At 43.3% G+C, this 72,089-nt stretch overlaps 1 long non-coding RNA gene across 2 annotated transcripts; it reads left to right on the top strand.

Moving 5' to 3' along the window:
• Positions 1-54,726: 54,726 nt before the first annotated feature.
• LOC104001418 (uncharacterized) lies at positions 54,727-62,643 on the top strand. 2 transcript variants are annotated; one of them, XR_001708455.3, is made up of 3 exons: positions 54,727-54,819; positions 58,807-59,031; positions 60,593-62,643. It is a non-coding gene; the product is annotated as an uncharacterized LOC104001418 (long non-coding RNA). The 2 variants fall into 2 exon arrangements; XR_673220.4 differs by lacking the exon at positions 54,727-54,819 and adding an exon at positions 55,769-55,852.
• Positions 62,644-72,089: the final 9,446 nt, after the last annotated feature.

Raw genomic sequence — 72,089 nt, 5'->3', positions numbered from 1 at the left:
TGCAGTCAGTTCAGGCACAGTTCTATAATGCTGCTTTTGAGCAGTATACCAGGTCTACATACCACAACACCCTCAGAGAGTTTTCAGTAAGTCCCTCTGTTTCTTCCCATGGCCATACAATTTTGTTCTGTGGAGCACAGACTGCAACATATCTTTTAGGAGCAGCTAAACACAAGTAATAACATCAAGGCTCATAATATTTAATTTCTCATTATATTTTTCATTCTTAGGCTATACTCCAATAGTCATGGAATATCAACACTGGAGAAGAACCTGGAGACCAGGTTAAGCTCAGTCCATTGTCTTTCAGATCAAAAAGACAGCACGAACAATACCCAGCCCACAACACTACCCAGTAAGCAGACAACCGTTGTCCCTGCAAGGATAGGGTTGGGAAGGTGAAGATGCATCACTGAAGCCTTTGAAACCTGACAGTAAGAACCAAAAGATAATCCCGTGTGCAGGAAAGCTTCATGGTGATGCCTCACTAGGAATTGGCTTGGCCACAGGTGTTTTGTGTTTAAAATTCACACTGGAGAAGGTGCTATGTCTATATTATCCAGTGTCATTGTGTAGGGTTTTATGATTACTGTCACAAAGTAATTACTAAGATGTATTTTAGTAACTGATTGAACTCAACACAAAGCAACAACACAAAGGCCTCCTGTCTTTTAGGTGCTTGCCCACTGAAACTTCCAGAACACTGAGACCAATTGATTTAAAGCCACCGATAATCTTTAACTTCCTGTGCTATCCATGATGTCCATGCCATCATTCCTAAATAGACAAAGTCTAATAATATGTGGATTTTATTTATTTATTTTTATTTTTATTTTTGAGTCAGAGACTCATTCCATCACCCAGGCTGGAGTGCAGTGATGCTATCTTGGCTCACTGCAACCTCCACCTCCCAGGTTTGAGGGATTCTTGTGCCTCAGCCTCCCAAGTAGTGGGAATTACAGGCACGCACCACCATGCCTGCCTAATTTTTGTGTGTGTTTTTAGTAAAGACAGGGTTCCACCATGTTGGCCAGGCTGGTCTCGAACTCCTAGCCTCAAGTGATCCACCTATCTTGGCCTCCCAAAATGCTGGGATTACAGGCATGAGCCACCACGCCCGGTCTGTAAATTTTATATTGCCTTTTACACATTACAATAGGATTTTGCATAAATCTTTTTTCTTTGCTTGGTACCATAACCCTGAAAGTTAGGTAGAACATCACCAATGAAAAACAGACACTCGAGGAGTTTACTAGACCAAGGTTACACAGCTATGAATTAGCAGAATTGGGACTTCAATGCAGGTCTTGTATGTCTATGTCTGCAACCTTTCCATACTGTCAAAAGGCCAGGTACTTTCTAATGTGAGCTTGAACACAAATGCCTATCCCCTGGGCTTTGCCTAATAGTCACAAACTTCTTCACAGGGTCTCAAGGCTCCTGGCCTCAGAACTCTGACACAATTTTCTCAGGTATCAATGTCTTTGAACCTTATTCATTCAGTGGTTCCTTGTTAAGTATCTGTCTGTACGTGGCACTGGGAACATGCTCACAGAAGACACAGTATAGTTTGCAGGACAGACAGCTAAGAAATAACTAACCTTCACAGAGGTAGCACGATCTGATGGGGCACCTCTCACAAGGGGATGAGTTCAGAAAAGGTCCCCAGGCTGAGACTCAACTGAAGGGTATGGGGAGAAAAGTGCTGGGCCAGAGGAATAGCTTGCATATGAAGGCCCCGTACTGAGAGCACACATCATATTCAAGGAGAAAAAAGAAATCTGCTGTGATGCTTGGACCATAAAGTGCTGGGCAGAGGAGGTTCAGAGATGAAGCTGGAAAGTTATATAGGGGCCAGGACACAGATGGCCTTGTAAGTCATGATAAGAGTTTGGGGCATTGCCCTGAAAACAGCAAGAAGGTATCAGTGGGTCTTTTTTTTTTCTTTTCTTTTGTTTGTTTCTTTTTTTTTTTTTTTTTCACATCAATGGGTTTTAAATCAAGCTGTGACTTTAGACCTATTCTTTACAGAGGTAACTCTGATTATAATGGAGATGGGAATTTAAAGCCAGGAAAAAGTGGATACAGAGAGATCACTTCGAAGGCTGTAGTTTTCATTCATTACAGAGCTGTGTCTCTTAAATTAGAAGATTCCCTGAGTGAGTTTATGTTGTTATCTTTTCATTTATATCTTCCTCATATGCTCATACAGCTTTGCCATTAGACCTGGGACAGAAAAACTCTTGTGCTAGGCCCTGTGCTTTAGAGAGCTCCAAGCATCATAAACACAGGATAAATCAATGTATTACAGAAGATTTGGGTATCTCTGTCACTTGTTTTTAGCACTAGCTGGACATAAATGGTAACCCTATCATTGTCTATGGGGAGCAACATTGTTTAGGCTTCAGGAAAACACTTTTCTTCTCCATCTCTGGCTAAAAGGCGAGTGTGTCCAATTGGGGTAAAATTCTGTGGGTCATACCGGTGTTAGACAGCAACACTACTTTAGAGGTGGGGAGAAGTAAACCAGTGGAAACTCTTGGGTAAAAGAAATGACAAATCAATGATAATATCCTTTTTGTCAGTGTGAATGTAATAAATTCTCTTTCTTTGTAGAGATAGTGTCTCTCTATGTTGCACAGGCTAGACGCTAACTCCTGGGCCCAAGTGATTCTCCTGCCTCAGCCTGCCAAGTGGGCCGTGCTGGCCTGAATGTAATAGACTCTTGCATAAGGAGATGTTGTTTCTCAATAATGTCAAAAATTTGTACTATTGTTTATCTTCATGTTCCAATTCTTTGTTCCACCAATGGTCGTAAAAGAGCATGACATTCCCAACAGCTGTACTTGGCAACTGAGGATTTATTTTTTGCAATTGTAAACACTTTATATTACCCTTAAATTTGTGTATCTGTAGGCCTAGACATAGCACATGTGAAGTATAACATTACTGTAAAGATCTATATAGTGATGATGGCATTATAATATAAGCCACAATGATAATATTAAAATATTTTGTATTATGTTTTATAATAATAGTTTATCACATGCCGTTTCATTATAATATTTGAAGAGGATGTATACATTTCCAAATGTAAGTATTATCTGAAGAACATTTTATTAACATGATAATTGATAGTGCATCTATAAAACACAGTTCCTTTAAATTTAAGTTAATAAGTGTCATGAAACTAAAATGACTCAAGAAATGTTGTGTAATTTGCACTATGAGTAAAACACAAATTAAGTACAAATCTTGATTGTAAGAACATAATTAGCAATTTTGCTGAAAGAAAGGCAATAAAAAATTTAAAAACAACTGTTATGTAATAAAAATATAGTTTTTATGAATTATGTATGTTTTGTTAAATATTAATAATAATGCATATTATTATGTGTGAATCATTGTTATAGAATAAAATATAGTTTTTTAGAATTATGTATGTTTTGTTAAATATTAATAATAATGCATATTATTATGTGTGAATCACTGTTATGGAATAAAAATATAGTTTTTTATGAATTATGTATGTTTTGTTAAATATTAATAATGCATATTATTATGTGTGAATCATTGTTTTTATTTTATGACTCATCTAAATATTGCCGGTTCATTGCCAGAACATTCCAGAATGTACAATAATAATTAAATTAAATTGAGTCATCTTTGGTATTTCGGTCACACCAAAACAGTAGGTACTCATATTTTTTCTTTTTGGCCTTAGGAAGGGAGGATTGAACCTTTTTAATCTAACTATGTGTTATCTTGATTTTAACTTTTAAACAGTTAGCCTGTGGGCCTCCATAGGCACTCCTGCCTCCGGCCCTGTAAATGTCAAGGTGTGCCTTCCTCAACATGCATGTTCTTTAGAGTTAGTCTTTGGCAACCCTCTTTCTAAAAACTCCCTCTTCAAATGACTTTCTTCTTGTTTTTGCCTCCAGCTCTCACTCTTGTGTAATGATTTGCACATTGCTATTACCCAGTTTCCCATCCTGCATCCACCAATTATTTTGGGCATTATATCAGTCTCCCAGTTGAAGATCATCTGTCTCGGGACAGCACAGCCCTTGGATTATGTATTCTTTTCTCTAGCCCTCCACAGTACTTAGCACTCTACTTTTCACTTATGATTAATTTGGAGATGAAGGACAGATGGAGAGTCCATGAAAGATTTCAGACAAAATTGCATGGAAATTTGGATGACAAAAGACGAATATAGAAATTAGGGAAGGATGGTTGTTGCTGCCAGTACATATCCTGCAACTGTTAGGATCCAAGAGCCTCAGAGTCAGAAGAGACATTGAACATTATTCAGTCCAACTCTCATTTACAGATGAGAAAGTGGTGGCCCAGGGAGGGGAAGTGACTTCACAAAGCCACATAGCTACTAAGTGGCAGTCTAGGACTCCAACCCCGATTTCCTGAAGCCCAGATGCCCCCTTCAGAACTGAGGTGAGGGGTGGAGTATTGGCTACTGGTGGCTCACAGCCCAGTCCTTCGCTGGACCTTGCTCTTGACTGAAAGGAGCAATCCCTGGAGCCGCCCTGCCCAGGGTTACCCGGACCCTGGGGGACAGCCTGCCCAGGGTTACCCAGACCCTGGGGGACAGCCTGCATCCAATGCTTGGTTAGCGGAAGGGCACAAAGGCTTGCTCTTTGCCCATGTTCACACATCCCTGAAAACTCGTCCCAACTGCAGAGTGCCTTGCTGGACTGGCTGGAGCCTCTGATGCTACTATTTCACTGTTCAACTTCTCTTTGTTCAATTCTGCTCCCCTCACTCTTATTGAACACAAATGTCCATCTGAGAGCCTGTTTCATGGAGAACTTGGCCAGAGAGATAATCTAACCAGGCTCTCTCTTTTGGAAAAAGAGGCTGACAGACAGATGGAGTCTCTGATCCATAAGCACTCTGGTTCTGATTGAAAAAAAAAAAAGGGATGCCTTTGCTTCTAGCCACCTCCCCTTCCTCCTTTCCCCTAGTACTCCTCCCACTGCTCAGCCCATTTGAGGAGTCACCTACATGTCCCGACAATTGCTGGGGATTTTCTGACTCCAGTCAGCTGAGGCTTACTTTTCAGTCTCCCTCTGGAGCCTTCCTCAAAAAATGTTTTCTATTTGTAAAATCCCTCTTGGCAAGAATGGGTCAGAGCAGGTTTATCTAATACTGCTTCCCATCATGCATAATGCCTTCGAATCCAACCTGCCTTCCTGGGCTGGGTTGCCTCCTTCTAGCTGTCTTCCATATCTTGTAAGCTAGCTGAGTCCATATAGTTTGAAAACAAGAACAGAAAGAAGAGGATGCTATTCTTCACCTTAACCCAGGGCACTCCTACCAAACCTCTCCTAGCAGCCTGCTCCCCAGGCACCTGTACCACAGTCTTCCTGGGGCAGGAAAAAATACAAACACACATTGGGCTTATGATGGCTGGGCCAGATTCCGGGAGCCATAAAACCAAAGGTGGGCTCTTTATGTAGTGCCAACCAAATAGCTTCATCCCCCTCCTTGGAATTGTAGTAAATGGCCACCTTTCTCTAGGAAGCCTTCCTTCATCAACTCTACCCATTGTGCAAGCTATCGACACAGTTCTTGGCTCGGTACCATCACTCTATTCTCTCCTCTTCTTAAACCCCTCTCCCCACCTAAGCATATAGTATGGTGATTAATCATGGCCAATCGGCCATTATGTGTACATTTGGATAGACCTAGAAGTACTCTAAACTAATTTACAAACTGACAGGATGGGCTTTTTAAAGCTGTGTGTTCGCACCCTCACTGCACCTCTGGCTACTCCATTCATTGGAAAGCCCTCCTCAGTTCTTACCCTCGCTCTTCCTTTCATATGCCCCCTATGCTATCTGGAAAGCTGTCTGTCTTCCCAACTAGTCTGGATGCTCCTTGGAGGGCAGGAACCACGCTGATCATCTTCGTATCTAATCTCTGCTTCTCCCCATCCCACTGCTTCTGATTTGCACCTGTCAAGTGCTCATTAAATACACCTTAAGTAAAACTACTTAATGCATGATTAAGAGGCACAAATTAGAGCTTGTAATTCCCAAGAAATATCTCTCACTCATCAGCGCCACGAAGCATTCCATGTCTCCCATTAAGTGGCACTGCTCTGTGCATAATGGGTGTGGAAGGAATGTGGCTTCCATGGGTGGCAGAAGGAATGTGGCTACCAGTCTGCAGTGCCAGCTACCTCATGTGTGATCAGGGGGACCTTAGGCACTTCTCTTTCATGGACTTCAGTTTCCTCATCCGTAAAGACTTGGTGCTGTCAGATGCCACCTCAAATACTCCTTCTTATGACTCTTTATGATCTTCTAGGTTCCCAGATGAATTAATTAAAATCATTGGCACCAACCCCACCCAGCCTAGTGGTGCCTGTGTAAATCTCTTTTCTGAGCCTGAACCCAAATATAAGGCGATCTCTCACACAAGAGCAACTTGACCTTAGTGCAAAATGCTAATCCTTTCAGATGCTGAAGACAACTCATGATAGGAAATAAGCTTTGGATTGCAGCTTTCTGCTCAAGCTTTCTGTATGGATATTTGCATATCCAACCCAGCCCTCATCTTCCTTGGATTTTACTAGGAGGTGGGAGTGACGTGGGGAGGAACAGGTAAGGCTGCACATATTTATAAATGTCTTTGTTGGGATTCTAGCTTGCACAAGTGTGTGCCACTTTCTGCCACCCTAATTTGTGAAGTTCTTGTTCAAAGTGATTACTGTTTATTACTTTGGAATCCCACCTTGTACCCTGACTCCAAATCAACATTACAGTTTTGTCAAAAAGCTTTGCATTGGAAGAAATAAAGTGTCTTACCTGAGATCACAGAGAGAGAGAAAGAGGAAGTGGCCTGTAAGGACACAGGAGTGCAATTATAAACAACAATATATCTGAAAAATAGAGAAGATTGATTTAGTTCCACTTATTATAAGGGTATGGAGGAGAGTGCAGCAAAGCACAGCTTTTTCAGATCCAAACACTAATTTGCATTGGACCTGCACATATTTGACATGGTGGTCTTTAGTAAGATGAATTGAAAATGAAGTTAAATCATTAGTTAGAACCATCTTTTGTATTTTTCTGTCAATTACAGATGTTCTTTGTATTAGTTTGTTCACGTTGCCACAACAATATGCCACAGACTGGGTGGCATCAACAACAGAAATGTATTTTCTCATGGTTCTAGAGGCTAGAAGCCTAACATTAAGTGGTGGCAGGGTTATGTGGGGGTTGGTCCCTCTCGGCTTACAGAAGCCACATTCTCTATGTCCTCACGTGGCCTTTTCTCAGTGCGTGTGCACTCCTGGTGTCTCCTCATCCTATAAAGATACCTGTTCTGTTAGATTAGGGCTCCACCCTACGACCTAATTTAACCTGAATTACCTCCATAAAGGCTCTATCTTCAAATGCATGCACATTAGCAACTAGGACTTCAACCTCTGAATTGTGGGGACATTATTTAGTCTATCATAGTCTTCAAACCCAGTTTTTGTAATGAAAAACATGGAAATAAGAGGGCTAGTTTTAAAACCAAGCTGGAGTCAACTCACCATTACTTATTCTAGAAACAGGATGCTGAAAGGATTCAAGTTAGTCATGAACCAGGAGGCCACCTGTGTTCAGCCTTAGAAAGTATTTTTATTTTTCTCTCATTTTGCATTAGGTTGAATTTGAAAATTAACTTTCTGGTCTGGTTTCCCAAGCCCATCTTAATTTTCCCTCTTTTCTAAATAGTCTTGTTCCCCACTGCCCCACATATCCGCCCTCTTTTAACCTGGCTGATTTACTTTCTGCCCCACAATCTAAACCATGCATGGTAATTAAAAACCACATTTTTCTTATATTGATTCAATCAAAACCTAGACCAAAATAATACTCCTACTCACCAAAAACACTAACTACCAAAACACTTTTTGTAAAGTATACTAATCTTTACTGACTTCTTTTCAAATAGTCTAAAGTAAAATCCTATTCACTCCCAAAACAAAAATTTAAACAATGTATTTTTCACACCAGTCTTTTAAGACTTTAGGGGACAGGAGCCAAGATGGCTGAATAGGAACAGCTCCGGTCTACAGCTCCCAGCGTGAGCGACGCAGAAGACGGGTGATTTCTGCATTTCCATCTGAGATACCGGGTTCATCTCACTAGGGAGTGCCAGACACTGGGCGCAGGTCAGTGGGTGCGCGCACCGTGCGCGAGCCGAAGCAGGGCGAGGCATTGCCTCACTCGGGAAGCGCAAGGGGTCAGGGAGTTCCCTTTCCGAGTCAAAGAAAGGGGTGACGGATGCACCTGGAAAATCGGGTCACTCCCACCCGAATACTGCGCTTTTCCGACAGGCTTAAAAAACGGCGCAACAGGAGACTATATCCCACACCTGGCTCGGAGGGTCCTACGCCCACGGAGTCTCGCTGGTTGCTAACACAGCAGTCTGAGATCAAACTGCAAGGCGGCAGCGAGGCTGGGGGAGGGGCGCCCGCCATTGCCCGGGCTTGCTGAGGTAAACAAAGCAGCCGGGAAGCGCGAACTGGGCGGAGCCCACCACAGCTCCAGGAGGCCTGCCTGCCTCTGTAGGCTCCACCTCTGGGGGCAGGGCACAGACAAACAAAAAGACAGCAGTAACCTCTGCAGACTTAAATGTCCCTGTCTGACAGCTTTGAAGAGAGCAGTGGTTCTCCCAGCACGCAGCTGGAGATCTGAGAACGGGCAGACTGCCTCCTCAAGTGGGTCCCTGACCCCTGACCCCCGAGCAGCCTAACTGGGAGGCACCCCCCAGCAGGGGTACACTGACACCTCACACGGCAGGGTATTCCAACAGACCTGCAGCTGAGGGTCCTGTCTGTTAGAAGGAAAACTAACAAACAGAAAGGACATCCACACCAAAAACCCATCTGTACATCACCATCATCAAAGACCAAAAGTAGATAAAACCACAAAGATGGGGAAAAAACAGAACAGAAAAACTGGAAACTCTAAAAAGCAGAGCACCTCTCCTCCTCCAAAGGAACGCAGTTCCTCACCAGCAACGGAACAAAGCTAGATGGAGAATGACTTTGACGAGCTGAGAGAAGAAGGCTTCAGACGATCAAATTACTCTGAGCTACGGGAGGACATTCAAACCAAAGGCAAAGAAGTTGAAAACTTTGAAAAAAATTTAGAAGAATGTATAACTAGAATAACCACTACAGAGAAGTGCTTAAAGGAGCTGATGGAGCTGAAAACCAAGGCTCGAGAACTACGTGAAGAATGCAGAAGCCTCTGGAGCCGATGCGATCAACTGGAAGAAAGGGTATCAGCGATGGAAGATGAAATGAAGCGAGAAGGGAAGTTTAGAGAAAAAAGAATAAAAAGAAATGAGCAAAGCCTCCAAGAAATGTGGGACTATGTGAAAAGACCAAATCTACGTCTGATTGTTGTACCTGAAAGTGATGGGGAGAATGGAACCAAGTTGGAAAACACTCTGCAGGATATTATCCAGGAGAACTTCCCCAATCTAGCAAGGCAGGCCAACATTTAGATTCAGGAAATACAGAGAATGCCACAAAGATACTCCTCGAGGAGAGCAACTCCAAGACACATAATTGTCAGATTCACCAAAGTTGAAATGAAGGAAAAAATGTTAAGGGCAGCCAGAGAGAAAGGTCGGGTTACCCACAAAGGGAAGCCCATCAGACTAACAGCGGATCTCTCGGCAGAAACCCTACAAGCTAGAAGAGAGTGGGGGCCAATATTCAACATTCTTAAAGACAAGAATTTTCAACCCAGAATTTCATATCCAGCCAAACTAAGCTTCATAAGCGAAGGAGAAATAAAATACTTTACAGACAAGCAAATGCTGAGAGATTTTGTCACCACCAGGCCTGCCCTAAAAGAGCTCCTGAAGGAAGCACTAAACATGGAAAGGAACAACCGGTACCAGCCGCTGCAAAATCAGCCAAAATGTAAAGACCATCAAGACTAGGAAGAAACTGCATCAACTAATGAGCAAAATAACCAGCTAACATCATAATGACAGGATCAAATTCACACATAACAATATTAACTTTAAATGTAAATGGACTAAATGCTCCAATTAAAAGACACAGACTGGCAAATTGGATAAAGAGTCAAGACCCATCAGTGTGCTGTATTCAGGAAACCCATCTCACGTGCAGAGACACACATAGGCTCAAAATAAAAGGATGGAGGAAGATCTACCAAGCAAATGGAAAACAAAAAAAGGCAGGGGTTGCAATCCCAGTCTCTGATAAAACAGACTTTAAACCAACAAAGATCAAAAGAGACAAAGAAGGCCACTACATAATGGTAAAGGGATCAATTCAACAAGAAGAGCTAACTATCCTAAATATATATGCACCCAATACAGGAGCACCAAGATTCATAAAGCAAGTCCTGAGTGACCTACAAAGAGACTTAGACTCCCACACATTAATAATGGGAGACTTTAACACCCCACTGTCAACATTAGACAGATCAACAAGACAGAAAGTCAACAAGGATACCCAGGAATTGAACTCAGCTCTGCACCAAGTGGACCTAATAGACATCTACAGAACTCTCTACCCCAAATCAACAGAATATACATTTTTTTCAGCACCACACCACACCTATTCCAAAATTGACCACATACTTGGAAGTAAAGCTCTCCTCAACAAATGTAAAAGAACAGAAATTATAACAAACTATCTCTCAGACCACAGTGCTATCAAACTAGAACTCAGGATTAAGAATCTCACTCAAAACCGCTCAACTACATGGAAACTGAACAACCTGCTCCTGAATGACTACTGGGTACATAACGAAATGAAGGCAGAAATAAAGATGTTCTTTGAAACCAATGAGAACAAAGACACAACATACCAGAATCTCTGGGATGCATTCAAAGCAGTGTGTAGAGGGAAATTTATAGCACTAAATGCCCACAAGAGAAAGCAGGAAAGATCCAAAATTGACACCCTAACGTCACAATTAAAAGAACTAGAAAAGCAAGAGCAAACACATTCAAAAGCTAGCAGAAGGCAAGAAATAACTAAAATCAGAGCAGAACTGAAGGAAATAGAGACACAAAAAACCCTTCAAAAAATTAATGAATCCAGGAGCTGGTTTTTTGAAAGGATCAACAAAATTGATAGACTGCTAGCAAGACTAATAAAGAAAAAAAGAGAGAAGAATCAAATAGACACAATAAAAAATGATAAAGGGGATATCATCACCGATCCCACAGAAATACAAACTACCATCAGAGAATACTACAAACACCTCTACGCAAATAAACTAGAAAATCTAGAAGAAATGGATAAATTCCTTGACACATACACTCTCCCAAGACTAAACCAGGAAGAAGTTGAATCTCTGAATAGACCAATAACAGGAGCTGAAATTGTGGCAATAATCAATAGCTTACCCACCAAAAAGAGTCCAGGACCAGATGGATTCACAGCCGAATTCTACCAGAGGTACAAGGAGGAACTGGTACCATTCCTTCTGAAACTATTCCAATCAATAGAAAAAGAGGGAATCCTCCCTAACTCTTTTTATGAGGCCAGCATCATTCTGATACCAAAGCCAGGCAGAGACACAACAAAAAAAGAGAATTTTAGACCAATATCCTTGATGAACATTGATGCAAAAATCCTCAATAAAATACTGGCAAAACGAATCCAGCAGCACATCAAAAAGTTTATCCACCATGATCAAGTGGGCTTCATCCCTGGGATGCAAGGCTGGTTCAATATACGCAAATCAATAAATGTAATCCAGCATATAAACAGAGCCAAAGACAAAAACCACATGATTATCTCAATAGATGCAGAAAAAGCCTTTGACAAAATTCAACAACCCTTCATGCTAAAAACTCTCAATAAATTAGGTATTGATGGGACGTATTTCAAAATCATAAGAGCTATCTATGACAAACCCACAGCCAATATCATACTGAATGGGCAAAAACTGGAAGCATTCCCTTTGAAAACTGTCACAAGACAGGGATGCCCTCTCTCACCACTCCTATTCAACATGGTGTTGGAAGTTCTGGCCAGGGCAATTAGGCAGGAGAAGGAAATAAAAGGTATTCAATTAGGAAAAGAGGAAGTCAAATTGTCCCATGTCATTTGCAGAGGACATGATTGTATATCTAGAAAACCCCATCATCTCAGCCCAAAATCTCCTTAAGCTGATAAGCAACTTCAGCAAAGTCTCAGGATACAAAATCGATGTACAAAAATCACAAGCATTCTTATACACCAACAACAGACAAACAGAGAGCCAAATCATGAGTGAACTCCCATTCACAATTGCTACAAAGAGAATAAAATACCTAGGAATCCAACTTACAAGGGATGTGAAGGACCTCTTCAAGGAGAACTACAAACCACTGCTCAAGGAAATAAAAGAGGATACAAACAAATGGAAGAACATTCCATGCTCATGGGTAGGAAGAATCAATATCGTGAAAATGGCCATACTGCCCAAGGTAATTTACAGATTCAATGCCATCCCCATCAAGCTACCAATGCCTTTCTTCACAGAATTGGAAAAAACTACTTTAAAGTTCATATGGAACCAAAAAAGAGCCCGCATCGCCAAGTCAATCCTAAGCCAAAAGACCAAAGCTGGAGGCATCACACTACCTGACTTCAAACTATACTACAAGGCTACAGTAACCAAAACAGCATGGTACTGGTACCAAAACAGAGATATAGATCAATGGAACAGAACAGAGCCCTCAGAAACAACGCAGCATATCTACAACTATCTGATCTTTGACAAACCTGAGAAAAACAAGCAATGGGGAAAGGATTCCCTAATTAATAAACGGTGCTGGGAAAACTGGCTAGCCATATGTAGAAAGCTGAAACTGGATCCCTTCCTTACACCTTATACAAAAATCAATTCAAGATGGATTAAAGATTTAAACGTTAGACCTAAAACCATAAAAACCCTAGAAAAAAACCTAGGCATTACCATTCAGGACATAGGCATGGGCAAGGACTTCATGTCTAAAACACCAAAAGCAATGGCAACAAAAGACAAAATTGACAAATGGGATCTAATTAAACTAAAGAGCTTCTGCACAGCAAAAGAAACTACCATCAGACTAAACAGGCAACCTACAAAATGGGAGAAAATTTTCACAACCTACTCATCTGACAAAGGGCTAATATCCAGAATCTACAATGAACTCAAACAAATTTACAAGAAAAAAACAAACAACCCCATCAAAAAGTGGGCAAAGGACATGAACAGACACTTCTCAAAAGAAGACATTTATGCAGCCAAAAAACACATGAAAAAATGCTCACCATCACTGGCCATCAGAGTAATGCAAATCAAAACCACAATGAGATACCATCTCACACCAGTTAGAATGGCAATCATTAAAAAGTCAGGAAACAAGAGGTGCTGGAGAGGATGTGGAGAAATAGGAACACTTTTACACTGTTGGTGGGACTGTAAACTAGTTCAACCATTGTGGAAGTCAGTGTGGCGATTCCTCAGGGATCTAGAACTGGAAATACCATTTGACCCAGCCATCCCATTACTGGGTATATACCCAAAGGACTATAAATCATGCTGCTATAAAGACACATGCACACGTATGTTTATTGCGGCATTATTCACAATAGCAAAGACTTGGAACCAACCCAAATGTCCAACAATGATAGACTGGATTAAGAAAATGTGGCACATATACACCATGGAATACTATGCAGCCATAAAAAATGATGAGTTCATGTCCTTTCTAGGGACATGGATGAAATTGGAAATCATCATTCTCAGTAAACTATCGCAAGAACAAAAAACCAAACACCGCATATTCTCACTCATAGGTGGGAATTGAACAATGAGATCACATGGACACAGGAAGGGGAATATCACACTCTGGGGACTGTGGTGGGGTTGGGGGAGGGGGGAGGGATAGCATTGGGAGATATACTTAATGCTAGATGATGAGTTAGTGGGTGCAGCGCACCAGCATGGCACATGTATACATATGTAACTAACCTGCACAATGTGCACATGTACCCTAAAACTTAAAGTATAATAATAATAATAATAAAAAGACTTTATAGCTGCCTCCAAAGACACATAGACTCTATTTCCAGCCTCCTGAAAATTCTGTCCCTGCATCAGCCTATTCAAGTTCTGCCCAGTCTCTCTCCCACTTCTTTTTCTCCAGCCTCTCATTCTCTCTTCTCTGATTTATTTAAGTCGTCTTTTATCTTTCTACCTTCCAGACTCTTTCCACATTAGCAATCCTTTCAAATTTCCCCCACCCAGTGCATGTAAATTCCGAAAGTCATCTAGGAGGGTGAAATGCTTCTTTAGTGGGGAAGTCTGGGAGAGGGTGGGGATGAGGAAGGGGGCACTGGCAGGTGAGTATGTGAGGAGCCATGCACTAATATGCTTTGCAAACTCCATGTTACTCACGTTCATGCCTGCCTGTAAGTTATGGCTTGTGCTAGGACCCGGATTAAATGTTTTCTCATTATGTTACTAATTGATTGAACCTAATGATCTTAAAAAAAAAAAAAAGCAACAAAAACATCTTGACCATTTCAAGCCCTTTCTCTGAAATTTTGCTGAAACATATAGTGGTCAGTTGGATGCTTTCATATCGTTTATTGCTATTTGTGTTAGAGATCTTGTATCCTTCACTAAACTTAAATATTTTCATAGCAGGACCCAGTGCTAGTAAGATCTCTGTGATCTCTTCTGATTCTAGCATGTCATTCAATGAAGATTTATTGACTGATTATGTCTTGCCAAAGGTCCTATGTGTTTATTTCTAAAGCATAAACAAATTGATAATAGGATAGGTGACACAGAAGCATCTTCAGGAGTAAGAGACCAGACTGATATCAACATCTTCCTCAACAAAATATATTAATGGATGGTTGAGAGTCGTTGTAACTGAAGTCCATGTGGTCCTGAGAGTACAGCAGAAGATTGGTCTCCAGTCTCTCTCTGTCCCTATAGATTAGTTACAGTGATTATATCTGATTGTATTTAATTAGTTTAATAAAATAGGCAGGAAACGTGGGCTTTGAAAAATACATAGAAATTCAACAGGCAAAAAGAGGGAGAGTGTACTTCACAAACTAAGTTGTCTAGCGTAGCTGGAGGGCAAGGTATGGACTGGAAGTAGGAAAGCAGGGGCCAGTCAGCGTGGAAAGGTAGCAAGGCCAGGAGGACTAGAACCCTGACTTTCTCTCCAGCCCTCCCCACTTGACACCTGGGAAGGGGCAGACCTGGAAGAACCACCTGAGAAGCCCCTGGAGCGGCACTTGTGGATCTTTGACAGGAGGTGAGTGTTGCTCTCATGGCCGGGTCAAATTCTCTCTTCTCCTGCCATATAGAAGACAGTTAAGCAGATATTATAGGTGAAATTCTGTCCAATAAAGCCACAGCTCTGACTGGTTGGCTTCATGGACTCTTTTTGGAGAAATTCTAAAAAAGGCCTTTAGAATTCCACATCAGTGCTGTGGGTTAATTTTGGAAATCCTAGGAGTACAGCTGTGAAGAAAGAACTTAAAACCCTGCCTTTATGTGGCTACAAATCTATAGAGAAGAAACAGATCACAGACAAAATACACACATAAGACACCGTATATGTTGAGTTAGATGGTGGAAAATGCTATGGAGAAAAACAGAGCAGGGACGGGAAATTGGGAGTACTGGGGTGAGAGTCAAACTACAACTGCTGTGAAAGTGATCAGGATAGGAGACACTGAGAAAGGCATCTGAGCAAAGACTTTAATGTTCCTTTTTAGGGGAATATATAGGTTATTTCCAACTCTTTACTATTAAAGTTTTGGGTGCGTGTCTTTTTGTATGTCTGTTTGAGAGTCTCTGTGGGGTTTATATCCAGAGTAAAATTACTGGGCATTGAGTACCTGGAAACTTGACCAAATACTGTACATTTTGTATCAAAAATAGCTGCACTGGCTTACCCTCCTACCTGCAGAGGTGTGAGAGCTTCTATTTTTTTAGTACTTGCTATTATCTCAATACTTGATTTATTTTCTTATTTTTGCCAATTTTGAAGATGTAAACAGATATCTCAAATTATTGTTTGATTTCATGTTTTCCTAATTAGTAATAAAGTTGTGTTATTTTGTCAGCTTTTACCTTCTATAAATCGCCCGTATATTTTCTTGACTTATTTTTCACTTCGGTTTTCTATCTGTTTCTTGAATACCTTTCCTTATATTCTAGATTACAATCAGTTATGTGTTTTGCAATACACTTCCTTGCCTGGTAACGGTTAAATTAGTGTAGAGGGCTTTGCACAATAAAATATTTCATTTTCGTGTGGTCAGATCCAAAAGGGTTTTTCTCCTTTATGCTATATTCTTTTGCATTTTGCTTAAAAAGCTTTTATCCAATACAAGAACACAGAGATAGTTTCCAAATTTTCTTCTAATAGTTTCATAGTTTTGCTTTGCTATTGATTTGTGAGCTCTCTTCCATGATAAACCAGGCTCCTTTATATATATGAGCTGTGCTTCTGAATCCTCTGTTCTGTTTAATGGATATATCTGTGATCTTATACTAGTGTTGTGCTGGTTTTAATTGGTCTTTGTAACATGTTGTACTATCTGATAGCTAAAAAGAGCATCCTATTTTTGTTCTTCTTTTTCAAAATACATGATCTTTTCAAAGACCTTTATTGTTCTACATAAATTTTAGTGTTACTTTATCTGATTCAGCCAGGATTTACATTAAAATGGTCTAAACTTTATATATTACTGTGGGAAGAATTGGAATTATTATGTGTTTTCTCATTCATGAATGCAGTGCAGTTCTCTAGGTATTCTCTTATATCTGATCAGTTATTTTGTCATTTCTCTCCACATAGGTCATGTGTATTTTTAAAATTAATTTTTAGTTGATTTAAAATTATTAATTCCTATTTTCAATGATATTTGCATTTTCAGATTGTGAGTTTATTATCTTGAAAATGCTATTTTCAAAGACATTTTCTGGTTGGTTATTGCTGTTATAGTAGTTTGTTGATTTTGTTGGGCTATGTGAATTATCATTTTATCTATTATGATTTTTCTCTTTCCTTCCGATTCTTATGTCTCATTTCCTTTTCTTGTCACTCATCCATTGATCAGGACTGCTAGTACTCTGCTGAATGAACAATTGCAATAATAAACACGTCTTTATCATCTTCTTGTCTGTAAAGGGAATGCCTCTAAAATGTCTCTAACAAGTAAAAAGAACAAATCCAAAACACTTATAAGAAATTTTAGAAATGTAATCTTAAAAAAGAAAGAAAAATGTTTAGGCGATGAACAATGAGTTGAAGTTGTGGGTAGATTCCATGGCTTGTAGGAAGCTTTGGGCCTGCTCTCCTATTGTTGGAAAGGATGTTGACAAGAGTTAAAGAGAAGACATTTATGCAGCCAACAGTCCCATGAAAAAATGCTCATCATCACTGGCCATCAGAGAAATGCAAATCAAAACCACAATGAGATGCCATCTCACACCAGTTAGAATGGCGATCATTAAAAAGTTAGGAAACAACAGGTGCCGGAGAGGATGTGGAGAAATAGGAATGCTTTTACACTGTTGGTGGGAGTGTAAACTAGTTCAACCATTGTGGAAGACAGTGTTGTGATTCCTCAAGGATCTAGAACTAGAAATACCATTTGAATCAGCCATCCCATTACTGGGCATATACTCAAAGGATTATAAATCATGCTGCTCTAAAGACACATGCACACGTATGTTTATTGTGGCACTATTCACAATAGCAAAGACTTGGAACCAACCCAAATGTCCATCAATGATAGACCGGATCATATATGTTCCATGGTGGCACATATACACCATGGAATACTATGCAGCCATAAAAAGGACGAGTTCATGTCCTTTGTAGGTACATGGATGAAGCTGGAAACCATCATTCTCAGCAAACTATCGCAAGGACAGAAAACCAAACACCGCATGTTCTCACTCATAGGTGGGAACTGAACAATGAGAACACTTGGACACAGGGTGGGGAGCATCACACACCGGGGCCTGTCGTGGGGTGGGGAGAGGGAGGAGGGATAGCATTAAGAGAAATACCTAATGCAAATGACGAGTTAACGAGTGCCGCACACCAACACGGCACATGCATACATATGTAACAAACCTGCACGTTGTGCACATGTACCCTAGAACTTAAAGTATAAAATAACATAAAATAAAATAAAACCTCAAGGAAAAAAAAAAGAGTTAAAGAGGAGCCATGAACATACCAGGATTTTATAGTTTCTCTTGGTGATTATATCAGAAATATCAAAAGAGAATCCAATAGGCAGTTTGCTGACAGTGAGAGTCAAGGTTAATTCAGTGCTACATCTGTATGTTATTTAAAATCTTCTGTGCCCCACATTTTGGGAATATTTCTAGAAAATGGGTACTTTTAAGAGTACCTTGAGCAAATAAGTGACATAATCAAAGTGATAAAATGATTACGCTGGATTATTTCTCTCTCTGGCTCCAAGTGCTGGAGGTCACTAAGTCTTGTGGACTCCTGAAGACTATTCAATTCCATCCCATCATCTCTGTCTTTGTGGCCCCATTATCCCCAACCAAGACTATGGGACAAGCCTCCTGACTTCCCTGGCTCCCTGCTTTCTCTTTTAGTGTGGTCTCCACCCTGTTGCCACAGTAATGGGCTGAAGAGCAATCTGATGCATCCCGGCCCATACTGTGACTCACTCTGGAATATCACATCTGCATAATGGAAGCACCAGCCCCTTAGACGCAGGTCTGCTCCTGAGAGAACAGTGTCACTGGAGTTAAGTTAGCCCCCTCTCCTGCATGTCATGAGTACTTCCTCATCGCCATAACCGTTCTTGCTGCCTTTGGATCCTGACTTTACCTTTTCTCTAGACTTGATCTCAGGCATCTGCTGTAGGGTCCCTGGCACCTTCAGGTGTGACCTGTTCACCAACCTCACTTTGACACTTGGTCCACTTACTCCATAATAGGATTTGGTGTTCACCTTCATCTGCCTCTTGCTGCTTTTCAGACTGGACCATGATCTACTCCTGGTCTTCTTTTCATCCATGGCTAAACTACCGTAGCATTCTCTGCTGGTAAGCATCTTGAACTCTCCATTGCATATAAGAAAAAGCCATTATTCCTCAATGTGACATATAAGGCCACGGTCCGCCTCACCAGCATCTCCCCAGCCATGGACAGTATGCCTTGGACACCTCATCAGCTGCCATTCCTCTTGCAAGCCATGCACCCTCATGCCCCTTTGTCTGTCCTTGCTATTCCCTTTCTGTTGAATGCAACTTTCTTCCTCTTTCTTTATTTTTTAAGCCCCTATGTATCTCCTTAAAGAACCAGTTTAAAAGTCAGCTCTTCTGAAACTTCCCCCACGTGACCTGGGTAGTTACTAATTCCTTCCTTTATGCTCTTAACAGCTGGGTGTTTACATTTGTATCATTGTCTCACATTACTTTTTGATCATAATTGGTTTTCAAGTGTGTCTGTTCAACTAGTATATGTACGTCTTAATTTTTATTTTCCAAGAAATCATTTTAGTGACAGGGACTTAATACATGCTGAAAAGAGTTTGTATAACACAAGCGATATTTAGGAAGATTGATTTGGTGGTCATATGCAGGATGGCTCATGATGAAAGACTGGATACAGAGTCCCCAGAGGCAATTGCTATGCCCTGACCATGATCTAGGTAGGGCTGGAGCTGGGGCGAGGATAGAAACCATGGATGTCAGATCCAGGGGTAGAAAGACTAAAGAGGATGGTGGATAGGAAGAGTGAGAGAAGAGAAGCATTTAAAATGTCTCTGGAATGTTGAGCATAGGTGCCTAGGGGAATGGCGGTCTAGCAACAAAAGCAGGGAAAGGAGAGGCAGTGACCTGGAAGGAAAGTCATATTGAGTTTGAAGTCATCCAGGATATACAATGGCAAAGTCCCACAGGACTGAAAAGTGAGGCTCCTGTACTGGGAATGTGGATTTCACACCAACTAGGGAAATGCAGTAGTTGACACTGGTGAGAGACAGGAGGTGTTACTATGCAAGAGAGTACAGAGAAATGAAAAAACAGATTCTCTGGAAAATTGCTCTGCTGGGGGAGCAAAAGGAAGAAAATATGGACACAGAGAATGCGGGGGAGAAAGGGCGAGAAAGTAGGCAAGAACTAGGAGAGTGTCTTGCTGTAGAAGCCAAGAGGGATGAATGGCAAAGAGTAAAAGGTCAACAGTATCAAATTCTGTGTAGAAAATGGGGCTGGAAAAAGGTTGCTGGACTTGGCCATGGAGGGCCTTGGTGACCTTCAAGAGAGCCCTTTCTGGGCAGAGGAGTGGGGTGGGGCACTGCCGGATGTGAGGCAGAGAGTGGGCGGGAGGAAGCAGAGGTGGCAGTGCCGCCCGTTCTCCAGGGAATTTGGCAGGGTGAGGAGGGAGGGGGCTGGTGGGGCTGTGATCCCAGTGCACAGGAGGAGGCCGGCCCTCCCCTCACTACACATCCAAACCCTTGCCAAGCCAGGTCAAGTCTAGCTGCAGATGACATCTCATTGTCTCTTTTCTATTCCAGCGGCCATCACCTCTTGCCTTGACTCCAGAGAAACCGCAGGGTTTTTCTCTTCCATATCTCTTCACTCTATTGCTTCCTTCATGCTGGGAAAAAAGTCTTCTCCAAGCACTTTTCTGATCCTCGCTTCCGTGGTCAGAGACAAAATTAAGCCCAAAGACTCCCCCAACAACACAAGATTCTCCATGCATGGGTCCCCATCTTAGGCTTCAATTCCACTGGGCCGTCCCCTGCCTGGGCATGTCCCTCGCTTCCCACCCCTTCCTGCTCTACCTGCCCTTCCCCTGGGGGAGCCATGCAGCTCCTTGCCTTGATTTCTTGTTGAACCACCCTCCAAAGTCACTCTCTTCTTGTTTGCTTGTTTCATGTTTCCTTTTTTTCTCTTCCTGTGCCTGAAACTGAACTTCAAGAGTTGATTTCTGTCACAAGACATAATGCTTTATCTCTTTTTCAGAATAGGCATTTCCATTTTGTGTTGGGGCATGCTACAGGAAAGGCTGCATCTTTTAGGCAGTGGGTGAGCCCATATTTGTCCTACATGCAAGCCAGAGCTCCCCCAAGACCATGTGTAAATGCCCTCTCCACCATGCAGACCTCCTGGATCTCCAACTTCTTGTTGCTTTAAAACACTCTATAACGTTTTGTTTATAACCATTAAACAGGACTTATTATATTCTCTGTCTCTTTCTCTCTACATATAAAATACACATACACATATAGTGTTTATATCCACAAACACCTGCTGCACACATGTACACACACACACACACAGCCTTCCTATTGCTCTACGAGCTATTTGAGGGCAGGCTTGTGCCTTACCTGTTTTGTATTCTTGTAAACTTACTACAAGTCTATATCCTAAGCACTTAAACTTGAAGTGAATTGCAAAAAACAAGTCCAACCCCAGACTCAGCTGAAAGGGTGTAGACAAGGGCAGGCTCGTGGAAAGATGGAGTTTTCCACTGCCCAGACAGAACGGCTCCACAGTGGGTGGCGGGCCCTCCTCCTCCCCTGAAATCAGACAGACACCCTATTGTCAGTGCCCTCTAGCTCGGCTGGGGGCTGAGGGCGGCTGTCAGTGCCACACAGGTTGGCACCTGGTGATATTTAATTCAGCACTTTATCGCAGGTAGATCGCCTGGTATTGTTCTTTAATTGTTTAATGTGTGGCTGTCTTTTCACTCTAACAAGATTCAACAACAAACATTAACCTTGTCTCTACTCATTGTGTGCCAGGTGCTTCCACAGAGTTATATTTAAAACTCACAAAGCCCTGTATGGTGGGCTTTACTAGTGTTACTATAGTTTTTCAGATGAGCAATTGAGTTTCAGAGTCTGGCGGAAGTTCATGTAACTGATATAGGACAAAGCCAGAATTTGGATGAGCAGAGCCCATTTGCACTTAGTTACAGGTTTTTTTGAGGGCAGGGCAGGGCTTGACCCTCTTCCACCTTCCTGGGGCAGCCCTTCATCCCCACAGGGGCCAGGCTCAGCCCATAGCTTATGACGCACCCTTGGAATTAAGTTGAAGGTGAACGTACCTTCCTTGCTGCTGTGCACAGAGGATGGAAGCCGCCATTCTCTGATTCCTGCTGGGGCTTGGTGCTCAGCTAAGCTCCTACAGTCCAAACAAGCAGCTCCTGCAGGTGGGAGAGCAGAGCTATAAATATGTGCTGCATTGTTCTCCTCATCAGTGCCAAACAACATCAGTGCTCCTTCCCTAGGGAAGCTAATAAATAAATGAGAGATGCCACCAAAACAAAGCCAAGCCCTGCCTTAGGCTGTGCCTGGGAGATTTCAGCTGAATTGTTAAGAGGTGTGAATCTTTTAGCGGCCTTAATGATAGAAGGAACTGGAGACCATGACTAATCTCCACTGGCCACATAATACCCCAGGGCAGTGCCAGGGCCCGAGGGAGGGAGGTGCCCCAAATGCAAGTACCTTCAAGTAGTGTCTAGTGCCAGGACTTGGTGAACACTGGCACTGCTCACTTCTCCTCCCTTCCCCTCTGTAGCAACACATGACATCCTCCCAACACCTTATGGAACTGAGTCTATTTTTATTAAAAACATTTAAAAACCCTCACGTTGTAACAGAACTTTGTAATTTACAGGGAACTTCTGAGCAATCTAACAAGGCAGCTGAAAAGGGTATATATTACAAATCTCCCTTTCCAGACCAGTAAACTAAGGCTCAGAGAGAAGAAGTAAGTTGCCTAAGGGGACACACAGCAAGTAAGAGGCCCAACCTGGACCCAAATGCCTGTCTCCTGGCTCCAGGTCCAGGGCTTTTTCTGTTTTTCCATAGCTGTCTCCCTTAGCGGGACCTCCAGAATATATCGGTAAGGTGCATACTACTTGCCACAGTCCACCATGGGGATCGTGTTTGTTTCCTATCTTCTCAGGTGAATAGTGGTTGAAACTGGATAGTCTCTGAAATAAACATTACTCTTCATGTCAATTTACAGCTATGCAGAAGGGGTTTGGGAAAGGAGCTCTTGGCAGGGATTTTGATGCCTCTAGTGAGATTGCCAATAGTCTCAGTTATGTCCGAATGGCTTGGAGTAAAGGAACAGCTACTGTCCAAGCCATTCCTGAAGTTCTGGGAGCCACTTGTAAAAGAGGGAGTCCCCACAGCTTTACAGAAGTTATATTACAGAGTAAAATTTGGGACCCTCAGCAAACTTTTGATGGAATGTAAATATCCCTGCTTTGCATGTATCAATAAAGGTAGTAAAATCAATCGTGGAATACTTTTCAGAATTGTTTTTGAGATACTGATTGGCACTTGGGCAGTGCTTAGCATGTGTGAAGGCAGGCAGCCTGGCCTGGCTCCCACCCTCTAGGGCATTACATAGGAGCCTTAAGGAAAGCTCTGGTCCCCGGGATAGCATCCCTTTCCTGGAGCAAGTGCCGCAAGGTCCTGTATATTGGTTCCTCTGACTTGCTGCCAGGTGACAATGGGAGGACTTTGGGATCCACAGCCGGGGCAGGACCTGGCCTTGGCTGGCACCTGTGTGAGCTCACCTTGCAGCCTTCACATGTTCAAGAACCTGTGTCACCCGCAGAACCTCATGTTCTCCTTGGCCTTAGGCCTCCCAGACCTGGAAGTTGGCGAGAAGCCAGGGTGGGCCTGTGCCACAGGATGGAGCAGGGCCCGAGCGGTCAATGCTGGGGACTGTGTCTAAGGCCACCTCCCTACATATTGGTAGTGCTTCGCCTTCAGCTTCTCCTCTCCCTGGGGTGGAAATAGGGCCTTCTTCACTCATTCATTTATTTGACTTACATTCATTCATTCACTCTACTTATTCTGTGAGTACCTTTGAGGTACCAGGAATTGTTGTAGATATCAGGAGTACCACAATGAATCAAACAGATAAACACCCCTCCCTGTGGGAATTATGTTCTATTGGGTAAGTCTTTGGTGGAGTATTTAGTGTTTGAATATAAGTAAGGCAACAGTAAGTTACATGATGCTGAGAGTTAAATGGTGTGGGAGACCTTGGGGTCTTTCAGAGAAGAGGATTGTAATTTTCAGTGGAAGCGGCTAGGTTAGGCCTTACAAAGAAGGTGACATTTGAGTAAACACTTGAAAGAAGTGGGGGCGTGAACCCAGCAGGTGTCTGGGGTGAGATTGTTGCATGCAGAGAGGACAGCTGGTGCCAAGGTCTTGGTAAGAAGGTTGGTGTGGTGGAATAGAGTGGACAGGAGGGAACAAGGGAGATGAAAGGAGGTCAGAGGTCTTGGGAGAGGCTTAGTCCTTTGGGTTAGGTGGACCATTGTCAGGACTTTGGCTTTCCCGCCAGGAAGATAAGGAATCGTTGGGGGGGCCTCCTGACCTAACTTCTGTCTGAACAGATTGCTTTGGAGGCTGCATTGGAAACAGGTGAAAGCAGGGAGACCAGTTAGAACTTTTTCAGTACTCCAGGCCCGGGGTAATGGGAACTTTGACCAGGGAGGTGGCAGTGTGAGCAGAGAGGTATATCAGAATGGGTGTATTTTGAAGGTAGAGTCAATGAAATTTCCTGTAAGAGTGGACATGGAATGGGAGAGAAAGAATGAGGTCAAGGTGACCCCAAGGTTTTTATGCTGAGCAGTTGCAAGGATAGAACGGCCACCCCTGAGAGACGGAAGGCTGTGAATGAACGTATTAGGGGAGCAGAACCGGAGTTCCAGTTTGCACTTGAGTTTTGAGAAACCACACAGTGCAGCTCGATGACCCTGGGCAAGTCGCTTCCCCCTCAGACCCTCCATCTCTTCTTCTGCAACAAGGAGGTGATATCAGTTCTACCTATTTCAAAGGAGTATTACAAGGGTGCAAAGCCCTAAGGAGATTAGCGAAGCACGTGGCACATAACGGGATTAAGTAAATGGTGCCATGGCTCTTTCTCACCTCAGGACCCAGGCAGTGGCAAAGAGCAGCAGTAAACCTTTTCCAGGCTCCTAAAGGCGGAGTCTATGTGTGACTGGGCAAATGCCTCTTTTGAAGTCTTAAAGGTCAGCGCTTTGCCAGCTGCCTGCTGGAGACAAAAGGCAGCACAATTTTCTCCATTGTTGCTTTTTGTTTCTTCCTCATCTACCTCAAACAGAGGGCCTGAGGCCAAGTGCCTGACACTGCCGGGACAGTGGAGACTCCCTTGCTGCAGGCAGAGTTAAAACCCCTCTGCACAAAGAGTAGGGGCTCACCCCTGCCACCCTCCCAGGGGGCTCCTGGAAGGGCCGCCTCATGGAAAGAAGCCTGGCTTTGAGGTCACAGACTTGGGTTCCAGGCTTGGCACGAGTTAGTCAGGTGGCCTTGACAAAGTTGCTTACTTTCTTGGGTTTGTTTTCCTCCTCTGTTGAATAGGATTAATCCAACACATTCTCGGGGTGGTCGGAGCTGTGCTTCATGCCCTGGGTCCATGGGTTTGAATTCTGACTTTTCATTTTCTACCTGTGTGATTATGTATAAATTACTTAAAACCTCTGTGTCTCACTTTCCACATTTCAACCCAGAGATTATAATAGTATATACCTCGTATGGTGGTTGTGAGAATTAAGAGAAATAAATACAAATGTGTAACATAGAGTGAAACTTAGTAGGTTCTCAAAAAATATCAGCTATTATTCTTATATAGGGAATACCTAAAAGTGCTTCTAAATACTATTGCACTTTAAGCATATGACATGGTTTTATTATGATTGCCTTGAACTAATGAAGTTCCCAAACCTGTACCCTGATTCTCAGATCAGAGAGTCACATGTTTTCTATGTTAGTATACAGGAGCATCTGCATCACCAAAATATTAAGTGTTTTTTGGAAGTGGAAGCTTGCATGACATATATTAATGTCAGGGAAAAAATTGCAGTTTAATTTTTTCACAGAATAAAAAATACCTCCAAATTTTCTGGGTTTGTACATTGGGTTGTTGTTGTTGCATTACCAAGTTTTCTTAATGCAAAGCCCACCATCTCTGGCCTATCTCCGTGGGCTGTGATTGCCATGGAGTTAGGCACCATTGTTGCATTACTGAGCTTTCTTAATGCAAAGCCCACCATCTCTGGCCTATCTCCGTGGGCTGTGATTTCCATGGAGTTAGGCACCACATCTCCCAGGAACTCAGGGTGTGTGTGTGAGCTGATGGTTTACAAATGGCATGGGTTCAGACTGAGCATAGAAAACATGTGGGCATGTGTCACAATGAATTTTTAAAAAGACAAAAGAAATATCTGAGAAGCTCCAAGATTTGCAGTGCCGAGAACACACTCCAGCAGCAGTCAGCATGTACTGTAAAACAGTACTCGCTGGTTGCCAACTATGTGTCTTAAGGCCTGATTAATCCATGCTCCAGACAGATGTACATGGCATGCCCCACATAGAAGGCTGCCAAACACAGCAGCCCCTCTGCTTGTTCAATTTGTTCCTCAACTACTGGGTTCCTAGTTTATACCAGGCCCTGTGGTTGACCTAGCCCATAGGTGGGCTCACCGTGTGTGTCTGTTCCTGTAGCTACGTTTCTTTTCTCTCATGTAGAACTGGACTCTGCTTCCATATCCCGCTGGGGCCAATTGTTTACATTGCCTAAACCCTCCAAACCTCAATTTCCCCATGAACAGCCTCAGAGTCATACCACTCATTCCTCAGGGCGGTTAGAAGGATATGGATGAGTTTGTAAATAAGTGACAGTCATGGGAAGGTATTGCTGCCCTGACCTTGCCTATGCCCTTCTGTCTTTCTGCATCTAGGTCTCTGGTCTGCGACACAATAGTCAATAGCTTTCTGTCATCTAGAGCATAAAGAAGATTAATGAGCACCAAGAGGCCAAGGATACTCTTTGCTCCTTTTTTCAAACTCCCTATTCAGCTCTATGGCTGTTTGAGAAAAATGGATCACCAGGGACATTTAGAAAAGAGAGCAGACACCTACCACTCAACTTCTCAGTCACACTGATGGGCTCCTGTTGTGATTTATCAGATATGGCACTGGACACTGGGTCCTGACTCAGTCTATACCATTAATTCATTTAGCCTTGGGCGAGTCACTTCTCTTTCTTTGAGTTCAATTTTTCTTCTTTGTAAAACAAGAGGTTGTATTAAGAAATCTCTAAGGTCCCTGCCGGCTAAAATATCCCATTATTGAATTGTATATTTCTGTCATTTGACTGACAAACATAAAATATTTAGTCAATTTACTCAAAATAGTAAGATACATTTGTTATTAATTAAAATAATACAATCCGTTGATATGCCTTAGTCTCCTGGGTCTATGTACCTAAGCATTTCTGGAATCCTCTTCAAAGAAGAGCAACCTGGAGTTGGATTCTCCGTCAGCCACAGGAAATCTTCCAATGGCCTGACTCACCTCCATGCCTGTGGGTTCAAGAACCAAGAAATGGTCAGATGCAGTGGCTCACACCTGTAATCCCAGCACTTTGGGAGGCTGAAGCGGGTGGATCACGAGGTCAGGAGATCAAGACCATCCTGGCTAACATGGTGAAAGCCCGTCTCTACTAAAAATACAAAAAAAAAAAAAAAATTAGCCAGGTGTGGTGGCGGGTGCCTGTAGTCTCAGCTACTTGGGAGGCTGAAGCAGGAGAACGGCATGAACCTGGGAGGCGGAGCTTGCAGTGAGCCAAGATCACACCACTGCACTCCAGCCTGGGCAACAGAGCGAGGTTCCATCTCTAAAAAAAAAGAAGAAGGATTTTACATAATGATTGGGAATGCGAAAGCTGAGGAAGTTAGTAAATCCAAGGACCAACCATTTGAAGGAGAAGCTATGGCGAAACGCACATTGTATCTTGGATGGCACTCCCAAAGTTCCGGGGTCTTCAAGGAGGTGAAAAAAATCCACAAGGAGGAGGATGAAATGTAAGAGGAGAGGAAGACCTTTGCTTTCATTCGGTTCTATGCCCTTTTTACTGAGGCCCAGAGAGAGGAAGTGATGTGCCTAAGGTCACCTGATGATTAAGTGTGTTTTCCTGGAACTCAGGCCTGCCTATTTCTACTTTCTCTCTCCTTTTAGCTGTTTCTCAAGAGAAGGTGGCCTCTTTCCATTTTGAAAGAAGCAGCAAGATCTGAGAAACATTCAGTACAGTGTTACACTGCATTTTGTTGTCATTAGCAAATCCATTTCTCTGGTTAGCTTCTTTCTGTCATGAAATGAAGGCCAACTGTCCTATGTCTACACCTATTTAATTCTTAAAGCCGTGGCAGGGTCATTTCAATAGTCTGGTTTAGTTATCTGATTAGACTCTCCAGCGATGTGTACTATACTCTGTTTATATTTTTTGGGAAGCTATAGCCTGAATACATATCTTCTTAAGTGCCTCTGTTCATATACACATATACACACATGTGCACACATATACTTACTCAGGATGTATGTGTGTGCACATGATGCCTGTGGAAGATGGTGTGAGTTTGTGGATTTCATAGCATGGCAATGGTTGTAAGAATTGCTCATCTTCCCAAAGGCAGGGCTCTGGACCCGAGGACCATTTTGGATGCTCTCTAGCTCTAAGAGTTATAGTTTGTGATTTTGTGTTGACTCAGGAATTATTGAAAACTTCCAGTTGTCTAAAAGCACATACCTGCTTGCTTCCTCAAAGAGAAGAGACCAGATCCAAGCCATTTGATTCTTGATGATTACCGTGTGGGTGGAAATGAGAGAAGCAATGTAGGTCCTCAAAGATGGAGCTTGCAGGTGGAGAGAGCTTTGGGCTTCAGGAGCCTCCAGAGCCCATAGACCTGTCTCTGTGCTCCAGTGCCACACCTGGGCAAAGCAGTGCCACAAGCAAGAGGGCGGGGTCTTCCTTGATTGCCATCTGGACTATGTCCTCTCATGCATTTACTCCCTATTATCCATGTGAGAGGCAGAGTTGTATTAGGTTATGGAGCACCAAGATAATAAGTAAGGCATGGCTTTCACTGTTGCACAGTCCATCTGTAACAGGGACAACAAGCACATTTTTAAAGAAGTATAATCCAAACATGGTGAAACCCCGGGTTTACTGAAAATACAATTATTAGCCCGGTATGGTGGCATGCGCCTGAAATTCCAGCTACTTAAGAGGCTGAGGTGGGAGAATCGCTTGAACCTGGGAGGCGGAGTTTGCAATGAGCCAAGATTGTACCACTGGACTCTAGCCTGGGAGGCAGGAGAGAAACTCTGCCTCAAAAAAAAAAAAAAAAAAAAAAAAAAGTATAAGCCAGTATGCTCAATGTCCTCCTAGAATATAGCTATATAACAGTACTGTGGGAAGACAGGATAGAATATAGCTGTATAAAAGTACTGTGGGAAGACAGGAAAATAATTCTTCCTTGGAGGAATTTTTCTCCAACACTGGCATAGGGTCCGCTAGATTGAGGTAAAATATCCTTTGAGTGCCTTCTATGTGTTTACCACTGTGCTGTGTTATGAGCTGGGAGAGAATGAAAGAAAGAACCCATTTTGAAGAGGAAAAGGATATCCAGGAAGCAGAGCCCAAGTTTCCTAATTCCCTCTCATTTATCCATTCAACATTCACTAAGCACAAACACTGTTTCACGCGACAACTGGACTCTGAGCATATGAAGATAAGTGAGAGAGGTCCCTGCCCAGTTCCGCTCAGAGGACCCATCCTCAGGCCAGCTGCAGGTGTCCACGGGGGAGTCTGTTCTCAGCCGGCATCATAGTTGTTCAGAGAACCCACCTGCCCTGAGCACATCCCACTGCAGAGCCTCGCCTTGGGTGGCGCATTCTCTTTGGTTCACTTTGATGGCAGATTTGTCCATGGGTCTGGTTCTGGGGGCCCAGATGCGATGAGTTCTGTTGTCATTGTTCCTGGCTCCTGACCTCATTCACGTCTCACTCTCCCTCTGCCTCAAGCAGTAACTTTGGGCACCTGGTGTCATACACGCTTTGCCTCTCAGAGCCGGCTGTTTGTAGGGCCTCCTTGTGCTTTGTGGTAAGTGCTGTATTAGAGCCAGAGGAGGCTGTCCTATGACAGGTCCACCTGTGGCTGGGATGGTGACGACCTTTCCTTTCCCTTCTCTCTACAGCCAATTAGGTGTGGCTCTGGAGGGCTCCCTGTTGTGAGCCTGGTTGGAGATGGGGGTGGAGAGCACAGGAAGTTGCATTGTGCTCTATTTTGGGTCTCCTGGTGCTTAAGTGGTTTCCTAGAATTGCCAGCAGAATGCAATTCATTAAAAGTCAAATTGTGAAAGTTGAATGGGTGCTCAGAAATGTCCTATCATATAGGGTCCTATAATAACAAACTAGTACTTTCACATTATGTGACTCTAGAGGGCTAAGACTGGGTTTCTCTCAACCTAGTACACAAACCAAAGTTCCCTTGGTTACAAAAGGAAAAACAGTGGGCCTTTCATTACTCACATTGCAATTTATCTCCTGGAGATCTTGGGGAGGGGCAGTAGTTTACTTGTTTACGCTTGTTCCAAGCTGCAGCTTGTGGCCCAGACAGAGTAGCAAGAGACAGCGTAAGGCCTCCCTTTTCCACCAGAACACTTAATTAGAACACCCTAGCCTCCTCTAAGGTGGGGTTTAGAGGTATGAACTCGCCAGACAGTGAGTTAATGAGGACGGGGAAAGTTCTGCTTTTCCAGTGGGGCCGACCCAGGAGCCCACGGGTAGGGGATGATTGAAAGAACTACACTGCTTTCCTGGGCTCTGTAGGCTCAGTGTCAAGTGTAATGATTCAAAACAAACCCTACACATGCCGGATGGTCCAGTGCACAAATAGGACCTTCACAATAGTAAAATAGCCCCATATATTTTAATGGCATTTTGCAACTTACAAGGAATTTTCATGTATTATCTCATTTGAGCCATGGAAACCCCAGAAAGAAAATAGTATTCTCATTTTACAGATGAAGAAACTAAATCCAGAAAAATTCAAATAATTTCCCAATGTTTACATACTCACTCAGTGATTAGCCATGACTTAGCCTTAAGTCATCAGACTCATTAAGACCCTTTCGCTCCACATCTATTCCTGACCCAAATAGGAACAATTTTTCTATTGTTAGCCTTTTGAGATTCTATTAGGTTGGTGCAAAAATAATTGCGGTTTTTGCCATTAGTTTTTTTTTAATTTTTATTTTTATTTTAAGTTCTGGGGCACATGTGCAGAGTGTGCAGGTTTGTTACATACTTAAACATGTGCCATGGTGGTTTGCTGCACCTATCAACCTGTCACCTAGGTATTAAGCCCCGCATGCATCAGTTATTTTTCCTAATGCTCTCCTTCCCCCAACCCACTCCCTGACAGGCCCCAGTGTATGTTGTTCCCCTTCCCGTATCCATGTGTTCTCATTGTTCAGCTCCCACTTATAAGTGAGAACAGGCAGTGTCTTGTTTTCTGTTCCTGCATTAGTTTGCTGGGGATGACGGCTTCCAGCTCCATCCATGTCCCTGGAAAGAACATGATCTCATTCTTTTTTATGGCTGCATAGTATTCCATGGTGTATATGTACCACATTTTCTTTATCCAGTCTGTTATTGATGGGCATTTGGGTTGATTCCATGTCTTTGCTATTGTGAATAGTGCTGCAATAAACATATGTGTGCATGTGTATATCTTTGTAATAGAATGATTTATATTCCTTCGAGTGTATACCCAGTAAAGGGATTGCTGGGCCAAATGGTATTTCTGGTTCTAGATTTTTGAGGAATTGCCACACCATCTTCCACAATGGTTGAACTAATTTATATTCCCACCAACAGTGTAAAAGCATTCTTATTTCTCCACAACCTCACAGCATCTGTCGTTGCTCGACTTTTTAATAATTACCATTCTCACTGGTGGGAGATGGTATCTCATTGTGGTTTTGATTTGCATTTCCCTAATGATCAGTGATGTGGAGGTTTTTTTCATCTTTGTTGGCTGCGTGAATGTCTTCTTTTGAGAAGTGTCTGTTTATGTTCTTTGCCCACTTTTTAATGGGATTGTTTTGTTTTTAATGGGTTTGTTTTTTTCTTGTTTATTCTTAATTTGCTGATAATTTTTAATCTCAATTGGATATTATATTTTGTCTAATGCTTTTTCCATATCTACTGAGATGATCATGTGATATTTGTCCTTCCTGTTTTAGGTTGATTTTCAGATCTGAAATTAATTTTGCTTTCCTGGGATAAATTTTTGATAAATCTGGGATACCTCATCTTGGTGTATAATTCATTTTATATGTTGCTGGATTTAATTTGATAATATTGTGTTAGTAATTACTATGTCTGTGTTCATGAAGGCTATTTGTCTATACTTTCTTTTTCTTGTGATGTCTTTGTTTGGCTTTGGTATTAAGGTAATACTGGTCTCATAGAATGAGTTGGGAAGTGTTCCCTCCTTTACTTCCTAAACAACTTTGCAAAGGACTAGCAATGCTTCTTTAAATGTTAGACAGAATTCACCAGTGAAGCTATCTGGGCCTAGATTTGTCTTTGTGGGAAGATTTTTAATTACTAATTTACTTCATTTGTTTGTTACATGCCTACTCAAATTTTGCTTGAGCAAAATGTTTCTTATAAGTAGCAGTAAAAGGGAGGCAATGATAGCTTTTATCACTTGAAGAAGTTAAAAATAAGATTGTACTCTAAGAGTTCAATCACTAACCAGCAGAAAATGAATCAGAATTGAGCAGATTTCTCATGCTCAGTGCTATTGACATTTTAGGCTGGGTAATTTTTTGTTGCGGGTCTGTCCTGTGTATTGCAGAATGGTTAGTAGCATCCCTGGCCTGTACTCACTAGCAGAAAGCAGCACTCCCATCAACAATTCCCCCCAAACTGTGACAACAAAAAATGTCTCTAGACCCTGCCAACATTCCTCTGGGGGGAAAATTGTCCTCGGTTGAGAAGCACTAGAATAGAGAAATATCAAATTAAAAAGAAAGACTTTAGAACTTACAAATCTTAACTTTAACTAAATATCTAAACCTGTCTAAAAATAAAGAGAGGGAGGGCAGAGGGGACAACTTGTGAAGTGTCCATCCAAGTATTTGCCAGCGTGCCTTTTTGTCCCTTCAAACAGTAAGAAAGTTAAACCTCTCTGGAAGGCATGGCCATAGCTGCATGCATTTGGGCATTCTATGTTCCTGACTCCCCTCGTTCTTGATTTTTTTCACCAAATAACTCTCTAATTATCCACTGTGGCCCCAAATAGCTTTTCCACTACGAGATGCTTCACTGGCCAGAAGATGGGAACACACATCTTGTCCACCTAACAGCAACATTTTTCTTGGTATAAGAGTGAATTGATATTGTAATTTATCTATCATTTTCTGTGAGTTTGGTTAACATAAGTCATTATCACCTACTCTGACCTATGCTGGGATCTCAATGAAGACTAAAGTTTTGAGTCTTTACAATTGAATGAGTTTAACAAGATGACAACATACCTGTGAAAGCTCTTAGAAGCCAACCAGCCCTCTTCTTCTGGTTATCCACCATTGTACATCACACCATTCCAGAACTTAGTGGCTTAAGTCAACAATCATTTTGCTATTCCCAATTCTCTAGATGAGAAATTCTGGCAGGGCTCAGAGGGACACATGATATCACTGGATTCACTCATGTCTGGAACCACATTGCTGCTGGGAGCCTGGGGTGCTTCGTGCTCTTCCACTTGGTCTCTATCTCTAAAAGGATAGTCTGACTTCTGTGGCATTGCATGGCTCTAAGAGTACAAAAGTAGAAGCTTCCAAGTTTCTTAAGGCCTTCCTTGGTCTTGAAGTGATACACAATCACTTCAGTTGCATGCTGTTAATCACAGCAAGTCACTGGTTCAGCTTGGATCCAGTGACAGGGGTAACACACCTCAAATCATGATGGAAATACTGGCAAAGTCACATTTCAAAAGTGCATGTGAGATTGGAAGGAATATTGTGGCCATGGGAGACGATGTACCATAGTGGCACAAAATAATCTCCGTAAGATTCACGGAAAAATCTATGAAGTTTTTAAGAGAAGTGTATTCAAGAAAGCCCCACTAGTTTGTATTTTAGGACAGAGGCCATCAAAAATAAAGAGGTCTCTGGGCCTCCAACTTTCTTTGGGAAGAAAGCAGGCTAAGAAAGCTGCTCCGCTGAGGACACAGTCCATTTCTTATAGAAAATGAAAAGTATTTCAAAGAGCAAAGTCCAGAGAGCAGATCTAAGACCTGAGGAAAACAATAAATTGGGGAACCATTTCCAGAGAGCAGAAATGGACTCTAATTAAGGAATGTTGATTGATCCTGGAGTCAAGGGAGCTGACAGTATAGGCCTGGATTTCAGGATTGCTCTGAATCAGCGAATGCTTTGTGCTTCTCAACATCCCCTTGAAGGGAGTGTTCGTGTCATACCCTTGCATGTTGTGTGTGGTGGGCAGGCAATTTGTCCTTTTAGTTCACAGATCTCTATAGGAGTCTCATCCACATTTGGACCTGCCAGAAGTCCCATCAGTAGGTGAGGTCTCTTTCCTCTCCCCCTTGAATCTGGGCCAGTCTAGTTGTTGTTTTGACTGATAGAATATGGTGGAAATTGTGCCATGTGACTTCTATACCTAGAGCTTATGAGGTCTGACAGCTTTCACTTTTGTACTTTCGGAACCTCGACTGCCAAGTGGGGAAGTCCAGCCTAATCTACTGGGAAGAGAGACTGAGTGGAAGAGCATAAAGATGTCCTGGCAGACTGCCAGCATCATGTGCTCACATATGTGACTAAGGACATCTTGGATCCTCTAATCCCGGTGACGCCCAGTCCACACCACACTGGACAGAGTTAGAACATTCTGGCTGAGCCTTGTCCCAACTGCAGATCTGCAAAATCATGAGCAAATTAAATGGTTGTTATATTAAGCCAATATATTTTGGGACAGTTTGTTACATAAAAAAGAAAAAAAAAACCTTGAAATACTTCCCATTCCCACAATATCCCTTTTCTTTCTTTATTTATTTAAAAAAAAAGTTTTAGAGACAGGGTCTCACTCTGTCATCAGGCTGGAGTGCAGTGGCACCATCATAGCTCACTGTAACCTTGAACTCCTGGGCTCAAGCGACCTTCTTGTCTCAGCCTCCCAAGCAGCTGGGACCACAGGCACACAACACGGAACCCAGCTGATGTTTTTGTAGAGAAGGGGTCTTGTTATGCTGCCCAGATTGACTCAAGTAATCCTTCCACCTCAGCCTTCCAAAATGCTGAGATTACAGGTGTGAGCCACTGCACCTGACCCCAATATGCCTTTTTAAAAAAATGTTTTACGCATTTCCTTTTCTCCCTGAATATTTTAAAGAAGTGCTTGAAACTTGCAACTTCAAAGCAAGGTATAGGATATTCCACAGCGAAAACAATGGCATAAATATCAGAAACAGTGACATGAAGGGACACCCTGATCCTACTAATGCAACAACCAAAACTCAGTAGACAAATACAACCAAAGACCTATAGCCTAGAGTAGACTCAGACAGGCATGGGAGCTACCACTGTAGACCTCCAGGGCTTAGGACCCTTCTCTCCCTCTCTACTCTCCATCAGGAAAATGCTAAGTCACAGTAATTCTCGGGGACTCACTCTTATTCTTCCACCACATCCCCCTCAATCCCAGAAATTACTCCCTGACTTGGGCACCATCATCTGTGTCCTGCCTGCTTCTGCTTGCAGTGTGCTGTGGAAACTGTTGCAGTCCCCAGGATCTCAGCCCACAGGGAAGAAAGCAGACCACCAGCTGTCTCTTGGCTTTGAGAAAAGTCACTGATTGTGGCTCTCTGCTTACAGATGAATTTTGGGTTGCCTTTAACCTCTGTGGTTGCCTCTAATAAATCAACTGTCAGGCATTGTGCCCTGGCGTGCACTGGTCTCCCAGATTGCCGAGACCTAATACAGGCTCTGATTTTCCGTGGTGGGATCTATTCCATGGCAAGAGTGGGGGAAAACGGGTGATGTGAAGAAGTTTGAGTTGTTGTAGGTTTCAGGGCAGCAGATACATTGAGTGGCCTGCTTATTTTGTCTTGGGACACAGAGGCGATGGAGGGCTTCTGTTTCTCAGACTTAATATCTACATTTTACACAGGGTTGAAAATAGCCTTACTTGACATAAACTAAAGTTCAAACAAGGAGCCAGGCAGCAACAATTCTGGGAATTTTTCCTAAGCTGTGCAGACACAGAATGACTTCTTTTGGAATTTGATGAGAAATAGAGGAACTAGAAACCAATGGTATGAAAATATCACCAACCCTGAAGATTAATGCTGCAACAGAGCTGTCATCCTCTGAGAATCTGTAGAACTGGGCTTGAATCCCAGCTTGGCCACTAACCTCAGCTGGACTCTCTGCATTTCTTGATGATCCCTTTATACCCAGTGACTTCTCTCCTTAAGTCCATTACTAGACCCCACTCCACACTTGCAGCACCACAAACTTGATTCTACTTTCTTAAAAAATGAAGCCCTTGAGAATAAAATCTTCAACTTCCTACCCCCTCCACTACCACACTCCTTCAAATTTATCAACTCTTTCTTTATGTTCAGCTTCTCACCTTTGGGGTCGGTAGACAAGGTGTCCCTTTTTGGTTCCCAGTTCCCTAATGCTTGTGGTTCTTGATGCCATCCTTCCCTGCTCCCGTAGAAATTTATTTCAACAACTGCCTCCTTCTTTACTGTGTCTACAACCTTTTATTCTCTCCTGGCTCTTTGCCCTCTGCTAACAAACATGCCTAAGTCTCTCCCCTCTTCATAAAACCCCTCTGTTGACTCTAAATCCTCTTCCAACCAACAACCAGTCTCTCATCTTCCTGAAAAAAATCTTGTTTCTGGAGTAGATGTCTACACTCATTGTCTCCACCACTTCACAACCTAATGACTCCTCAACCCACTTTCAGTCTGATCTTCCTCACTGGTCCATTTAGGTGGCCCTCGTCAAGGTCAATATGGGGCCAGGCTCATTCTGCCACACCCGTTATGTTTGTCAGCCCTTTGTTCTCAGAAATCGTTTCTGCATTTAACATTGTGATCAAGGATATCTACTCACTTGCTGTCTGTGGGACTTTTCTTTTGGTTTGGCTTGTACCTCTCCAGTGATCTCTCTTTGTTCATAGAAGACACCTCAACCTCCCCCTTAAATATGCTCTCCTCAAAAATAAGGCCTTCATCCATTATTATTCTTTCGGTAAATGTTTTTTTTTTTTTTTTTTTTTTGAGATGGAGTCTCGCTCTGTCGCCCAGGCTGGAGTGCAGTGGCACGATCTTGGCTCACTGCAAGCTCCAACTCCTGGGTTCATGCCATTCTCCTGCCTCAGCCTCCCAAGTGGCTGGGACTTCAGGTGCCCGCCACCGCATCTGGCTAATTTTTTGTATTTTTAGTAGAGATGGGGTTTCACCGTGTTAGCCAGGATGGTCTCGATCTGACCTCGTGATCCACCCGTCTCCGCCTCCCAAAGTGCTGGGATTACAGGTGTGAGCCACCGTGCCCAGCCGGTAAATGTTTTTTGAAAGGTCTTACTAACTCCCTGTATTAAGGACTCCATGCATGTTGAGATCATTCTCTCTAGCCCTAATCTCTTTTCGGAGAGCACTCTTGCCCTCCAGCTGCCTCTGATCATAGCAGAACTATCCTTTCTCCCTGACTTTCTCATCCTGTTTCTTGTTCCTCTATCATCCCACTTTCTCAACCCATAATTCTACCATCCATCTTGTCACCCATGTGAGAAACTTGAAATCATCCTATACTCCTTTTTCTTCCCCATCCTCCACATCTAATCAAGTCCAGCTTACTTTGCCTCTTAAAGGGCTTTCAAATCTGTCCGTCTTCTCTCCACTTCTGCTTCAGCTGCCCTCATTCAGATCCTCATGAGGTCTTACACAGCTCATTGACATCAGCTACCTTTTGAAATCCTTCTTTCCATATTAGTCCTTCAAAATCCACTCCCCAAATGAAAGCAGAATGTTCCAATTAAATGTAAACATGTTACTCCCCTGCTTAACCTTCAATGACTCTCTGTTATCTATAAAAATAACTCCAATCTCTTTGCCAAGGCATAAAAGGCTTATCTAATCTCATCTCCTGACACTCCCCATTCTTGTGCTATGTGTTCCCATGTTGTCAGACTGCTGGTGATTCCCCCATACTCACCTTTGTCTTGCACACCTGTGCTTTTGCACCGAATGAGATCTTTTTCCCTTTGACTGCCTGGCTAACTCATTCTCCTCCAGAAGAAAATTCAAGCTTCATCTTCTCTGAGACATTTCCTCCAAATCTGCAGGTTGGACTCAGTGGTCTCCTCTGCCCTCACAGTCTCTCAGTGTTAATATCTGCCTCTCTCTCTCACTTACTTTCCCTGCCACTTTATATCTACCTGTTTTGTGGATGTGTTTGTCTCCCTCACAATATGATAGGCTGCTTAAGAACAGGGACTAATTCATCATTGTAGTCTAGTAATGAGCATATGGTCTAGGCACAGGAGGCACTTGATAAATGTTTAAATGGAACAGAACTATCTGAGTGACCCTTAGACAGTCTCCTCCCCTACCCGGGCCTCCGATTCTTCATCTGTAAATGAGAAGGGTTGAATTACATGTTCTCCATTAAAAGGTTTCTTTCTTCTATAACATCCTGTGGTTTTGTGTGATTCTGAGCAGGGAAGTGTTGGCAGGGCAGAGTTGTCTAAATGCCTTCTTTTTTAGCCTACGGCCTCTGTAGTAAATTTTTTAAAAAGCAGATTTAAAAATAGAACACAAAATAGCTGACACTTGCCATGTGCTGCTTGGTGTAGGCACTGCTGAAGACCCTTTGAATGTAATAACTTATTTGATATTCATACCTACCCTATGAGAGGGTATTATTGTTATCCTCCTTTTCATTTGGGGAAACTGAGGTACAGGGTAACCTTACTAAGGTTACCTGAGTAGAAAAAGGCAGAGTGCAGGCCTGAATGTCTGGCATGAGAGCCTGCACTCATAACAATTAAACTATAATACATATATAGACACACAGATTCAGAGATGCACAGACAGATTGATTGCCACGACTAAGAGAGAAGGGGAGTTACAAACCCCCTCCTCCCTCTGTTACTCACTCTCTGATGCCCACGTGGAGCCTGACTTAGCTCAGCACCTGGAAAAGCAGTTGCCTAGTGGTATTTAAGCCACCCGTAGCCTTCTAGGCATCGTGTTGGCAAAAAAAGGAAGAGTTTGTAAAATTGGACTTTACAAGGAGTCTTTGGGCATAATGAATTCCTCCTGCATTTGTCATCATAGTGCTAATTAGGCTACATTTTGTGGGCTTTAAAGTGGCTCTGGCCAGAATTTCCTAGATATTTTATCGTAATTTAGCATTAGTCAGGCTTGAGTTAATGGACACAGGCGGCTTTATTCACCCCGGTTTGGGCCTCGTCATTGCTATTACATATTTTGATATTCATCCTCATGACACTAATCAGCAAGTATTGATTTAGACATTGTACATTTCCATAGGAATTCCATTTTAATTCAACATTAGAGTGCCATTAAAATGTAAAGGAAAGGGCACATGAAAGTCACCTTAAAGCACTGCTGTCTTAGGAAATCTGCTGGGTTTAACCATTCTGCCATCTCCACTTGGGGTAGGACAAACGCCCAGGCACGAGGGAGGGAGTAGCCTTCCTTTTGATTCATCCTGAGGGCCGGTAGCTGCTTTATGGCCCATTGGCCAGCATTTGGAGAGTGGTGATGACAGTGGCTTGGGATGTGGGGGGGACACATTCTTTTGTCTCTGCCCACTGAGGATTCTGGTGGAGCCGGCATCCGCTCACAGCATCCTCAGAGCAAGACAGCAGTGGGGAAGGAGGGAGTTGATAGGGGAATGGATAAGTAAGTCCAGCCTGATAGTTGGACAGAGAGAATGGAGTGGGGATGCAAATGCTTTCTCATCTGGAATCTTCCCCGCCCCCAAAAGTAAGGAATCTCAAGGAGGTTCATGGGATTCAACTGTGTCTTAAAAGTCCTGTGTTTCCTCTCTATTCTCTCTCTGTAAAACTGTATTAGTCAGGATTCTCTAGAGAAACAGAACTAACAGGGTGTGTGTGTGTGTATGTGTGTGTTAAGAGATTTATTATAAGGAAATTACTCATGTGGTTATGGAGGTTGAGAAGTCCCAATATCTGTAGCTGGCAAGCTGGAGTGTCAGAAGAGCCAATGGTGTAAGTTCCAGTCTGAAAACCCGGGCTCAACAACCAGGAAGAGCCAATGCTTCAGTTTGAGTCCAAAGGCGGGAAAAGGCTGACATCTCAGCTCAAGCAGTCAGGCAGGAGGAGGTCCCTCTTACTCACAAGTAGGTCGGCGTTTTTGTTCTATTCAGGCCTTCAGTTGATTGGATGAGGATGCCCACATTGGGGAGGGCAATCTGCTCTACTCAGTCCACTAATTCAAATGCTCATCTCATCCAGAAACACCCTCATAGTCACACCCAGAATCATTTTTGACCAGATATCTGGGGACACTGTGACCCAGTGAGGTTTACCCATAAAATGAACAATCACAGAGACCAACAGACAGGCCTTCTTGGCTTGTTTACCCCTTATATGTCCTCATATCCTTGGCTTGCCCAGATCATATTGTCAGCACGCTTCCCTTTCCATGAGGTATTCTCCCCTGGGCTCAGGAATGTTAAACATTGCTGTCAGAAACCAGAAGCTAGCAGGGAGGTAAGAAACAGATTTTCCCTCAAAGCCTCCAAAAAGGAACCAACCCTGCACACACCTTGATTTCAGATGTCTGACCTCCAGAGTTGGGAGAGAATAAATTTCTATGGTTTTAAGCCACCTGGCTTGGGGTATTTTGTCTTGGCAGCCCTAGGAAACTGATGTACATGCTGAGGCAAGACACACATCTCACCTCCCTTCCCCTGGGAATAAGGTTCCCTGTTGCCTACAGGCTTAGGTCCAAACTCCCTGGCAGCCCCACCAGGCGCTCTATGGGTTGTGCCCTGCGCACTCCTCCAGCGCAGCCTCCTGTGTCACCTACTCCTGCACAGCCCACAACACACACAGCATATTCTATCATTTTCCTGAAGTTGCCAAACTACCTTACCCCTTTGCACATGATGTGCTGAAATTCTCTTCCCTTCCTTGTCCTTATGGAAAACCAACCATGTCCTCTTAGGAGTCTTCCTCAGTCCACCCAGAGCAGAGCCTATTGTTCCATCTCTGTGCTGCCTCGTTACCTTTTCCCTGCTTAAACACTCTTCTGTTACAGCTCTCATTGCACTGAGTAGCAACTATAATTATATACCTGTCTTGTTCAATTGCCTGACTTCCCCATAGGCTCTCAACAAACACTTTTTTATATATACTTTAATTTCAATAGCTTTAGGGGCACAAGTGGTTTTTGGTTACACAGACGAATTGTGTGGTGGTGAGGCCTGAGATTTTAGTGCAGCCATCACCTGGGTAGTGTATATCCTACTCTACATGTAGTTTTTTATTCCTCATTCTCCTTCCTACCCTCCCCCTTCTGAGTCTCCAATGTCCATTATACCACTCTGTATGCCTTTGCATACCCATAGCTTAGCTTCCACTTATAAGTGAGAACATATGGTATTTGGTTTTCCATTCCTGAGTTACCTCACTTAGAATAATGGCTTCCAGCTCCATTCAAGTTGCGGCAAAACACTTTATTTTATTTTATTTTTTTATGGCTGAGTAGTATTCTATGGTGTATATATACTACATTTTCTTTATCCAGTCTTTGGTTGATTGACACTTAGGTTGGTTCCATATCTAGCAAACACCTCTTTACAGGAGGTTGATTGGTTGAGAGGATCAAAATGGAGCCTTATTTATCTCTGAGTCCCTTGAGCCTAGCACAATGCCCAGAATGTAGTAAATGCTCAATGAAAGTTTGTGAAGTGAGTGAGAGTAGGGCCAGCTCTTTGAGGAGTGGCTGTGTTTAAGAGGTAAGGAACCAGAGAGGGACAGAGGGAGGCAGCTCTTCCCTGCATGCGCTTCTTTGCCTAGGGTCTAGATAGACTACCTTCTTCCTTCATTGTCCACTTGTTCCCCTGTGTCTGGCACATGGTGGGCATTCAATATAGAATTGCTGCAGAAAAGAAGGAAGGAACAGTTAGAGGGGAAGTTGTAGTAGCAGGAAAATATCTTGCTATGGATGCCAAAAAAGGAGGACACAGCTTTACCTGGAGCTTCACCATCCATTCTTTATGGGTCCTTAAGACAGATCTGATGATGGACAAATAGGATGAGCATTTAGTATTCTCCCCAGGAGTCTACAAATCTCCAGGGCAGCTGTCTATGCAGACCCTCAGGCTCATTTAAATTTCTCTTGGAAAGAATAATCATAGAATTACAAAATTTTGGAGTTAAAAGATCCATTATAGAATATCTAGGCTTAAGGATTCATAATTTTAGAATTACAAGGAAGGTTGGAGTTTATTTAGTTTCTGCTGCATCTGTGTCTTGCTTATGTTAAGGAGGAAACTGAGGCCCAGAAAGGGAAGGTGGCTTACTAAAGACCATACAGCTGATTGCCCTTGGTTTCTGTGACCCCATTCTCCTGTGTTATTTTGATATCTGTGTAGCATTGGTGTTTTATCCAAAAGCTGAATAAACTACATCCAAGAGCAAGAATTTTTCACAGATGGCACCATGGTCTTTTCCAGCCTTCATGCACACTCTTCAGCAGCCTTTAATCTTTTTCTGACCTTAGAACGAGCTCAGGGACCATTGTGAGTAATGAACAATTTATAGAAACGGAATGAGCATTGCAAAGGCCTGAGGGGGAGAAGGAAGAGAGAGAGCTCCTTCTTTGGAGCTATGAGAACAAGGTTGGAAGAGAAAGTGCTGGTGCTGAGATGAAGGCTGGCAGTAGGAGACAGTGGGAGTGGTGCCTGACAATGACAGGAGGGCAGCTGTACATGTGAGCAGTGTGAGGGGGGAGGGTGTTCCTTTCCTGGGCTCATTAAGAATGGCCAACAGATTATAGAAAGATGCTCAACATTGCTCATCATCAGGGAAATGCAAATTAAAACCACAATGAGGTATCTTCACACCTGTTAGAATTCCTATTACCAAAAAGACAAGAGATGACAAGTGTTGGTGAAGATATGCAGAAAAGGGAACCCTTGCACCCTGTTGGTGGGAATGTAAGTTGGTGCAGCCATTATGAAAAGCAGTATGGTGGTTCCTCAAAAAACTGAAAATGGAACTGTTGTATGACCCGGGATTCCCACTTCTGGGTATATAGCCAAAGGATATGAGATCAGTATGTCAAAGAATTATCTGCAGTCCCATGTTCATGCAGCATTATTCACAATAACCAAGATGTGTAATCAACCTAAATGTCCATTAGTGGATGAATGGATAATGGAAGCGTAGATTATATATACAATGGAATACTGTTGAGCCTTAAAATAAAGGAAATTTTGCCATTCGCAACAACACAAAGGAACTGGGAGGATACCATGTTAAGTGAAATAAGTCAGGCACAGAAAGATAAATACTGTGTGATCTCACTCATATGTGGAATCTAAAAAAGTTAGACTCATAGACACAGGAGTAGGATGATGGCAGCCGGGGTAAGGGGGAGAGGAAATACAGAGATGTTGGTGAAAAGGTACAAACTTGCAGTTTGTTATAAGATGAATAAATTCTGAAGACCTAATGTACAGTGCATGGGGACTGTAGTTAATCATACTATATTGCATACTTGACATTTGATAAAAAATTAGATCTTAAGTGTTTTCACTATGAAAAAAATAGTAACTATGTAAGGTAATGGATATGTGAATTAGCTTGATTGTAGTGATGATTTCACGATGTATATGTATATCAAAACCTTAAATATGTACAATTCTTATTTGTCAATTATACCTCAATAAAGCAAGCTGGAAAGAAATAAAACAAAACAAAAGAACAGCCTGAGTTGCTTAATAGCTGGGAAGCAGGGCAGGCCCTGCCCCCAGGATCCTCTGTCTGCCCCGGCCTCTGGTTGTGCAGTTGGCTATCTGGAATGTTGCTTGTGGATTTTCCAGCCCATTGGCTTCTACTTCTTTCTTTCTCTGGCTTTTATAGTCTTCTTTTTTGGCAAGTATACTTATGAAACCAAGGAGGCCAATAGGCCTGTGGTGGCCCAGCACTAGGGCCAGGACTTGGGAGCAAGATTTAAGGAGGCACCCACTTTCGGGGCCAACTCTGCACTAGCACAACCCTGAGGGTGGGGACCATCCTGATTCTTACTCCCTAGGTGGCCCAGGTCCTGCTCAGCACTGCCTGTGTCTGGGTAAGAGTGCCCTGTTCCGTGATTCAGTGTTAGGAAGTACTCTTGCCTGCAAATATAATTTCTCAGACACAAGTTGTATCACAATAATAGAAATGACATTTGTTCTCTTGTTTGCATTGGAGAAAAGCATTTCAGAGGTGGTATTGCATAGTGAGAGTTTGGGCCATAATGCAGAAAGATACCATCCCAAATGCCATAATCCTGAATGTTGAAATCTGGAAAGATCAAAGTCTCAAAAATATAACTCTGTAAAATGTAACCATAAAAATTCTTTAAAAGACATATATTTACATTTTAATGGGAAATTTATTTGAGAAACATAAAAGCATGGCAGAACATTTCATAGACCATTTTATACTATAAAATATGTAATGATAACATACATATTTTTTGCAAGCATAAGCACTCAGGTATACTAATGACAGTTGCATGGATATAATGGCTATCTATAACAGATGAACTGTATTCATAAAGAAATTGCTTATATAAATGTGATCATCCAAAATACTGTAATGGACAGCCTAAGCCTTTTGATGAGACCCATCAAAATTGCAATGGGTCACAAACAGCAAATGCAGTTGCCCAAAGAACAGAGATCACAAAATGTTATCTCTCCGACATGGAGATGTACAGGACATCTCTTCATTTATACAGGAAATTTCAACATTCTTATGTGTATGCATAATGTTTGCACACAGAGTTAACATTATGATAATGTATTTTCGTGGAGTCAAATTTGCCAAAAATGCATAAAACGAATTAGAACTCTCCAAATGTCTTTACACCGTTTATACCTCCAGTGTTGGAAACAATGCGGAAGTGAAATACATAGCAAATGTAAAATGTAATGTAATGTAAGAAATATGTAAAAAGTGAATGTAAAAAGTAATGCTAACAATTTAAAATAGTGAAGAAGGCCAGGCGCGGCGGCTTACGCCTGTAATCCCAGCACTTTGGGAGGCCGAGGCAGGCGGATCACGAGGTCAGGAGATCTAGACCATCCTAGCTAACACGGTGAAACCTCGTCTCTACTAAAAATACAAAAAATTAGCTGGGCGTGGTGGTGGGCGCCTGTAGTCCCAGCTACTCGGGAGGCTGAGGCAGGAGAATGGCGTGAACCCAGGAGGCAGAGCTTGCAGTGAGCCGAGACAGCGCCACTGCACTCCGGCCTGGGTGAAAGAGCTAGACTCCGTCTCAAAAAAACAAATAAATAAATAAAATAAAATAAAATAAAATAGTGGAGAAAAAAACTACAAAAAAAAAAAAATCCCTCCCCCCCAAAAAAAAATTAAATGAAAATTCAACATATGAAAAAGTCTTACAGGCATAGATTATGGCAATTGCAAGGAGATAGTCTATAAGAGCTGGTTGACTTTCACAATTACTAACTACATTTTGAAGCCTTGCATTGCTTTAATAGTTGCTTTTTATCTTTTATAGCATGGGTCTCCTTGGGAAATAGGTTTACATTTATTGTCTACGTGGTGCTACTCTTTTTGAAATTCTTCTATGATTCCATATACACTGACATAAGCTTTTTATATTAAATTTACCCATCTTTTATGCCATGTTTCTGTGTTGTTTTCAGTATGTGGAAATTCATTCTGCATGCACTCCTGTGCACACCACAAATATGGCAGAAACAATGCTGATGATGGAACAGCAACAACCTTGTGTAAGTAGCTTCTTATCCTAATGTGCATATAATTATTTTCAAACCTGTCAGTAACTTTGCTGGCTTCTTCAGGCAAATGCAGCTTTAATTCATTAAAAGTTCCTGGAATTTCATCAGCTAGAAGGAATACCTATCCAGGCAAATAATGCATTTTTAACTGAAGTTTTTGTCATTGCCTGATCACGTAGCCGATCCCCTCATCTGAATTTTCCACGAAAAGCAAATGGAAAAAATGGAAAAAAACAGACTTCATTGGTAACTCCTTGAAATTTACTTTTAGAAACATTGGTGGCACCTAATTCCTAATTTGTCATGGTTTGGGGATTTAAGTAGGGATTTTAGACTTTAGGAATTTAGACTTTAGGGATTTTGATCTTTTGGGATTTCAGCATTTGGGATTATAGCCTTCGGGATTGGGTCTTTAGACATTATCATCACCACTGGCACAGTGCAAAGGTGCTGAAGTCAGATACTCCGGGCTTGTGTCCTGGTTCGCACATTTACCAGCTGAAAGCCCTGAGCCACTTACTTAATCTCTTGGAGGCCTCAATTTTTTTGTTGGTAAAATGGGAACAATAATAATAACTCCCTTATGGGTTTTTTTCAGGATGAAATGAGTTAATACATAATAAAACACTCAAAAGACGGACATTTAATAAATATTCAATAAATGTTAAATAGTAATAGTTTTTAATAGATCACATGAAGTGGGAAAAAGCACAATCTGTACCTTGATGTTTACATTCATTTAAATATTATTTTAATACTTCATTAGAAATTTACATTTATTTAATTATTATGTTAATATTTATTGTAGTTCTACCTTTCTTTAAAATAAATTTGAATACTTGATGATTAAACGGTTTATTCTTACGTTAAGTTCTATTTTTATAGTGATTGCGTAAGTAATTGGGTCAATGTGTATTTCATTTTCCATCAGGTGCAGAGGTTGGCTCCTGCAGCCCTGTCCCAAGACATCCCCGCCCTGTGCAGAAGTTACCCCAATTGCACGTGCTTTGTCAAGAGAGAGTATTCAGCTGATGAATAGCTTATTTCTGTGGCCCATCATTAATGGCAGTCATCATGGCCTTGTCTTTCCATAGCATTGCCAGTTTCTGGGCAAATGAGCCCGCATGCCTTTGGGCCTGGTATAATGGACACATTTACATGAGGTGTTTTAGAATTTCTTAACAAATACGTATTTCACAAATATATCATGATAGGTGTAAGCAGTTTGGAACTACTGGGAAGAACTCCAGCTCCCCATTACCCTCTACTAAATGTACATACCAGTGGTGGGCTGGCAAATATTTGGCAATCGATTCTTTGAGGAAAAAAGAAAAGCCCTGATTGGCAGGTAGCATTTATCAATTTCGTGGTATGAATGCTCCTGCCATGGCCAATCTCAAGCTATCAGTGAATGCATAGTCTGGGGGAAGTGTTTTAAGTCACTGAATGCAGTGTTTGGAGAAGAGGGGAGAAACATTGGTTTTTGTGGACTAGTACAAGCTGGCTTCAGCACATCATTGTCCCTCAAAGTATGCATCCCTCATCGCGAAATTGTCAGATTAGGAATTAATTTCATAAGAGAGAAATTCACTCGCATGAGTCCTTGCATTATCAACTCTGCTAGTACATCATACTTATTTTAGGCCAGACACTATTTTAAGCACATCACAAATATTAACTCATTTAGTTTGCAGAGAAACTATATTTTCTATTTACCGAAGTAATGGAGGCGCAGAGAAGTTAGATAAGTTGCTCAAGGTCACACAGCTGGCAAGTAATAGAGGTGGGATTCAAACCGAGGCAGCCTAGCTCCGGTGCCAGCACTTTTTAATAATGGCACTCTGTTCTCTCTCATATCACAGCATTCTATTTGTTTCCCTAATACATTCAATACAGGCTACAGTTATTTTATTGCTTTGTTACTTTTTGTGTGTATACACCTCTCCTACCAGACTACAAACTTCCTGGGAACAGGTACCATGACAGACACTCAGATAAACAGTACTTAGATGTAAGAATAAATCTTATATCACTCTCTCATATATTCAACAACTGTTAATAGTAAGAGTTATTAATAGATAACGTTGGCTGGGCATATTGGCTCATGCCTGTAATCCCAGCACTTTGGGAGGCCAAACAGGCGGAACACGAGGTCAGGAGATTGAGACCATCCTGGCTAACGCGGTGAAACCCCGTCTCTACTAAAACTACAAAAAAAAAAAAATTAGCTGGTCTTGGTGGCCGGTGCCTGTAGTCCCAGCTACCTGGGAGGCTGAGGCAGGAGGATGGTGTGAACCCCGGAGGTGGAGCTTGCAGTGAGCCAAGATTGCACCACTGCACTCCAGCCTGGGCAACAGAGTGAGACTCCTCTTAAAAAAAAAAAAAAAAAAAAAAGAGGGACAAACACAATCTGCACCTTGATGTTCGTATTTATTTAAATGCTGTGTAGTTTCACCTTTCTTCAAAATAAATTTGAATGCTTAGTTATGATTAAACAGGTTACTATTACTTATGTAAGTCCTATTTTGTAGTAAATTCTTAAGTAATTGGGTCATTAGGTGTTCATTTTTCATCAGTTCCAGAGGTTGGCTTCTGCAGCCCTCTCTCAAGAACTCATAAGAGATCTGTCTCTTTACTAGAATATAACATACATGAGGGAAATAGCAGAGACTATATTTGTTGTATTATACTACCAGTAATTAGTACAGTGTTGGGACACAGCTGACACTAATAAATATATCTATGGCATAAATTAATTAAACTGTCTACTTTTGTAGATTTAGCTGTTTCTAACATAACGCTATTAAAGTAGCTCATCTTCAGGCACATCCATGCATATTGCACTTGCCTTTGTTCATACCTATGTGCTTGTCTTGGTCTCCTTGGATTCTTGGCATGGGAAGAGAACTGAGTCTTATTAACCTCATAGCCCTAGGATACAGTATAATGTCTAATGCCCCGTAGGTGTGCCAAACATGTTTTCAGGCTGAAGCAAACAGTAGATGTTCAGTAAGAACTTATTAATCAGTGGGCTAGTAAGGAAGAAGTTGGTCCTCAAAGCAGACTATGCCTGATAGGAAAGGTGCTCGAGTTGTTAATACAGATGCTGTTAATACATCCTGTGTGCCATCCAGGGTGTGGTGACAGAGGGACACGTTGAAGGATTGTGCCGACGTGCTGTGAATGACTTGGAGCATCACTTTTCAAAAGCAGCAAGGTGCTCCATGAAGAGCACTGGCCTGAGAGCCCAGAGTTCAGAATTTCAAGTCTGGTTCATCCACACATCCACACATGTAGGTGAGTTCCATGTTACCTTGTGGGTTAAGTCTTTTCAGCTTATGGTTCTCGATTAAAGACCTAGTATATTCCTAGAAGTAGGAAGTTCATAACCCATAATTGACCTGGAACCCTAAGAGTTAAGCATATGACTGCTACTGAAGAGCAAAGATGCTGAAGCGCTAACACGTGACCATGTATTCGAACACTTTATTTCATAAATCTCAATGAAGCATAATGACCTGCTTAATATTAACTGCCTTGTCTTTGCTTTCCAGGCATGGGGTGAGGATGGAGGAAAAAAAAGAAAGAGGGAGAACTGGAGGGACTGAATTCTTAAGTAGTGTGATTCAATTACCTCCAAAAGATCTCCAAAGATGAGCATGCAATTACTACTAATTGCAAATAGTGCTACTGATAATGATAACAATCCATCACTTTGCTTGGCCCTGTTCTAAACAAGACTACAGGCATTCCCGCTGATTAATCATGTTAATGATCAGCGTTCAGGGGGCTGCGGTCACTAAGGTTTGGATACTTCTGTTTTCTGAATGGTGGAGTAAGAGGATCCACAGACCGCAGGAAGTTGTCTAATCCCACCCTCCCCCACAACCCACCCCTGGATTCTGTCTCATCTAACCTAGATACATGAGCATCCTCTCTTCTGATAATCACATTTTTAAAAGCAACAACAGCAACAACAATAACCTTCCTTTAATCAGAGTCCTAGAGTAATCGTTTTTGGAAACTGCTTCCTGGTGACCAATGTACCTCATTTTTGTTGCAGTTTATCCTTGATTGGAGCCCAGGACCTAGAAGGGTGGACACAGATGCTAGAGAGTACAGTTCTGTTTCCACTTCTATGGACCTACACAGCAAGAAATGGAACCTTGATTTTTCTGCCTATAAGACAGAAATGATACCAATTATTGTCTCTTTCCCCACCATTCTGTTGCAGTTGAAATTGCATGGGAAATCCATAGTGTGTCTTTGAGCAAACAGCTCTGTATATGTAAATCAGAGATTATTCCGGGCTTTCTTCTCGTGCTTCTAAAAAAAATCACTATGACTGTGCATGTCAGAAAATTAACGGACCATTCACACCTAAACAAAAACAATCCTGGTTAACTATTGTTATTAATGCATCTCTTTGGCAACAGAACACATGGCAAATATCTCGTATGATGAAACAGTCCAACCCAGAGATGACACAGTGAGGCAGTTTCTTAAGAGATGCTGGCATTGCTCCGTACCCTCCACAGCCAGCCTGGCACAGATGCAGGCAGCTCCTCCTTGCCACTCATGCCTGGGTTATCCACTCTATTATTCCTCCAAAGAAGCTTTGAGTCCCATAGTGATTTCCTCCTACCAATTCTGCATTGAAAAGTCACACATCATTATAAAAGTTAAATGTTTTTACCTCTCCCCCCAAAGTGAAAGGAAGACAGACACAAAAGCAAGGGGATGAAGCTTCCCAAGGCCAGTGCAATTTGGTCTCTCCTTTGCCTTGGATTCTCCACACCAAAGTTCTGACTATGTCGGTAGAGTTCCACCTGATTCTATTAGTGGAGGGAGCATCCTACTGTATGCCTTGTATACCTAGCAGATTGTTTCTCAGTAAAATGGAGCTAATCTCCCTGTAGGGAATTGTAAGCTTCTACAACGACAGAAAACAGCTCGACAGAAAACAGCTATATCATTGTGCAAGGCATCAGCTGACTCTCTCCTGTATGCCTGCTTTGATCCTGAAATATGGAAGCCTAGCCATAAAAGGCGCTAGACAGGGGAGTTCCCCAAGGCGTGTTGTTGCTTTGGAGTTAGAGATCCTGGAGGATCAGGTTAAAGTAGCCCTCGTCCTTTTTTGTGCAGAGCCAAGTGATCATCCTCATTGTCTACTTTTCCAGATGCAGGTACCTGAACATGCCTGAGCATCCTTATTTGTCTTTCCCAGAATGATCCACTTGGATGGGTTCTTCTTCAGATGCAACATATCATTTTATGCCCATTATACAGGTACTCACACAAATACGAAGGGTAATTTTTAGAGTAAAAACCTAGCACTGGATCAATAGGCTCCTGTGATACACCCGAGTTCCCCTACAGTCTTAGCTTAGCTCTGAGGAGGGGACCCCCAAAAGCTGAGGCCAAAAGGGTTCATAAGCAGAGGGTGTCTAGTTCTAAAATTCCCACACTCTTCCAACCTCAGTTCAAATCTGTGGTCACAGTCACTCCACATAGTTGTCATTCTTAAGCCACCAGGAAGATGTGGCAGTGGAAAATATCTAGGGCTTTGCTGCAGGCCTGAACTCGGCTTCTCATGCAACCAGATGCTGGAATCCATCAGGCGGCCCTGGGAGACACAGCTGCCTCTAATCTCCCCTGTTTCACTCTGATTTCCAATCTATGCCACCGATAACACCCTGATCCACTACCTATATACCAGGGGGAAGTTTCTGGAACCATGGTGAGCAGGAAGTTACCTGGTGGGCCTGTTTAATATGTATCTAAGTCCTATCCCCAGAGTTCCTGACTCACTAGGGGTGGTGTACAACAGGAGAAATCTGAATTCCATCCAGCTCCTCAGGTGATCAAATGCACTCAGGTGTGGAGAGCATGCTGAGGTCCACAGCAGAAGTGGGGGCTCTTTCTGTCTGTGAATTCTAGTCTGGAGACCTGAGACTTCATACTTGTTTCTTTTTCATTAACCTCTCAGGATTCAGTTTCTTTGTCTATAACATGGGAGAGAGAGTCCATCCTTCCTATAAGGTTCTATTTTTTTTAGCAAAAGGAGGGTCCAGGGGATGGCATCCCTGTAATGGGTTAAATCATGTCTCCCAAAACCAATATGTTGGAGTCCTAATTCTCACTACCTCAGAATGTGACATTATTTGGAGATGGGGTCTTTACAGAGGAAATCAAGTTAAAATGAGTTCATTAGGACGGATCCTAATTCAATATGACAGGGGTCCTTATAAAATGGGAAAATTTAGACATGGGAAAGTGTATGCAGTCAGGGAGAATGCATGTGAAGGTTGGAGTTGTGCCGCTGAAAGCCAAGGAACTCCCAGAAGCTAGAAAAGAGGTCTGGAACAGACCTTTCCCAGCCCCTTCAGAGGGAGCATGATTCTGCCTACACCTTGATCTCAGGTTTCAGCCTCCAGAACTGTGAGACAATAAATTTCCATTGTTGAGGCTGCCCTGTCAGAGGCCCTTTGTTAAGGAAAACTTAGGAAACTCGTGCATGCCTAACGCTCTTTGTTCCCCAGGCACAGGAATCTGAGGAGTCTTCCTCAATGAGATGTGTGAGTACTCATGGGCCATTGAGCTCCTTCTGCTTCTTGTTTGTCAGAGTTAAGGCTCCACTAAGCAGGGCTCAGCAGAGGGCCTGGTTCCCTCCCATTCCTTTTAGTTCCTTCAAGTGGAGTAGTCAGGAGATCCATGTCACTCTGAGTTACTCCACTGCAAAAATCAACACCAGACCTCCTAAAAGGCAACAGGACTGTATCAACTCAGGTGATGGGGGAAGGTGTACACTGTCACTTAACATCAATTGAGCTCTTACCAAAGACCAGACACTCTTCCCCCTGCTGTGTATAGATATTATTCGGGACATTTCACAGATGAGGAAACTGAGGGACAAAGACATGAAGTCACTTCCCAAGGTTACACACCTAGGAAGTGGGCAAATGCCTGTCTGGTCCAGTAGACTCAGAGAAAAAGAACAGTATGAAGTACAGAGAGATCCGTTTAATCACAATTTTTCTAAAAGATTTCTTTTGAACTAGTTCTTAGTGAAAAATGTTCCTACTAGTCAAAAAAAAAAGGTTGTGGGCTGGGTTCAGTAGCTCACACCTGTAATCCCAGCCCTTTGGGAGGCAGAGGCAGGAGGATAGCTTGAGCCCAGAAGTTCGCAATCAACCTGGGCCACATAGGGAAACCCTGTCTCTACAAAAAATGAAAAAAAAAAAAAAAGTTCGTCTAGCATGATGGCACACACCGGTGGACCCAGCTACTTGGGAGGCTGAGGTGGGAGAATGGGAGGATCGCTTGAGCCAGAGAGGTCAAGGCTGCAGTGGCTATGATCACACCACTGCTCTCCAGCCTGGGCAACAGAGTGAGACCCTATTAAAAAAAAAATGTGTGTAGGAGTGAAAGAAAGACTTCCTCCAGAGAAGGCGTGAGGCTTCTGCCGAGTGTGGGTGGGGTCGCTGTGTTCGGGGAGGTCTAAGACATTGGGCCTGGAGAGAGGCGTGTGAAAGCAGAGTGCAAACCCCGTTCCTAGTTCCTATTCCTTACTGATTTCCAGAGATGGTCACCATGAAGAGGACCCACTATTTTTTCTAGGACATGCTCTCCTAACAAGCCACTACCATCATCATCACCATTATCATCATTTTCCCTGAAATTAATATATTATTTTGCAATCTATAAATGCCTCTCACAAGATTTTCTTCAATACGCTCATCAAAACAAGCTATGAAATAAGCAGAACCCCAATCCAGAAGAAGGAGGACTGAACCGATTTCAGTGATTTGCTTGAGATCTCCAGCTGGCTTCTTTTAGAGGCCGGCTTGAAATCCAGAAGAGCTGACCCTCTCTACCTACCCGGGCTCCTTGCACTCTAGCCCTGACCCACTCCCCACCCCAAGCTGTGGGCTGCCAGGAGCTGTTGGTGATGGGTGCTCTGTCTAAACCCCTGCTCCTCCTTGCCTCGCTAATTATCCCCAAAGCTCCCTGCCCAGAGGAATTCAGAACATGCTGCAGTTATTTGTGGAGCACTTTGTCTCTGGGAGATGGGGGGCTTACACAGCTCGGAAAAAGCAGCACTTGCCCACACAGACAACACTGCCTGGGGCTATTAATATCCAAGCACGATGGCTTCAGGACGAGGTGAAGTGTGGCTCACCCTGGCCACAGGGCTTCTCAGCCATGGAGACTGTTTTATTTTACAGCAGCCCTGCAAATACTGCAGCAATCAGACTCTTGCCCCACCTTCTGATCCAGTGGAAACAGCAGAAGAAAGGTGGAGGGCCTTGCATGAAACTGCAATTGCCTGTCCTCATGGTGTGTCCTGGGAGATAAGGACAAATGGAGACTTGAAGTCTCAAAATAATATTTGATTAGTGACCCCCCAACCCTCGCTTTTTCTAAAGCATCCCAAGCATTCTACATTTGTTGTCTTTCTCAGTCTTAAAGTTATCTTTGTGCATAGGGAAAGGGTCAACACTTTTATACTTATTCACTCACAAAACTTGTATTGATTATCTACTATGTGTCTAAAGCACCTGTGCTCTGGTGATACTAAGACGAGGATGATAGAGTGCATTCCCTCAAGCTTGTAGCGTGATGGAGAAAGACAGTTCATACACTGTTATATCACAGTGTGATTATTGCTGAAATAAAGCTAAGCATAAGAGGCTATGACAGCACAAAAGAAGGAGTGAAAACTCAGTTTCGAAGGGACAAAGTCAAGGAGACTTCAAAGATGAGAAATGATTGCACTGGGCCTTAAAGAGGAAGTTCAGCAGAACAAGGTGGGAAGGGCACGATATCAGAGGTAAGGGTATGTGCAAAAGCAGGGAAATATTGACCCGTCTGGAGGCCAAGAGAGGGAATCTAGGTAATTTCCAGAGAGAGAGAGAGGGGAAGTGTGGTAGAGAAGAGAGAAGATGGACAGGAAAGAACAGACTTGCAAGTCATTGAATGTCTTGGGGCCTCAGTTTCTGAAGACAGGATTCTCATGAGCCCCTCTGAGTGTTTTTGCACTGGGTGATAGTGACAACTACATGTCTCGCTGTGTGCCCAGGCCTCATAGCCATGCACTCCAAAGGCTCTGTGAGGGGCTTCAGGTTCTCCTGCAGTCTAGAGCACTTCAAGAACTAGTGTGTCTCAAGGCAGAGAATGCTTTGCTTGAAGATGTGTGTGGCTCAATGATGGCCAAGGCAGACATGAGAGAATGAAGATAATGAAAACCCACCAGCTGTGACTAATGAAACCAAGCCCACTCTCATCTGCTTTGGGAGCATGAAGGCTGGGAAGGACCCTCTGACTGGCACATCAGCCTGCAGGGTTCCCTTGCTTATTTGTAAAATTTGGGAATCTGCTGACAGACTGACGTATTATTAGTGCAAATTACCCAGGTTCATCTGTAGCCCTAGCTCTTTGCTTCAAAAAAGATCACAAAGCCTGAGGTACTTCAAGATTGAACTGTGAAATGTCATTAGCTAAAACTCAGTCCTCACAGCTCCCAGAACTAATTATAGAGCTAGGAGTGGCTGGGGCCAGACCCCTCTGATATAAAAAGATTTTATGAAAGGCGAAAGGGGGGAGGCAACAATAATTCTCACCCTATTATATTCCTTTCAATTATTTACAGTAAGAGGCACTGATGGTGAACAAATATAGAGACTGGAATCCAGTGAGGTCACACAGGCGCTCTGGAAGCCAGTGATGCAGTATCAGAATCTGGGAACACAATGAGGCAATGTTTCAGCTGCTTGTGCATTCTTCACCTCCCATTGTCTCTGTCTCTCTCTTTCTCCTCTGCTTCCCCTCCCCCCACAACCAAAGTCAAGAGCACAGACCCCACGGTGAGGATTCTCATCATCCCACAGCCAGGACTTGGCAATATCTTTTATCAAGGGTTTTAACAGGACATTCGCAGTCTTTCTCCTAACCACACGGTTGGGGGCGGGGGTGCAATGAATGCTGGAAGCCCAAGGGCAGCGTTGGGACGGAGCTAGTCAATGTGGCCTACGGACCCTCTGGGTGTCACATGGCCACTAGGAAGCCCTTGAGCAAAAGCTCCGCAGCACCAAAGATTCATGTGCTCTTCTGGATGCCCAGCCTCCCTTGTATGAGGTTGGAGCCTCGACTTGCTGACTTCTGCCTAATGAAATAAGCACAGTGAGATAAGCTGCGTGAAGCATGCCCCTTACAGACAGCCTGCAAGATCCTTCAGCTCTTTCTTCCTCCACCACAGTGGCCTTAGATGGCACATATACCAGATGGTAGAGCTCTGAGACAGAGCCCTCTTGACCCACCTGTTACTGGACTTTGATATCAGCAAGAAACAAATGTTTGCAATAACATTAAGCCACTGATGTGTCAAGGTTTGTCTGAGGTGACAGTGAACATTGCTTTTTCTAAATCGTATAAACCTCTGATAGCACAGGCACTAGGCATGGAGATATTCATTGAGCACAATGAAAAAAGTCCACTATATTAAATAAATTCCTCTCTTTTTCTTGACCTAAATATTTATGTTTCAGAGAATCCTTGACCTGCAGGTTGAAGGAGAAGTCATAGTAAATAAGTCACTGGAGATAGATGGGCAGATGCTTATGTTACCGTCTTGGAGCTAGAACAGTTTAATTCTCTCAAGGGTAGTGGGGGAAGGGAACCTCATGGGGGTTGCTGTGTAATCAGAAATGGTGAGCTAAATAGCAACAAACTTTGGTAATGGTTTTTTGCAAATGCTTATGTACACAAACACACACACACACACACACATACACCCTTTTTCCCTGTGGAATCATCTTGCAATGTATGTCCATCACTGGAAAATTCTCTAATAGAGAAAATCAGTTGGTATACCCATTATCTTGGACATTGTGTTTATATTTCTGGATGGTCCAGGACCCCTAGCAGTCTTTTTTTGTTTGTTTGTATTTTGAGATGGAGTCTCACTCTGTCGCCAGACTGGAGTGCAGTGGCGCAATCTCAGCTCACTGCAACCTCTGATTCCTTAGTTCAAGCAATTCCCCTGCCTCAGATTACAGGCACGTGCCACCACGCCCAGCTAATTTTTTTGTATTTTTAGTAGAGACTGGGTTTCACCATGTTGGCCAAGTTGGTCTCGAACTCCTGACCTCAGGTGATCCACCCGCCTTGGCCTCCCAAAATGCTGGGATTACAGGTGTCAGCCACCACACCTGGCCCTAGCTGTCTTTTTGAACCAATGAAAATTTCTTTTCTTTAATAAATTCTTTTGTGTTTTTCTATAATTTCCCTCCTTTCCTTCTATCTCTACATCAAGCTCTAACCTCTGACCTCAAATATCTGGCTTCTTTTCTTATAATCTTTCAGAAAAGGGCACATTAAATAGTGTAGAAAACAAGACTCCCATAAATGTAGACAGGCAAAATATCCTGTGTAAGTAGCCAGAGGACTGTGATCAGAGTGGGTCCCAACACTTGGGACCTTCCTTAAGTCAGGCATTAGATGGTTTTTATCAACTGGTCATTAAGGCACAAAATTAGAAACCAGACAGCTCCAGAGTCCATTCTATTTGGCTGTTCAAAGCATTGTGTCAGGAGTCATTTAACCCAGGGATTGCACTGGAGAGGATGTGTGGAGGAGGTTTCTCTGCCATGTCTCCCTTGGCACCATCTCCTTCCTAATTGCCACGTTGCTGAGGCAGGCACTCACACCTCCTCTTCCAGGACATTGCAATAGTCTTCTTCTATTTCTTCTCCTCCAGTTTACCCTATTTGCTGCTGTCAGAGTACTCTCCCAAGGTACAACACTGACCATTCCTGTGCTCAGAAGCCTTCCCCAACTCCCCACTACTTTGTGCCAGAAACTTAACCTGGCATTCAGAGCCTCCAAAATCTGTACCCACTCTACTCTTTCGAGCCCACCTTTCTCTACTCCTTTTTCCATACTTTTAATCAAACTTCCTGTATCAGTTATATCCCATGCCTCCCCACCAACTTCTTCAAGGCCACCATACTCATCTCTGACTGGAAAAATTCTATGAACCCTTTGAGACTTATCTCAGCTGTCACTCCCACGTCATAACGCCATGGCTTCCCTACTTAACCCAACACTGTGCATATATGGTCTCTCCCAGTTTAAAATGCCCCAGGACTTTGAACTTGTCATCTATAGCTAACACGTTCAGCCTTCTATTGCAGTTGTTGTTATTTATTTAGTTCCACTATTAGAGAATCAGGCCTCTGAGAGTAAGCATCATGCACTGTTTCTGGTTCCTCTTTAACGGTGCATGTCTGTCCTTTTGCAGGGTAGTTACTTAATAAATATGTGGGCTATTGAATTGAATACAGGGCAGCCTAACATTAAAATTTAACCAGGCTATTATCCAAAGTGGGAATCAAGAGTTGACCGAACTTTCCTGAAACTTGATCAGGTCAATCTTTAAAGAGCAGCCTTTCTTGGAAAAATAAAGGGGAGGGGGGAGGGATTCAAGTCATCAGCAAAATAAATGGTAGCCCCCAGATTTTAGAGCTTAGCCAAGGGTTTGTCCATCTGCAAAACAAGGTCTGGCACTACACCCCCACAGAAGAACAAATTGCACAGCTTATGGTTCAGAAGGCTGCACAGGAAGAGATAGTACTCTCCATTTACCAAATGTTTTCTGACTCTTTCCGCTAATCGGGAATCTCCATTAGAAAGTGACACCAGGTGTGTGTCACTGAGGTTCACCCACTCTCAGGCCTGCTGGTGCCTTCCAGACCCTTTGATCCTCTGTTCCCATTGTCTCCTGAAACCAATCCTTTCCATTTTGTATTTTTCCTTCTAGATCACCTGATACCTCCAAGCAAGCAGGTGTTCTTTTCAGAAGCCAGAAGCTGATAACCTGGGCTTTCTGATCTAACCCCAGCCCAAATTCATTGCAATGGAGGAATTGGGGAGGAGATTCTTCCTACTGAGAAGTGGGTGCCAACTCTCCCTTTCAAATTTGTTCATCAACTAACTAAAGGGGATGCCAGAAATGTCTGGAGCAATGGAAGAACCACTGGAATAAGTAAATAACTTTACAAGACAATTGTAATGTGGAATTCAATTAGTCCTATTCTTTGTAGACCTCACTTAAGGAATTATCTTCACAGTTTGATTATAAATTCATTGGTGCAAAAAATTATGTCTTAGATGATTTTCGTGCCTCATGTTAGGTCCAGTCCTAAATTGAAAACATGATAGAATCCTATGCCTCGTTGATTTGTTGCTTCTTTAGTTGTTCCTGGATTAGATGTTTTCTTGGATTATACCCCTCACTGGTCTCTTCTACTAATTAAAACAGCTAGTTCAAAATAGTTGCTCAATACTTGATTAGTTCTCATAGAAAGCTCAGTGGAAAAGTAGGCACGTTTGTCATTCTCCAGATACTTTGAAATCAAGAGTTTGAGATCAAGACCAGAGAGTGTGAGTAATTTTCCAAATATCACTCAGTAAACCAGGTACAGAAACCCCTAAATTGGGGGAAAATTTTACAAGAATAGAGATTGGCCTCATAGTAGGTGAATCCATTGAACAAAGTCAATTGATTTATGTGGTTGCATTTTTTAAAACAGAGAGTCCTCATTGCCTAAATCCATCTTGATCGCAACTCAGTGTCCAACATCTAAGGAGAAATGGATTTAACAGAATATGATAACATTGGCTTATCTTGAGTCATTCCTCTTGTTCAAAAGGACAAACCACCACTAACTTTCCACAGAATTAGCTCCTGAGGGATACAGATATGTGCTGAGGCAAGGGAGAGTGAAAGCATTAGGCTGGGCTTGTCCTCACGACCTGCTTTTGATGTTCAGCCAAGCACCAATTTATTCCTCCTTATGTTTCCCAGAACACAAAGGGAACTTCTATAGTATGGTCAGTGACTGTCTTCAAACACATGGAGATATGATAGCATACCAGAAAGCAATGTCCTGCTCAAGCATCCTAGCCAATGGATAGGGATCTGCTGCAGGTCTATGTCCATACCCAGGGGCAAATCTTACATTTACACATAGGCTCCAAGATTCCTCCAGAAATCCAAGATTCAGATCAAACTGTACACATCTCCCCTTGCTTGGCTGGCCCCAGGGATACAAGCTTAGGATCAAAGGCAATAGTGCTTCCATGACATTATATTCATGGACTAATTCTAGGCATCTTTACAATCTGTGGTGCAATCTATTTGTATGATGAGCATTAATATTTTAAAACACTTTCAAGATTTGGAGTGCAGGCAACAAAGCTTGATGATGCAATAGGAAGACCAGAGTGCACTTTTGCCAAAAAAGCTAAGACGGCTTCATTTCCTCCACAATAAATCTACTGAGATAAGTAACATAATATTTTTCTCAAACTTGGAAGAAGCAGAGACTTTTGGATCAGGACACCTGAGTTTAGGTGGAGTTGTTTATTAATTGTGTGACTTTTAGCAAATTACTTCTCCTGAGTCTCAGTTTCTTCACTTGAAGAATAAGAACCTAATACCTACTTCATGTGTGTATAAGGATGAAATGGGATAATATATGCACAAGTGCTTTGAAAACAGTAAAGAACAATACAAATATGCCTTTCTATTGTTTTATTCACAGTGCTCCTGCCTGATTGCATCTACTTAACCCACTCTCCAAGAGCCAGAATCAGATTTCAACCGTATGGAATCATCTACAATGCAGCAGATGGGTTTACAAGTCTCTTGGTCTCTTCGTGTAATTAACAGCCAAGAAGTCTAAAGCTTGCATTGTTTACGTGGAAGATGTTTCTTGCCCATTCCCACGCCATGCCATCTGAAATCGCTCCTTTTTTTATTTTTTCTGTGCAGTTTTTTTAACTTTGTGGGATCCTCTGCATATAAAACTCCATTCAACTACTTCATCCTACTGTAGAAAGCTACTTCCCTATGAGTTTAGCTCCATGATTTACAATGGTTTCTTTTCCCATTTGCTGTCTGAATTATGTTTCGCAAGAACCCTTTGAAATAAGGAAGGCATGTATCATCTTTCCCTTTTACAGGCAAAGAAACTGAGGCACAGAAAGGCTTAGTAGTAGGTGATCCTGCAAGAATTCAAATGACTTGTCTGGTTCTAAGTTGAGTGCTCTTTTTCTGATGCCGCATGTCTTTTCTCCAGAGAAGTAACCTACCTAGACCCAGAGGGAGCTTGAAGAGAGATTTTCATCTTACTGTGAGAAAACAAAGACCCAGAGAGTGGAGGGTTTAAGACCATCCCGGTCATTGCCATTATTTCTTTTCAAAGAGACAGAGGCCTCTGTGTGGAGCTGCTTCTGTGTTTGTGGTGTGAATTTTGCTGGTGAGATGTGAGACTCAAAAGAAATTTGAGAGATTGTGTCTGACCTTAAGGAATTTACTAAGAAACCAGGGAAATAAAGCTGTCTTACAAGATGCTTAAAACAACAACTAAAGGCAGCCTTAGATTGGGAGGTACTCCTTCCAAGATAGAAATTTCTTAACCTTTGCTTTGAAGTCTGGTTTCTTTTTCAAGATCCAGAAGCATAATCCGTAGTTAGATTTAGGTTCAAGCCCTTCCTAACTGATCATGTTCTAAATTCCTATAGTGGTCATCAATGTCATGTCAGCTCATGTGAAGGTTTTTTCTCCCTTTTTTTTTAGTGGTGAGGAAAAGATGTAGTAGTATTTTTCATGGACTTTGCAGCCTTCTTCATGGCAAATAACTTATTGGATTAGTTTTCGGTTCTTTTTAATCAAGGAGCTCTACATCTGACTTAGTAGAATACTTTTTCTCAAGGAGAATTGGGTGTCTTACTTCACAGTTGCTGAAGTAACCTGTGCTTTCTCCCCTGACTCTTCCCGGGAAGAAGGAGTAGCCATCGTGTCCCAAGTCCTTGAGGACTTCACAGGGTGTTCTAGTGTCCTGAGAATATACCTGCCTAAGGTAAAGCAGTCATGGTACCCTGGGATTGATGCACTTCTCACCCTCCACTTTGACTGTCAGAGGCATTCATAAGACTTTCTACATAGGGGATCCTTGGGCTGGCAGAGGTGGTCTTTGGATATGTAATGGCTACGTGCTGGCCTACAGAGCCCCTTTCCTGTCCTAGTACTCTGCCTGCTAAGATAGAGAACGGAATTGCCATGACTTTATAGTCTCTGAACACCTTTACCAAAACCACCTGGTTCTTAGGACAGACAAGTGGGATTAAAGAGAGGGAAAGCTCTGGGCCCATAGTTGATTTTGAAATGGGACATGGAATGGTGCAGGTGGGGATTCAGCAGCCATACTGGACTGAGGTTTGCAAACCCTCAGTGATGGCAGGCCCTACGGGAGTGCTGGGGCAGTCAAGTTCCAGAGGCCAGGCAATGTGGCATTTGGAGTCAGAAAGAAAGATCTGGCCGTGAACTCCTGTTCCTCTCTATACCCTCTGTATGACCTTGAGCTTGTTGTTTAACTTCAGAAACCTTCCATGTGGCCTGTCTCCTGGGAGAACTGTATTAGTTACAACATACGTAGGCACTCAAAAACGCTGGCTAGCTGTCATCATTTTTATCCTATGCTATGTACAGAGAAAAACATGATCCAAATAGAGTAAAGAATTACAAAGATAATTCCTGGTCTAGGACCAGAAGACTTTCCTAAAGCGAATTAAATATATAAATGTATAATATTAAATATATATTTAATTGATTAATTAAATATATAAATATTAAATATATTTGAACATATAAACATTAAATGATTAAACATATAAATATTAAATATATATTTAATTGATCATATAAAATAATTATATCTTTTAAATATATATCATATATTTATAATAAGCAGCAGTGTAGGGGGCAAAGCTACATGGCAAAAATCATGAAGTTGGAAAACAGAGAGACAAGGGTATAGCCTAGCCTTGCATCTCCGCTGCCTAGCTGCCTAATCAAATAAGCTTGGGCTAATCATGATCTCTGTCTTTCTCAGGTTTCTCATCTCTTAAATAAGTATAATAAGATTCCCCTCGTCTATTGTGCAAAGAAAATTTGTGAAGGAAAAAATACCATTCTGTGTGTCAACTTGCTCTGAAAACATAAAGTTGTCTGTGATTATGAAAGATGATGATTAGTTAAACCTAAATAAGGCTCTGGAAACTGAAATATCCCCACACCTTACGACCAGAGCAACATCATCACATTTGATTCTTCTCTTTTCTCACTCTCCACTCTGCCCAGCACACCATTCTGACCTGCTGCTCCCTCTCCACTGCTCAAGTGCTCAGGATTGCATGGTGTCCTCAGCAACATATATTGGAAAACCATTTTTAAAAAGGCACAAATGGGCTGGGCACAGTGGTTCACGCCTGTAATGCCAGCACTTTGGGAGGCCAAGGTGGGTGGATCACCTGAGATCAGGAGTTCGAGACCAGCCTGGCCAACATGGAGAAACCCCATCTCTACTAAAAATACAAAAATTAGGCCTGGCACAGTGGCTCACGCCTGTGATCCCAACACTTTGGAAGGTCGAGGCAGGCTGATCACAAGGTCAGGAGTTCGAGACCAGCCTGACCAACATAGTGATATCCCATCTCTACTAAAAATACAAAAAATTACAGGCGTGGTGGCGGACGCCTGTAATCCCGGCTACTCGGGAGGGTGAGGGAGGAGAATCACTTGAACCGAGGAGGCAGAGCTTGCAGTGAGCCAAGATCTCGCCACCGCATTCCAGCCTGGGTTACACAGTGAGACTCCATCTCAAAAAATATATATATATATAACAATAATAATAATAATAATAATAATAATAAAAGGCACAAATGTAGCAATCATCTATGCGGGGGCAGGGAAGACAAATTTGATTAAGGACTCCCCTGCTCCCCCGAAAGTTATAGTGCAGAGCAGCACTATCGTTCTCACAGCGGGTGGGTGATGGGGATTTCAGGGAGTCCATCCACCTGTGCTCACTGAGCCTGGGCCTGGACCATTTGCCCAGCCAATTCATCCCTTTCATCCTCCTTCCTTCAGGCAAGTGCTGCCTCCTCCAAAGCCTTTCTCAAAAGACCTTTGAGATTCCCTAGACTGAACTCTATGAATGTTCTTTCCGTTTCCCCAGGAATTTGGCTATAGCTGGTATTGGGTTCCTCAAACCAGCCCACCTGCGCTATGGGAATGTCAAAATTGTCCTGGCAAGCTGAGGGGGCATCCAGAGGTCACCCAGCTTTCCCCTGAAGCATTGCTCAGAGGCTACTGTACCATAAAAGGGAGTTCCCATCCCACACTGGTTCTGAAAGCCCTGGTGTCCAGGCCCGTGTTGTGATCTTTTCTCCTCTGCCTAGGGAGTATCTGTTAGGGAGACTCCCATGAGGGAAGGGAGCCGAGGGAAGAGGCTGAGTGAGGTGAAGAGAGTGTGTTTGTTCCTCCAGCTGTGCCAGGGTCTTCTCAGCCCTTCTCACAGAGGGCTGTCTGTGGACCTCTGTTCCTGGAATCACCCCTCTGCACCACCCAAACTCCCTGATTATGAATTACACAATACATCCCTAATTCAAGCACGCTGCACCGGTTTTCTGTAGTCACATGAAAATTAACTTACAGAAATTCACTTTTATTGAATACCTACTGTGTGGTAGGCACTGTGGTGGGATTCTGCCATTCAAGAATCTCAGACTAAGATCATCTGTTTCAACAAGCATCGATCAAGCACCCACATTGCAGCTGGCACTCTGCTTGATGGTGAGATGACTGTCAAGACCAGTTCCTTATTTTACAGGGAAGGCCATCAAGGTTGAAAGTGGAAATTTCCCAAGGTCAGAGACAGAGTGGCAGAGCCAGTCCATGCATTCTGGTCTCCTGTCTCCTGTTCCAGTGCTCATTCGTGACACTGCTGCTCTCCCTAACACTTCATCCCACGAGAATACTCTTGAGAATATTGTTCTTGGCTGTTCCAAATAGAAAGATCATCTGTCCATTATTCAGGTGATATGGGCTGAGGTCTTGCCTCTTCTAGTCACTTGGAGAAAGTTCCAGAAGCAAAGACTATGTACCTAATATTCCTTTAACTCTGTTTTCCTGGGGCCATATTTAACTGTGGGTGTTTTCTGTTTCAACTGGTGGCCTGTGGGAAAGAGGTAGTGCCTGGCAGGCTGGCCAAGGACATGGGGACTAAAGAACAATGTTGGAAGGAGATGGGGGCAGCGTGAGGGAGGAGGCGAAGACATATTGTGGGGGAGTCTTCACCCCAATTGAAGTCACCTAAAATCACTCCTTTCTAACTAGAAGACTAAGAAACACTTGTGAAAGCAGGTGAAAGCTGAAAGCACATCTGTGTGTGTGTCGGGGGTAAGTGTGAGGTGTGGCCGAGAGGCTCAGCTGAAGGAAGTCTCGTAGGCTGGTCCCCATATCTAAAGCAAACACACACACAAAACATTCTAGTGTGACTCCCTCTTCTGCAGGATATTCCTTCCCAGGGGCTCCGGACTGGAAAGGTCTTCTCTCAAGCCTAGGGAAAACAAGGAGTTTCTACTTTTTGCTCCTTGCCCCCAAACAGAGAGACAATGGCCTTGTGTATGCAATGGCACTTTTGTCAAGATGGAGCCGCACAGCTTCCATGAGGCTGAGGTGAGGAAAAGTGCATCTCTGCGAACGTGGCTTGGCTCCAGCTCCCTCCACTCGGTGCTCTGCCTGCCAATTAGCGCATCCGTCCTTCCCCACAGGTGGGGAAGTGGCCCGTACTGCTGTCTGGCTGCCTGGGGCCAGCACAGCCGGACTCTGACACCCCACCCAGGGATGCCCTGCAGGGATGGGGCACCCCTCAGGAGAAGAACACTTAGGTCCGGAACCAATTCTTCCTCCTCCTCCTTGCAAGAGGGAAGAGGGGGAAGACCAGGCTGGGGATGGCAGAGAAACTCGGGGGCTGGTTTAAGGGAAACAGACTGAGCTGCTTAGATCCTGCTGAGGCTGCCAGCAGCCCCAGATGGCTCCGAACCTGCTGCTCTTGCTGAAAATTGATTTTGGAGGCAGTGAGGGGAGGAGGAGGGATGGCAGGGGCTGCAGGGCAGGGGACGGTGGTGGGAAGAATTGCTGCATGGAGGGTGGAATTTATAAGCCTTGATAAAGACACTTAGTTGAAACTCTAGGGGCAGAGATAACACCCTTAGCAGAAAGGGCGGGGGTCTCTCAGGATTTCTGCTTCGATGTGCTCTTTCCTTCTCACCTTGTTCCTTTTTCCTCATTTGCCCTCCAGCCCCAATTATCAATCATGGAGGGTGCCCCTGGATGCTCCTTCTGGGCTGTGGGGTGGCATGGGCTGCGCAGGCCTGGATTTGAGAAGCACTCTGACCAAGGCACCTCCCTCACCCTCACCCAGGGAAGTGACTCAGGAGCTGAGGAAGACTGAGCTCTATACCCCTCACGATGCAGAGGCCTTGTATCCAACTCTATAGTCATAATTTTTATTTATTTTCCTTGGAGATAGTGCCAATATTTATGTAAGCATTAGTCCCCATGGCACCTGTATCTGCCTTTGTCTCATCCCAGTTATTCATTCATTCCCCAGACACTAATCAGGCACCCCTGAGGGCCAGGCACTGCACCAAGCACTGGGGAAAAAATGTCCACGACCAGATATCATCCTCTCTGAGCTCCTAGAACAGGAAGAAAAATTGCAGAAGTTCAGCAAAAAGTCATCATATTTAGTCCACAAGAGCAGGAGAAACAAGGAAGGGTCAGAGAAGGGAGAGCCCACTCCCACAGAATCTTTATAAGGGAAAGTTGCAGAGCAAAGGCTATATTAGATTTCAGACTTGATGGATGGCAGGATGGGAGGGAAGCTGTGGATCTAGAAGGGTAGGCAGGGGGCCTCTGCAGGCAGAGGTACCGTAGAACCCTGGGGTGGAGCAGAGGGGAGGGAGGAGGTGCCTTCTGGTCTCAGTGGGAACACTGGGAGATATGATGGACAAGCCAACCATCACACACCAAGGCTGGTATAGCCATGCCTGGCGTTTGCACTCCTGTCCCTAGACAACGAGACCTCACCAAGGCACCAGGCAGGGCTCACAGGAGGGGCTCAGACCCTGTTGGCAGAACAGTAAGCTGGAGGACAAGCACAAAGCTGTGGGAGAGTCCAGGGGAGCTGTATATGAGGAGCAAAACCTCGGTATTGTTGGTGGGAATAGAAACAACTTGATCTCCATAAAGGAGAGCCAAGGCAGGTAAGAGTTTCCTCCTCTTAGAAGCAAGGGAGGCTTGAAGACCAAGAGAACATGATAGGCTTCACAACAATCTGACTAGGAAGGCTGGGTATTCAGCCTTCTCCTATGAATACATTTCCGGCTCCCAGTGGCTCCTCCAAACAGCCAAGAAGAGAGCTGTGCATGACCCTCAGCATCTATATTACCGAGGAGGAGATAGCTTCAGAGACAGAACCTACCAGGCCCACCCAGGTCAGTAGAGGTGGAGTCAGGAAGAGAACTTGGGTTCTAGACCCTGCTCTCCCCATTACAGATGTCCCTAGGAATCACACACAACACCAGGGCAGTTGTCAGCACTGAGATGGAAAGGTGACACCTGCATTCTCCAAAGACCCATTAGGCCATGTGCCCCATGGCAGCAAGGACCATCCCACCCTGTTTCTGCCTCTCCCAAAGCATTGGGAGCTCAACAGTCTGCCTTGCTGATATGGCTCTCCCTTTCTCTCATTTGATTCTTGCCTGGACAGGGACTCATCATTAAAAAGGAACAAAGAGGCCCTAACCCAACCTCAAAGAGAAGGAAAAGGACCTTTTTCTAAATGGAAGAATTCTTTGTAAGAAACGATGAAGAGTTAGAACAAGCATCTGCATAGCCTGGGAAGGGCCACTCTCTCCCAAGGCATGCTGCCGCTTGCCTCTGATGTCTGGACGCAAACAGCAGATCCTCAATCTGCTCCAGGGTGTTAGTGCCAACCCTGACCTAGTGAGCTTACTCCTTTCTCTTGGGCTTAGGCACATCTTGAAAGGGGAGATAGGGATGACTCTGTGCATCAGTCCCTCTGTCTGGTCCAGTGGACCTTGTCCTTATGATGGCCTGTGAAAAGATCTTAGTTTCTGAGCAGTTATGCAAGTTGCTCAAAGCCTTTGAGATGTCCCCCAGAAGCTGAGTGTAGAAGCAGTTCCACCACCCAGCCTGCATTATCTACACAAGACAATTAGGCAGGGCTCTGGGAACACTCTAAGGGCCAGGGATTAGGGAGAGAATCAACCTTGCAGCGCCACCGGTTTGGGGAGGTCATCACCACACTGCCCTGCCTCTATCTAAGGAGTGTCTGACCCCTGGAAAAGCCGCACTCATGGCAGTCCTGTGGAATCCTGGAAAACACCATCCAAACAGGAGAAAAAGCCTGAAATGAGGGAGAGAGGTTTCCCTTCAGCCCTCTGAGGAAAATAGAACACAGAAACCCTGGACCGAAGGGGCCCCCAAGTTGGCCTGTGCTATCCCCAACTGCTCCTCTCTGGATGCTTCCCACCCTTAGATTAAACCTTGCTTATTGACCCCATAGAGGCTTCATGTTCTCTCCCGGCTCCTCCCAAATTGCCCACTGGAATGTATGTGATGAGGTCATTTGTAGTAAGCGACAACTTTTGTGGTTACCCCTGGCAGGGCTATTTACACCATGATAGGAAATAAAGTCTGTGTAGAACACACTAGTGCTGGTGATCTCTTTGGGGAAACAGGGGTCAAGGAGGTTGCTCCAAGAGCATGACAGAGTGGGAAGAGGACAGATGTGAGAGTGAGAGGCTTTGGTTATCAACTGGCTCTGCAGTTAACTTGTTGGCTGGCCTGAGAAAATCTCCCAAATGCTTGGGCCTCCATTTCCTCCTTTGTGAAATAACGTTAAAGTCCCAACTTCCCAACATAGTTCAGGATGAAAATACGCAAAGTGCATTAAGCATTGTTATAGACAGACTGTTTATGTTCTACCCCATTCATATGTTAAATCCTAATGCTCAGTGTGATGGTATTTGGAGGTAAGACCTTCAGTGAAGCCGTCCTAACAGGGTTAACAAGAATTCTGGACAGGGCCGGGCACGGTGGCTCATGCCTGTAATCCCAACACTTTGGAAGGCCAAGACAGGCAAATCGCTTGAGTCCAGGAGCTTGAGACCAGCCTGGACAACATGGCAAAATTGCATCTCTACATATGAAACAAACCTGCATGTTGTGCACATGTACCCTAGAACTTAAAGTATAATAAAATAATAATTTAAAAAACCCACAAAAATTGGTCAGAAATGGTGGTGCATGCCTATAGGTCTCAGCTAATTGGGAGGCTGAGACGAGAGCTGGAGGCGGAGGTTGCAGTGAGCTGTAATGGTGCCACTGCACTCCAGCCTGGGTGACAGAGAGAGATCCCATCTCAAAAAGAAAAAAAAGATTCTGGACAGAAATATAATTAAGCATTAATCAGGCTGCCCTTTGACCCACTTCCTTGTGATAGAAAGTCACATAGCACTAGATACTGACCATTTGCATTCCCATTGTTTCTGTAGATAGGATTTCTGATATTAGAATCACAGGGCTTTTAAGAATTTCTGACATTAGAATCACAAGGCTTTTAAGAATTGCAAGTAGATCCTGAATTCCAGCAGAATGGGTGATGCCATCCAATTTGAAGACCTCCACAGAATGAAATCAGCATGAGACTACAGTTTCTTCATCTCCCTCTTCCATGATTTCACCCTCTGTACTTTGACCAATTGATATGGTTTGGCTGTGTCCCCACCCAAATCTCATCTTGAATTCCCACATATTGTGGGAGGGACTCTGTGGGAGGTAATTGAATCATTGAATCACAGGGGCAGGTCTTTCTCATGCTGTTCTCGTGATAGTGAGTAAGTTTCAAGAGATCTGATGGTTATTATAAGGGGGAGTATTCCTGCACAAGCTCTCTTTGTTTGCTGCCATCCATGTAAGACATGACTTGCTCCTCCTTGCCTTCCTCCATGATTGTGAGGCTTCCTCAGCCACATGGAACTCCAATTAAGCCTCTTTCTTTTGCATATTGCCCAGTCTCAGGTATGTCTTTATCAGCAGTGTGAAAACAGACTAATACACCCATCAACTGTCTCTGTACTTTGGCCCACTCCAAAATCCTTAAAATCCTAGCTCTAAATTCCTTGGGAGAAAGATTTGAGGTCTTCTCCCATCTCTTCATCCCTCCCTGTGATTAAACCTCTTTCTCTGCTGCAACCTAGTGTCTTGGTTTGTTGACTTGCCATGCACATCAGGCAACAGACCCATTACGATTGCATTCGGAGTTGATTAGGACATGAGGGGAATCCTAATGATGAGATTAGTGCCCTCATCAAAGAGGCCCCAGAGAGCTCCATTGCCCCTTCTGCCACGTGAGGACAGTGAGAAGACAGCCTTTTAGGAACTAGGAAACAGGCCCTTACCAGACACCAAATCTGCCGGTACCTTGATCAGGGACTTCCCAGTTTCCAGAACTGTAAGAAATAGATGTCTTTTGTTTATAAGGTACTCAATCTACGGTATTTTGTTACAGCAGCCCAAGCTGACCAAGACAAGCACATAGCCCACCACTGTGTCTGGGAAGTCAGAATTACAAATGGATCTATTTGCTCATTCCTTCCTTCATTCCTTTACTCAACTGCTCACAAAATCGGTCATGAGGCCTCTTTTTCATCCACTTGTAGGCCATCCTTGAATCTAAGCCCCAGGCCTTTGCATGCATAAAACTCCATGTCTTGAGTCAGCATTTCGCACCCATCTCTTTAGGAAAGCAGAAAGGCCAGCCGTCAGAGACAGAGTTTTCCAGAGGACTGACTGGAAGGGGTGGGGGCCTGAAAGGAGAGAGTCTTAAGCACCAGCTTAGTCTCATTTAAGTCTTGTCTCTGGGCGGCTGAGGAGGCTGTTTTTAGCTTCTTCCAAATGAGCTTCCTGCTAAGTTTCCCCTGAGACCTGGCACTGGCTCTACTCACACTTCCAGCTTGGGGAAGACAAAGATCCAGGAAGGGCTGGGCAGCAGGTGCCCTGGTACCCCCGGAAGGTTGTGGCAGAGGGTGAGGCCAGGGTAGCATTGTGGGGAAAGGAAGGAGACTGGGCTGGGTCTGGCTTGAATCCCAGCTTTGACACTCGCCCAGCTCTGGGTGGCCTTGAGAAGACTTACTGGGCCTCTTTGGTTTTCTCATTTTAAAATATCAATCACAGCATGCCTAAAGTGCCTGATATGATGATATGTAGTTATTGTTATTATCATTGTGGTTATTGCTATTACCATTAGAAGGCTGTAGGAAGTCAAAGGGCCTTGCAAGAGGTCTCACACAGAGAAGTTGCGGGTTGCCTGCAAGGTGTTCTCAGTGGGGCTAGCAAGGCTCTAGCACCTCTTTGATATTTCTTTTAATGCATGGCTGGAATTTCTCCTTAAGCTTCAACTTTCAGGTTCAGGCTTTGGCCGTCTTAGGGGAGCACATGACGACACTCCTTGATCCTTTGTAAGATGACAGTGCACTAGGAGAGCAAGGCCCTCCTGCCGCGTGGATATAGAAGCCAGAGCCTGGGGAAGAGCCTTTGGGAACCATCAAAGAGAGTGGGAAAATAAGGGCGATGAATAGTCAAAACCACATTTCTCCAATGTCTTAGCTAGTCCTTGGCCCCAACGATTGCTCAAATGATTGTTCTTCTGCAAAGCAGAAAGGCACTAAAAAGAACCCTCCCATCCCCCAGACATATGTTTCTTGAAAAGAGAAGCAAGAGGCATCAAAGGATGGAAGCCAAAGAAACTCCATTTGCTACTGTGTTCGTAACTTATGTCTAAAATTGATTTTTGTGGTCTGAGGCAGGTGGAAATTTTCATAGCAATTCTGCTCCATTCCCGGTTTCTGAGCACTTTGAGATTCACTTTCATTCATTTTCTCATTTGATTGCAATTCCAGATCTCACTGATATAAAGTGGATGAAAGGGAGTGCAAATACAGGTTCCTTTTTCTCCAAATTCCATACTCTCTACCAGTGCTCTGGGACTGGTGAAGAATTCTGGGCCACTATCTCTGCAGTGTTACACAAGCAAGTGGCAGGAGAGGTGCCTCCACAATGCAGCGCGCAGCTCCTCCTGGGCGTCATTAGCATGCAGCCTACGT

This window comes from Pan troglodytes, chromosome 10, assembly GCF_028858775.2.
Source record: "Pan troglodytes isolate AG18354 chromosome 10, NHGRI_mPanTro3-v2.0_pri, whole genome shotgun sequence".
NCBI classification, from domain to species: domain Eukaryota; kingdom Metazoa; phylum Chordata; class Mammalia; order Primates; family Hominidae; genus Pan; species Pan troglodytes.
This window is presented reverse-complemented; position numbering and strand designations above follow the sequence as displayed.